At 45.9% G+C, this 69,723-nt stretch overlaps 6 protein-coding genes across 6 annotated transcripts; 2 read left to right on the forward strand and 4 right to left on the reverse strand.

Moving 5' to 3' along the window:
* Nucleotides 1-373: 373 nt before the first annotated feature.
* On the forward strand, nt 374-3,149 carry pdxp (pyridoxal (pyridoxine, vitamin B6) phosphatase). The gene is made up of 2 exons (XM_037483248.2): nt 374-1,287; nt 2,159-3,149. The coding sequence occupies exons 1-2, from the start codon at nt 690-692 to the stop codon at nt 2,503-2,505; spliced, it is 945 nt and encodes a 314-aa protein (XP_037339145.1). The 5' UTR covers nt 374-689; the 3' UTR covers nt 2,506-3,149.
* A 360-nt stretch (nt 3,150-3,509) lies between these two features.
* On the reverse strand, nt 3,510-5,867 carry kgd4 (alpha-ketoglutarate dehydrogenase subunit 4). The gene is made up of 5 exons (XM_037483250.2): nt 5,520-5,867; nt 5,273-5,402; nt 4,311-4,374; nt 3,896-4,086; nt 3,510-3,639 (listed from the first exon to the last, which is right to left on the reverse strand). The coding sequence occupies exons 2-5, from the start codon at nt 5,324-5,326 to the stop codon at nt 3,622-3,624; spliced, it is 327 nt and encodes a 108-aa protein (XP_037339147.2). The 5' UTR covers nt 5,327-5,402; nt 5,520-5,867; the 3' UTR covers nt 3,510-3,621.
* Nucleotides 5,868-6,829: 962 nt separating this feature from the next.
* LOC119225362 (betaine--homocysteine S-methyltransferase 1-like) lies at nt 6,830-9,687 on the reverse strand. Its single transcript, XM_037483168.2, has 8 exons — nt 9,469-9,687; nt 8,849-8,981; nt 8,584-8,696; nt 8,306-8,497; nt 8,077-8,224; nt 7,713-7,895; nt 7,322-7,550; nt 6,830-7,206 (listed from the first exon to the last, which is right to left on the reverse strand). The coding sequence occupies exons 1-8, from the start codon at nt 9,484-9,486 to the stop codon at nt 7,029-7,031; spliced, it is 1,194 nt and encodes a 397-aa protein (XP_037339065.1). The 5' UTR covers nt 9,487-9,687; the 3' UTR covers nt 6,830-7,028.
* Nucleotides 9,688-9,810: 123 nt separating this feature from the next.
* LOC119225361 (betaine--homocysteine S-methyltransferase 1-like) lies at nt 9,811-12,050 on the reverse strand. The gene is made up of 8 exons (XM_037483165.2): nt 11,901-12,050; nt 11,538-11,670; nt 11,343-11,455; nt 11,060-11,251; nt 10,801-10,948; nt 10,534-10,716; nt 10,214-10,442; nt 9,811-10,126 (listed from the first exon to the last, which is right to left on the reverse strand). Exons 1-8 carry the CDS (start codon nt 11,916-11,918, stop codon nt 9,937-9,939), a joined length of 1,206 nt encoding a protein of 401 aa, XP_037339062.1. The 5' UTR covers nt 11,919-12,050; the 3' UTR covers nt 9,811-9,936.
* Nucleotides 12,051-17,020: 4,970 nt separating this feature from the next.
* On the forward strand, nt 17,021-26,950 carry LOC119225644 (LHFPL tetraspan subfamily member 2a protein-like). The gene is made up of 3 exons (XM_037483655.2): nt 17,021-17,465; nt 23,977-24,601; nt 25,774-26,950. Exons 2-3 carry the CDS (start codon nt 24,190-24,192, stop codon nt 26,028-26,030), a joined length of 669 nt encoding a protein of 222 aa, XP_037339552.1. The 5' UTR covers nt 17,021-17,465; nt 23,977-24,189; the 3' UTR covers nt 26,031-26,950.
* Nucleotides 26,951-27,154: 204 nt separating this feature from the next.
* On the reverse strand, nt 27,155-33,254 carry LOC119225415 (secretory carrier-associated membrane protein 1-like). The gene is made up of 9 exons (XM_037483262.2): nt 32,970-33,254; nt 31,887-31,967; nt 31,623-31,736; nt 31,070-31,175; nt 30,708-30,836; nt 30,231-30,390; nt 29,871-29,972; nt 29,677-29,794; nt 27,155-29,594 (listed from the first exon to the last, which is right to left on the reverse strand). The coding sequence occupies exons 1-9, from the start codon at nt 33,024-33,026 to the stop codon at nt 29,433-29,435; spliced, it is 1,029 nt and encodes a 342-aa protein (XP_037339159.1). The 5' UTR covers nt 33,027-33,254; the 3' UTR covers nt 27,155-29,432.
* Nucleotides 33,255-69,723: the final 36,469 nt, after the last annotated feature.

Consider the following 69,723-nt stretch of genomic DNA (forward strand, 5'->3'; position numbering starts at 1 on the left):
GCAAACCGTCAGGGTGCAGGCAGAGCATTTCATAACTATGGCTTTGTCCCCATGGGTCTTTGTGCTAGTGAGTGGGACGGAATTCAACACGGTGGCCCAAAGAGCGCCGGTTGGTCGATGAGGGTGAATTAGTTCAGCCACACAATGTAGGCTGGATTCTGACCATGTAGTGCTCTGTTAGTAGGAGTCAGAACCTTTTTATTATAAGGTTTTAGTGTAAGAAGCACATTGATACTTGCATTCAAGCAAAGGATTTGAATCTGGATCTTCTACAATTCTATATTTATATTCGGCGTAGTTACTGTAGACTTATAATTATGTTAAAAACATTTTTTTTAAATGAATTCAGATTTTTCACATAATCCTCCATCATCCGACAGGGGGCGCGCAATGTATTTATTAGCGGACGTCGCTTATAGAAGGCTAGTGACACACACGCACCTGATTGGTTAAAGCGCGGCCGTTCGATTGGTCGGTATGAACACAGTGGGCGTGGCTTAACGTCAATGTTTACGTAGCCCGCTGTCCGCGTATGTAAGCGCAACCGGGGACACTGCGATGGGATTTGATTGACCATTGATTTGTTTTCGTCCCGTTCCACCAGCGGTCGTTGGCACACGATGCACCCCCCGTCGACATGGGGAGTCACTAGCAGCTGAAACACGGAGGAGACCGCGGACAAAGCCGGGATGGCGGGCGCTTTTGGGCTCAAAGGCTGCCAGAAAATTCGAGGTCCGCAGATAAGAAATCTGCTCGAGGCGAAGGACTGCATCCTCCTCGACTGCGACGGCGTGATATGGCACGGGGAGACGGCGGTGACGGGCGCCGCCAAGGCGGTGAGCTCGCTGATACGGCGCGGCAAAAACGTCGTGTTCGTCACCAACAACTGCACCAGGCCCCGCGAGAGCTACGTGCACAAGTTCTACCGGCTGGGCTTCACCGACGTGACGCTGGAGCAGATCTTCAGCTCGTCGTACTGCTCGGCTCTCTACCTGCGGGACGTCGTCAAGGTCCGCGGACAGGTGTACGTGATGGGCTGCGACGGGCTGCGCGTGGAGCTGGAGGGGGCCGGCGTCTCCTGCGTGGAGGAGGCGGACGAACCGGGCGCCACCATCTACGACTGCGCCCTGGCTCCGGACGTCAAGGCGGTGCTGGTGGGACATGACGACAAACTGACTTTTCTCAAACTGGCCAAAGCGTCGTGCTACCTGAGGGACCCTGACTGTCTGTTCCTGGCCACCGACAACGACCCCTGGCACCCTCTGTCGGGTGGACGGATACTGCCAGGTAATGGCGGTGATGCGGCTGCGCCTGTTGACGTGGTGTATACATGTAGATCGCCGACGTGGGCCCATGGGCCCGAGAGGTCAGCGCGAGCCGCGGTCTGCAGTGTTTGACACGTATCAGGGAAATAGTTCCCTCTATGATAATAATGAATTCCCACTATTTGTCGATATTAACATCTTAATCAGAGTCCAAACCCTCTTGTAAAAACGCACCGCTCAGCCGTTAACGGTGAAATAGTTCGTTACTGAAGCTCATCACGCTGTCACGCTTTCCGTTTTAGTGGAACTTGGATTGGTCTTATTGTAAGAAGCTAAACATTCACCATGGACAAGGGCGATCAAGCTTTTTTTTTAAACCAACTCCCATTAAATATAGGCAATTTATTGAAAGTGATTGTGCGTGTGTGTGTTTTACCCGTCAAAGTGAGTCCAACCTTTGGCAGAGCTGTGCTGTGACGTGGAGGTGTGTGGAGGTTTCAGAAGCATGAGACTCCTGATTCTAGGTGCATCTCTGCTGCGGTAAACATTTCACTTGGTCTCGAATACAAACAGGGATGGCGGTCACTGTGCTGGAATACCCATGGCTCAATTGAGCCATTCTTCTGCACCCCGCTCCTATCCCATCCACAGAGCACACGCAGCAGCTTTATCACAGTACAGAACCCAAGTACCGCCCGGCCTAAGGTCTGTCTGCTGGATGGGACACTTTCATTTCGGCCTCCCTTTCTCTCCTTTGTTGTTTTTCTGCTGCCTCCGAACTGGCCCTGCCGGGTTGTAAGCGCGGGGTGAGACTGATCAGAGACTAGGCCACGCCCACTAGAAAGTTGTTTCACTGATCTAACTGATTTTTGTATCATCTTCACCTCTGCAAGGTTCCGGGTCCCTCACTGCGGCCCTGGAGGTGTCCTCGGGCCGCAAGGCCACCGTGATCGGCAAGCCGAGCCGCTTCATGTTCGAGTGCATCTCCAGCCAGTTCAGCGGGGTGGAGCCCGCCAAGTGCCTGATGATCGGGGACCGCCTGGAGACGGACATGCTGTTCGGGTCCAACTGCGGCCTCGACACCATGCTCACCCTCACCGGCGTGTCTCAGCTCGAGGACGCCCACGAGTACAGGGACGGCGACCTGGCCGCCAACCGCGGCCTGGTGCCCGACTACGTGGTGGACTCCATCGCCGACTTCCTGACGGCTTTCGAGGAAGTGGACGAACAGAGCGATTGACGGGAGTCTCCCGTCGCCTAGCAACGATTTGCTTCTGCTGCAAGTGCAATGTTTAGTCTGGCGTACCTATCCACAATCATCCAAAAAAAACAGAAACGCCCCTCAGCTGTTCATAGAATACTCACAGAATACTCCAGTAATCCAGTGTGTACCTCAGTGTTTAGTGTTGTGCCCATTTGTCTCTTGGCAGTTGCTGTAGGTGTTGATATTACTCTACGAATATACTGCACTTTCCCCTCCATAGAGTTCACAGGTAGTGTTTGATTAGTTTTGGGAACCCAGAGGTATTTTTGTAAAGCCATGAATTGTTCTATAACGGCATTCATGTAATTATTTTTTTTCCCCTCAGAGGCAGACATGGACTTACTAAGGCATGTCTTAAATTCATGGCAAGAGGAGACTATAAATAAACCGCTTTCCTCGGCTCTGGAGACTTGAGATAACTCTCTGCCAGTCTGAGCGGCGAACGTTCACCTCTCCTCGCGTCTGTTTGTGCCAATAGTCACTGGAGAGCTTACCGGATCTCATAGTTAGAAAAACACCGGTCATAGCGCTCTGTTGTGGAATGTCGATGTTGTTGATGTTTGCCATATAGAGCATGCCAGCGACGGTAAACAATAAAGCACCTGAAAACAAATCCTGAACACGTGGCTCGTGTGTTGAAGGCGTTCTCTGCCGGTCATGTGCCTACGGGTTCCACATCGAGCACGATAAGAACGCCACAATCGAAATACAATATGTTCTTTTAATGAATTCCATCCAGCAGACTCACTCAACAGTACCATTGCAACTCGATAGCCGAGGCTCTCGGGCCGCTTGGGTTCGAACAAACGTATCGGTTTAGTGTGAATCTCAGGGAAATGCACCTTCCCATTATTGGGAATTTAGGGGGTCTGATTTAGGTGAGGTGGCATTGCAAGTGAGGCACACATGAGAGGAAAAATCAGAAACCGTCAAAACCAAAAAATATACAACTAGGATAGAAACAAATATGTACATCTTAACCAGCTTTAACCAATACTTTATTCTACATCATGTGGCAATAGGTTGAGCAGCCGAATGGAGTTGAAGACACACAGAAAAGGACCCTGATTGCGGTGATCGAGTCGCTTCGTGTCATTCTGGTCCGCCACGCTGTGAAGAAACAAAACAGAATACAGATCTGAAAAAAAACTAACAAATGTGACATAAGAGCTCCTCAATATTGGCAATGTAGATAAAACTTTGAGGTGGAAATTCTCCGCTTTCTGAAACATGTGAAATGTTGATAAGATTTCTTCCAATCGGTCCATTACATTTCTGTAACCAATGGTTACGGAGGTTGATCTTACATCCAGGACAAAGGTTGTGCTCTGAAACATACCCAAGGATCAAAGGCCCCCCCCCTCACCTGGATGTACTCCATCTCTTCGGCTGCCATTGGTCTCCTGCGGTACCTCGCAGGTAGTAGCTGAATAGAGGCCAGAGAATCTGGGGTGCCAGAAAGTGGGGTTAAAGGTGCATGAGGTCGTGATGACGGAGGCGGCGTCGGCGTGCTGTGCGGGGAGACGTTAACTGCAAATGCTTTCAAAGCCTCTTCAGCTGGAAATGGAAAGAAGAAGAAGAAGAAGAAGAAGAAGAAAAGTCAGTCAACGTCACTTATGACGGCAACTCAAGAAGCACCGAGCACAATTCAAGGGCAAAGATTCAAATGAATTTAATGCTTGCTTAATGTTTCTTAAAACACGGAACAACTGAAGGTTACAGAATCCGCTGGATCACCAGGAGCCGTTTTTATAGTTAACATTCAATGTCGCCATGCTCACCATTGGGTCGTTGAAGGTCTTGTCGCTTGGGGAACTTGATCAGAGGAGCGCGAGGCCGAACAGCCTGTAAAAAAAGAAAAAAAAGCTTCGTTTTAATCTTCAACATTAAGTACAAAGAGAGGGATTACCTCGGTAACATCTAACAACCTATACATTTAACCCTTTAATGTATTACTCATATTTGTTTTGGTGCGTGGGAGTATTCCACTGGTTTTTAATTGTGTGATAGAAGCATCACTCTATCATGATGACTGTGACGGGTCACAATGTGGATCTGATAACAGTGACTTATGTTTCACTATTGCTGCAACGACCAAAAACGCATCGACAGACTGAGATGAATAGCCCAAGGGCCAAGGCCAAAAAAGGGGGCCCCCGTACCAGCCTCCAAGGGCTTTCTGATTATTGACGAACAACAGTATCCAGTTTGCACACCAACCAACCAAAACAAGCGGTTAGATGCAGTCCCCATAACGCTGGACATATATGTTTCTATATTTACTGGGATACAGATGTTTAAAACCCCTTTAGATACAGTGTCTTTGCCATTGAGCAAGCGAAACTAAAAACGTCCATGTTTACACCGAGCGACGTTCAAAGTGAACCGACAACAAGTCCCCTCATCCTCCGCTCCCTCCATCCCCGTACATACGTTATCTGATGCTAAGCTAACACGAATCACACTTCATGCTAACAGCGACTCGGTCCAACAGCTGCGTCAAAATGTCAGCGAGCGCTTATGTAGATTTAGACTGTAAATTCGTTTTTCTTGTGCTGTCTCAACACGGTTAAACAAGGACACCAACAAGGGTACGCCTGTGTTTGTTTCAGCCAAAGGGCTCTTCTAAAACAGGTTATACACGGTGAAGGACGACGAGGGAGGGTCGTTTCCCACCAACAGCGTGAATCGGACCTCAACACACTGTCGTCTGCGCTAGTGTGGATCTCTGGAGCACTGTTACCTGGATGACTCGGGCTGCGGGTGCTGCCATCTTGGAGCTGACTTTGCTCCCCATGACGACCCCGCTGGTTCACTTCCGGTTTGAAGAGGCTCCCCGTAGCTGCCGAATGACACCACAAGATGGCGCTGCGCTGTTGACGTAAACGGTTAACGTAAACGGTCTTGGCGTAACACGCACAGTGGTCCACGGGATGCGGGTTATGGGGAATGGCGCAGGGGGGTGGGAAGGGGATATAATGCCTCCTTACGTATAGCCTCCTCTTTACACCTCTGTGGAAACGGCCGTCAGATTGATTGACCCAGCGGTTGTCCTTCGAGGTCAAATCCTCAGGCCAGTCAATCCATACTGCAGCCTTATCACTCCGGGTTGCGAGTTAGCCTCCTGTGAAAAGAGGACATACAAAATAGACCAATGCAATACTTTAATCTACTGTAAAGTACAAACAGTCGAAGGCAAATGAGGTCTCAGAGCCTTTCATCCTCCATTAAGCTACTGAAAGTCTGTGTGATACCAAAACAATCCAATACAAGACTAGTGTGCTATAGCAAAGACCAATATCTTTGTATCTACTCCGTCTGGATGAAAATAAGGTCAAGTAAATCTTGTCCAATCAACGACGAGTAAAGGGGCAGAGATTGTTTATAAGGAAAGATGTGTCACCAGCAGAAAACACACCGTCAGAAATAAGCACAAATCTCTCGCGCCGCATTGCAAACACGCAGTAAGTACTTTTCATAGAATATATAAACGTAAAATCAACCCAAACTATGATTACAGCACAGCCTATAGAAAGTGTAATATAATATAGCGTTTTTTCCATAAGGCAACCGAATATTATTTTTCATTTGAGTTTTCCCTGTCTGGTTTATGTGAATTTTGTTTTCATTTGGTGATAGCAGTAGGATTCCTGAACGAGGAGGACGAGAGTACGTTATTTAGTTAATACACGTATCTTTAATAATTTGATACAAAGGTTTAAACCTTTGAGCATGTAATACTGTTGATGACGTCTCGTATGCTTGCCTTTTGAACCCACAACTCACAAAACCTTTCAAATAATAAAAGACAACAAGAAGAGAAGAGAAGATCTTTAACAAGAAATTGATTAACTCAATATACATATGTAGTGGAGCATCTTTCCCAATATGCTCTTTGTACTTGCGGTCAGTCTAATGTGTGCAATGACATCACAACAACGCCATCTGCTGGATTCCTCATTCATTGCAGGATTCCCAAAGCCGTTTAGTGAAATTTCAAATTCATAAACAATACAGCTCATCTCAACCCTTCAACCACAGTGCGACTTGGGGATTTACAAACCCTGGTACAATTTTCTTTATATATGACATAATGTTGCCTTACTATTATTGGCCCAATTATTAAATTCAACTGATGAATGCATTGAAGCTTTGCTCCATTTTGACATGCTAAAGTCTATTTATCCCTGCATAACAATAATAAATACGTAGTGCCGTGCTGTCATGATCATCCCATACCAAAAGATTATGCAACTAATTAACAACCTCCCATTCACAGCAAGAAGATACATCAGTCGGGTGAACAATTACAATTTAATTAGACCTCCATTTATTAAACAAAGTTGTCCAGAGTCATGAAAAACAAAACTGATTCCAATATAAACATGGGCCGATTCTTAACTTGATACTGCGCATATAGTGCATTCTGCTATAGCGTCGGCAGCTGCACCCGACTGGGGTTTGAACCCAGGCCTTCTTGCCAGCTGCGTGGCTGAGACTCAGTGGGTCTTTGACCTGTCGAACAGCTGCTTGAGTTGGTCATGAGAGGTGGCCTCCTTCTGCTGCATGAGATCATTGTGGCCCTTGGTGACACCCCAGCTGTCTGGGCAAGACATGGAGGGACACAGGGGGCGACCAGAGGCTGGCTTCAGGTTCTCCCAGTAGTCACGGCGGGCTCTAGAAGAGACAAAAGGCCACACCAGTCAGTACCTAGTCAGAAAGAGCTGTTTTCTTTTTTACATTTTAGGGTGCATGATTACAGTACTCAGTGATAGAAAGTCTCTCTTCTGACCTGGCTCTGACCCAGGGCTTGGTGTGCATCTCCAGACCGGCACCCCAGTTGCCGTGCTTCTCTGACGCAGCAGGGAGGACGCCCCTCTCGGCGGCCAGCTCCTCTGCCACCGCCCTGATGTGGTACGGCTCGAATCCACAGCAGCCGCCGATGAAGAGGATGCCAGCGTTGAAGGCCTCTCTGGCGTACTTGTGCATGTCCCACCGCGACAGGATCCTGGGCTCCAGACCTGACGGGAGATTTGTACACATTACACCCCATAACTGAGGTTTGCTTTTGGCGACCTTGCCGCCGTGGGATGCGGGAGGTTTGCATGTGCACATGGAGAAAGTACTTATTTTTAAGGTGTAACGTTATATGTTTAAATGAAAATGCCAAGCGGTTTCATTACCAAAGGGGAATTCTGGCAGGTCGATGAAACCCTGACAGTTGCAGTCGGGGGTGTGGTATGCCAGGGGCTGCACCATGTAATGAGCCTTCAGTCCGGCCTTCTCCACTCCCTCCTTCATCATCTTGACAGCTTTCACACAGGTCATGGGGTCAAAGTGGCAGTTGACGCCAACAATCTGGGCACCTACAAGTGGAACATGCATTGGCAGGGTTAGGTTAGCTGTGACTAATGAGCAGAGGAGGACAACACTTTCGAAGAGACAGAACCAACTGCTGTCACGGTTCTAGGGTTTGAGATCTAAGAGACTTTAAAGTTGCATTTCCTGGGCGGTGCTCACGGGTGCGTTAAAGGACACTGTACCCACCGGCTTTGACCAGCCGGACGGCACACTCTGCAGGTGGCACGCCGTGCATGTCTCCCTCCGGTCCGATGCACATGGAAGCAGCCACAGGCTTCCCGGTCTCCTTCAGCACCTCCACGGCCCACACGGCCTCCTCAACATGCTCAAAGTACTGCAGGACAGACACACGTCCCACTCAACAAAGGGCTTAAAGTGAGGGTTGAGATCATTCACGGCAGAAAGTCATCTGTACCTCTGCAATCAGGAAGTCCACGTTTTTCTTCATGAACACGTCAAGCTGTTTCTTCAGGATGCCTTTCACCTCCGTCTCACTCTTGCAGCTCAGGTAGGACGGAGTCTGACACACTCCTCCGGCAACCAGAGCGTCGCCCTCGTTGGCGACCTCCCGGGCCAAATCGCAGGCGGCCTCGTTGATCTGAGCTCCCTGCGGGACGGAAGAGACATCGTGGGCAAAACCAGACCAAACCGGCTTATTCTTGGGCGAGTGGTGCTGCGTCCAATGGGGCCTACAGTGAAGGTGAGCTTGTTGCCCCTGTTCTCCAGTTTGTCGTCGCTGGCGTAGAAGGTGAAGGTCTGCATGACGTTGGCCCCGGCCCTCAGGAACTCCCTGTGCAGCTGCCGCACTGAAGTCACCAAAAAGACCAACGCACGATAAGGCGACCGGACGAGCACATCCATCTACACCGTGACGCGCGCCGCACAAGCAGAGGCCATCAGCAGGGATCGCGAAGAAGCAGCATTTGGAGGAGAATGAGCGCGGCTCTCGCTCTCTCACCTGCTTCCGGGTGCTCCGCGGCGGCTTCCGGCGTCCACGGGCCGGCCTTCACGTAGCCCCTCTTCTCCAGGGCGAACACGAAGCCTCCATCGCCGATCACCACCTCCCCGGCGTCGAGGCGCTCCAAGATTCCCTGAGGAGACGAGTGTGAGCGCAGAGGGATGGAGGTTTACGGGACAGATGCTGACGCACCACTTGATAGGGCGAAGGCCCCACCTCTATTTCGGACCGGACTCGGTTTAATTGAGTGAGAGAAATATGCATCATGCCTCATGCAGGACTCCAAATTGACCCCGCCCCCCCCTGTCCCCCCCCCGTCCCCCTCGTGTGACGCAGAGGCATCGAGAAAGCAGCACATGTGCCGTCAGAGAGCAGCTGCACGGCTCCCGTTCACTGATAGATCAGAACTTTTGGATTCCCACACGTGGGCTTTAACATTAAAAGTTTCACTTGACTTTGTTCATACACTTCAGACCAGGTCAGTGAAATGTACAGTGTGAACTGAGCTAAACTAGATTATAATAACTGTGATGTTCATCATGTGTCATGAGCTGAAAAGAAAAAGCTTTCACAAAGTCCTTTTCCATAACATCCCCAACACATAAACTAGACAAACATACCTTCTTTGATGGTGCCATAATCCTGCAGTCGTGTGGACCCCCGTACTACTCAGACTTTGAGAGGCTGAAGCGACACTGGAGAGGAGCAGGAGCCCCCTATAAATCTATCTGAAGCAGGGGAGGGGTCCCAAACGGGAGCCGCTCTGATTGGCAGCAGGCAAAATGACACAACCCCAATGTTTACACGTCTCCCCCTCCTCTCGTTGACAGAGTGAGAGTATTGTGAGAGTGTCCCGCTTCGGGACCGGTCCCATCGGGGGATGGAGTCCCTTCTAAATCCATGCACATGTCAAATGTGTCACGTTCAACAGTCCAACAGCACTCATTCCACACCGACACCAATAAAGTGACAAATTCAGGTTTATTGTAGGGGGGGGGTTTACAAAGTACTCCACAAGTGGAGCATCGCTGTTACAAGTGCTTTTTCATCCTTGGACTGGACTCGGAAAAGACTCCTCTCTCCTGTCCTCATGTGGAGGACTTGGCCTTCTTCTGCCTCTCCAGCACGTGCTTCATTTCCTGACTGCTGGTGGCCTCTTTGTGCTGCAGCAGGTCGGCGTGGCCCTTGGTCACGCCCCAGCTCTCCGGCGTGGACAGGGACGGGCACTTGGGCCGACCGGATGCAGGAGCTAAATTCTCCCAGTAGTCCCGACGGGCCCTAGATGGGGGGGGCACAGACACAGGATAAGCACAAGAAGAGATGCATGCGTGTGTTTCAGTATTTTGAATATTTTGTCTGGTTTACCTGGCTCGGACCCAGGGTTTGGTGTGCATCTCCAGACCAGCACCCCACATTCCATGTTTCTCTGAGCCAGGGACCACGATCCCTCTCTCGGGGGCCAGCTCCTCTGCTATGGCCCTGATGTGGTAGGGCTCAAATCCACAGCAGCCCCCGATGAAGCGGATGCCAGCCTTGTAGGACTCTCTGGCGTACTTATGCATGTCCCAGCGGGTCAGGATTCTGGGCTCAAGGGCTGAGGAAGTTAAGTGGAGACAACTTTTGAGAAACTACAGACTACTTGGTTTTGATTCATTTTTTTTTTATATCCGAGCACAAGGCAATACCGAAAGGGAATTCTGGCAGGTCGATGAATCCCTGACAGTTGCAGTCGGGGGTGTGGTAAGCCAGCGGCTGCACCATGTAGTGAGCCTTCAGCCTGGCCTTCTCCACTCCCTCCTTCATCATCTTCACGGCTTTCACACAGGTCATGGGGTCAAAGTGGCAGTTGACCCCCACAATCTGGGCACCTGGAGAAGAGAGTGAAATGGTCATTGCCGTATCAGATAACGCAGCCGACGCCACGCTACAGAAACGCGCGGGTATTCTCGTACCGGCCTTCACCAGCCTGACGGCACAGTCGCCGGGTGAGACGCCGTGCATGTCTCCCTCCGGTCCGATGCACATGGAGGCGGCCACGGGCTTCCCGCTGGTCTTCAGCACCTCCACGGCCCACACGGCCTCCTCCACATGCTCGAAGTACTGCGGGGCGAGAGAAAAAAACGCCGTCACCACCACGGCGCCCGGTCGTTCCAAACCGATCCCATTTCAGATGTAAGGCCACAGGACCCAGGAAACCAGATGCGCCTCCACCTCGGCTATCAGGAAGTCCACGTTCTTCTTCATGAACACGTCCAGCTGTTTCTTAAAGATGGCCTTCACATCTGTCTCACTCTTGCAGCTCAGGTAGGACGGAGTCTGACACACGCCACCGGCCACCATGGCGTCTCCTTCACTGGCTACTTCCCTCGCCAGGTCACAGGCCGCCTCGTTGATTTGTGCCCCCTGAGAGAACATCACAGTTGAAGGCCATTAGTACGGGGGGGGGTAGAGTGGTGTTTGCTGTAAGCGGTGGCTGCTGTAGCTGGGTTCTCACAGTGATTCTCAAGTCCTGCCCCCTGTTCTCCAGTTTGTCGTCGCTGGCGTAGAAGGTGAAGGTCTGCATGACGTTGGATCCTGCCCTCAGGAACTCCCTGTGCAGCTGCCGCACTGATGGAACCGCGCGTGTTTAAAGCTTTTAGTTTTGCCCCCGTGTTGGGTTTTGAGGACAGCGTGTGGGTGTCTGTCTTACCGGCCTCGGGGTGTGTGACGGTAGCCTCCGGGGTCCAAGGCCCGGCCTTCACGTAGCCTCTCTTCTCCAGAGCGAACACGAAACCCCCATCGCCGATCACCACCTCCCCGGAATTCAGGCGCTCGATGATACCCTGCGGTTGAGAGAAAATAGTTCCGACGTGGTCTGTGTGTTGCCTTTGGATTCGAGCACTACATCACCTACTTATAGGTCCCACTTAAAACCCGCACTGACAACATTTCCATCAGAACAGCACGACCTGTCAACCAACAGGGCATCTACAACCCACAGCAAATACTTATAATACATGTCTGAAGTCTCTTTAGAATAAGAAAATTCAGATTCACATATCAGTTCATTTACCTTCTTGACTGGTGCCATCTCTTCTTCCCGGTTTCAGTTCAAGCACTTGGTAACAGCGAACCCCTTTTTCGGCCCGAAGAGTGCAGAGAGTTGGCCCTCGCCAGCTTTATACCAGCTGCAAGGGTATGGGAGGATTTGATTTTGTTGCCAAAAACTCATGTATAATTGCTAAATCTCTGTTTGGACATTGTGCAACCCGGTTTGGCTCATAGATCAATGAAGAAAATACAGCAGCAGTCAATTCAGGTAAGACAGGGACATCTGTTACAGAGAGTAATGTGCCTTTAATCATTCAAAAAGATCAAACATTTGTGCTGTATTTTAAACAAAAGTTTGGTTACTTTTGGGCCACAGTGAAGCCTAACATATTAAAAAAGGTATTGTTTAAAATTGCAGGGTTTACTTTGAGAATATAAATCATTTTCCTGCAAGTGAGCATTTGGTACAATTTAATACATTTTTATTGGTTTACTAGCCTGGTGACATCCAACCAAATCCTCCAGATGTTCGCCTCCTTTGACCCTGAAAAGGTCAATAAAACCCAGTGTCCTCACAGTTTGAACCATCTGCAAAGCCTGAAGAGATAAGCCCGCATTATGCGCCTCTGCCCAGTACTTGCAGGTTTTGAGACCGATAAGGGTGGTTTCTGAATCGTAATATTTTACAAAGGAGCTACTACACAACTATTACCAAAGCGAAAAATGTAAAAATGCTACAGCCCCACTTCCACCATGGTGAGAATTTCTCATACTTGTCAAATAGTAAATTCAAGGTTTTTTGGGGCTTTGCACTTTCCTTTTCTTGCCAAAGGACATTGGGATTGACCTTTTCATATTTCTTCAATTGCCTCTTTTAGACAGAGCAATGAAAACAAGAAATTCATGTGGTTGCTTTCTTTTGGTGGATCCATTTAAATAACTCAGTCCAACATCTCTGAACCAGAAACCAGTGTAAAACAACACCGCTGCAGATGGAGTTTTCCAGGTTAACCAGTAACACCTCCTGCTGTGCCCACGTCATTGGCCCTATTTATTTTGTGGACCTGTCCGCTCTGGGTCTAGCCAGTTTCAGGGGGACTGTTAGAGATAGGCCTCTCTCGGGTGTTTATCAACATGGGTCAAAGTTCAGAAAACGCCTCCAATCTATAGTTCACTACAGGGTTTCGTCAGCATGTTTTGGAGTCACTGATAGCACGTTACCCGGCTGTTGATCCAGGGGAACTGTCCTCAGAAGTGTCACATCCTAAAAATGGTTTCCTGCATCAGTTTGCAAAAGTCTCTAAGCTGGGCCTTTAAGGAAAATAAAGATGTTAATAGTTATGATATCCATGATGGGCTCTGAAACAAACAAAATAATATTTGTATAAAAGGACTGGGACTGAGTTTTAGACGGTTACCTAACCCATGCAGCCCAAAACCAAACGTTTAAAAGTGACCTAAAACGGTTCCTCACAGCTGGTTGGAAGGCGATGGCTGTCTGCTTATCATCACTTACACTCAAATGTAAAACATAGTTTGCCCTCACTGTCAACTTGCTGTATTTTGTATTTTTGGATGTTACGGTGTAGAAATAGCTCAAGTGTCAGTGAAGTGCTGAGGGAAGCAGCTATGTCAGAAGAGACCAAAACCCAGCATGCATACTCTGAAGAGAGCTCAACCAAAGGGGCCGCTGCTCACTTAGTGGCTCATGAAAACACAAACAAGCTTAGGATGACAAACTCTATTCTATAAAGGGACTTCTTTCTGCCATTGATTAAACTTATTTTGGATTTAGACCTTTTTTTTTTTTGTTTCCCCTCTCCCTGCTTGTGGTTGAACTATAAATCCAGTTCTGTGAACTCTTTATATCTACCATATCCCATTACTGCTGAGTTATTCCAGCTATTCCAATTCCAGTATCAGGTGTTGATCAGCAGCTGTACTGAGTCACTTCTTTCTTTTTGCAGCCACAACTACTTCTCGCAGGCTGAGACTGACCCTGAGGCCCTCCGTGAGGTTGTGTGACTGAAGGCTGAAGCTAAGGGTGGAGGGGCCGACCTGCGGGGGGGGGGGGGCTATTATGGTTGAATGGCTGAGAAACGGGACACATTTGCTCTGCAAAAGTGCGCGGGCCCGGCTCCTTCTGCTGGGACACGCATTTGTTGTGTGGGTGACCTCAGCCGATAAGTTCAGGTTAACTATTAACTCCTAACCAACTGATAAGAAGTCTTGCTCTTTTGGTCAGCTGGAAACACAAGTAGGACAGAGAGATGTTGTTGAACCACCCCAACATGAGTATATGTGTTTGAATTGTGTTCCCGATGTCATCAGTCTGCAACTAAATGTGCACTAAGCGCACCTCATACACATCGTAGTCAGATCTGTTTGCACTGCATCAATCATAACTTCTTCTTAAGGTGTTTAATGTACTAACATTCAATTATACTGTGTCATACTACTTTGAGACACAAGAGGTCCCACTCGCACACTACTTGTAATCAGGGCAGTATTTTTTTTTCCTCGTGCACACTTGAAACAGTTGATACAACTTATTGCAAAAATGTGTCCACGTATCACCTGATTGACAGATTTTCGGCACATCAGATCACTTGAATTGATTTGTTTTCCACAGCTACACAAATTGCTCCACATACATTTTGTGACACACACATGAAGTAGGGAGAGGGATGCTTTGATCCAACCGACCTCACTATGAAAAGCGGTGAGGGTGGATTTTCATACACTACTTCTGTACTTTGCCTCTTGGTGAGAGGGTTTACGGAGACGTTTCTTTTAACTGCTCCATTGAATCTCAAGACTTCGAGGAAAACCCAAGAACTGTTCCTGAATATACACAAAAAGGAACATATGTCATCAACTTGATGAGTGGAAATAAAATTCTGGGCTTCCATGTTTGCGGATCATTGATTTGCTCTATTTAATTAAATCACGGCCTTTCGGCTTGCGAAACGCATTCTTGAGCAATGAGCCTCTTCAAATATCAGTTAGATGTGGGCTGCTGCTCCTTTGTTTGTTAGCAACCGCAGTCGTGTTGTCCACATTTCATGAAGTCACCTGCATCCAACCGGTTGTGTTTATTTTGGGGCGAGAAACAAACAGCAGTGTATCGCTGCCGAAGCCAGAATGGCTTTTGAACGTTTGAGAGGCATTTGAGTGCGAACGGGTCGGTGAGATGCTGCTGCGTCTCACATCCCTCCTCACATGTCTCCCGCTTGATTCATCGGTTGAGATTAGAAGGGTTCGTCGAGATAAATTCAATTTGGATAAGCAAAGAGTCAAAATGTTTGTACAACATGTGGCCGAGCCAAAGTCCACCACGGTGCTTTATAACATCACCATATAAGATGATATGTAGTTGAGGTATTTATGACTCAGACACAGATTGAGTCGCTTGCTGTTTTTGTTTACCAGATAAAGTTTCACTCGACTTTGTTATCCCTCATGGGAAAAATGTGTCACAGCAGAGACATCACAGCAGCATTGTGTGTATTCTAAAGTCTATATTTCTAAACACTGACATGCTCGATGGTGAGAGGCCAAACTCCGCTGTGATGCTCGGCTTTGCTCGGGTTTTATGTATTTTCGTCGCATTCACGTCACACTTTATTTTGTATTTATTTACACCATCAAACAGTATACTGATGAGGAATACCCCCCCCCCGCCAAAAAAACAGAAATGATGGATTCCCCTCTCTTTCGTTTCTAAATGTCAGGTCTGTGACCACATTGCTGCCCACTGTATGTTTATGTTTACCTCACTGGACTGGACATTCGAACCCATAATTAGCAGATTCTTTGTTCATAAACTGGCAACACATGGGTGAGACAACAACAGCTATTTGAAAATTAAAGTAAACTACGACTATACAATGCTTTATATGAGAGAAATATCAACATAAAGTTTGTATGTATATGTATGTTTGATATAGAATTGCATGACAACTTCCCTGTACAACTCGAATTATTATATTCCAAAATCTCAACATATGAACTCATTTGTTGACTTACAATCCAAATACAAAGCCCTTGACGCAACAACTTTGAAATATCTGTTAGTCATTTTAGAATCCACACTGATACATATTTAAAGCCCCCTCTGTGGCCAAAACCAGAAGAGCTCCTCTTTAACCATCTACCATTGCAGCATCCCACAGAGGAAATGGGAGCTGGTGTTGACCGGCTGGGAAGAGGAGTCGCTGGGCTTTTTCTTTGTTTTTCGGGCTCTCTAGGCTCGGGAAGAAGTATACACAAAACACAACTTCATGCAGAAAGGATGCATTAAATACCAACGTGGTGGAACTCACAATGTTTGAGTTGCACAGTATATATGGAGGGGAAGCGTTAAACATTGCCTAACATTACTTATGATTGTCTAAACAAAAGAGCATCAAGACAAAGGGGAAATAATCAGATGACAAGATAAGTAATTATATTTCATTCATAACACCCCCCCCCCCCCCCCAGGGCCCTGTTCCTCTGAATTTTGAAAAAAGAGCCCTTCTAAAATATAATGGAACAAGCATGCTCTTCCAAACCTGTCTATAAATGATGCCTTGGTTACTCAGGGGACACTTAACAGAACTGCACAAGTCCTTCATCAATGGACGTGGACCTCCCCCAAGACATTTATGCCAGCCACCATGTGACCCTGTGTACAAACCACACACAAGCTTTCAAAACATGCAGTTGGGGAACCGTGGTCATTCACTGTTCCGCCCAAAGGTACGCTGGTGGAGACACAAGTCAAGTCAAAATGACTTGCTTATGTAAGGTTTTGTGTAGTGGTAAATATGCACCTTTGTATTTAAAAGAAAATTAGATGAGATGATCAACAGGTCACCTCTGGGTGGAGAAAATGTGAAGGTCAGCCGGTCAGCTTGTATTAGCTGAAAGACTAGAAACTACAGGCACCTCTGAAGCTCACAAATCTACCTGTTACTGTTTGGTACACAAACCGTGTATCCAGTAAATCCTTTACTGATAAAAACACGCAATAGTCCACTGTATCTAAACCAATACAAGGACATATTTACTCAATGTGGAGCAGAAACATGTAAACATTAAAATATGATGCACAGTAAAAATAATTTTATTTGCATGAATACTAAAAGTGAATTGATGATGTGATTTGGTGTTTTGTATAATTTCATGTTACACATAATTATTTTATTGATTATTTATCTTACTTTTAGTTTGGTACAAACTTTGGAGAAGTTATAGCTACACAGAAGAAGCTGAATTCGTTGTTGGAAGTTAGTGGAAAGTCGCAGGATCCAGGAACCCGTCGTCATGTCGGCCTCTTCTCTTCTTCTCCTCCTTCCTGAGACGAGCGCAGTGGGGGGAAGGGAGAAGGGAAAGGGAGAAGGGAAAGGGAGGAGAGAAGGAAGGAGGAGAGGAGGCGACGGGGGACGGCTCTATACGCGAGGGCTGAAGGAGAGAGAGAATGATATCGCCCTGAAGAAAAGGAGCCCGGGTGAATGAGGCCCAGGAGGACTTCTCAAAACAAAAGACATCTTCTTCTTCTTCTTCCTGTCCTCCTGCAGAATCCTCCGCACGGGGACTTCCGGTAAGTGGGAACAGGGAGACGTGCCGTGAGCCGATTGACTTCACGCGCCTCGTCTTCGGACTCCGTGAAGCCGAAAGTGTCGTTAATGTCGCGCTCGTTGTAGGTTTCAGTCCCGCTGACGGCCAGGAACAGACCTCGTTTTGGCGCTTCGTTGCACAGCTGTGTTCGATGCCAGCTGTTATTACGGACGTTTGGTTGAAGTGTGTGTGTGTGTGTGTGTGTGTGTGTGTGTGTGTGTGTGTGTGTGTGTGTGTGTGTGTGTGTGTGTGTGTGTGTGCGCGCGTGCGCGTGTTTTTCGTATTTCTTTGGAGGGATGTGGACTCTAAAAGTTGCAGCCCTGTGGCCACCCCAACATCTGGCAGCAGCTGGAAATCAGAGCACTTGTATGAGGAATCTCCTCCACCAGCAGCCTAACTACTCATTACAACTAAAGCTCTATTATTTATTTTTTTAAATAAATGCTTTTTATTTCCCAAAGTGTCTTTCACACATGTCCATGCAGGCAGCAGCCCTGCGTGTCTCTTTCCACCACAACGTCCTTGAAGTGCATGGAGATGGTCCCCACCCCCCCCCCCCCCCCCCCCCTGTGTGAGAGCCACCCATGGAGCTCTCTGGCCCGATAGCCCCGGTGCTGAGAGGGGAAGTGGCTTCACATCACAAACTAAACACAACCAGAGGAAAACCGTTGCGTGTTTATTCGAGCTGAGTTCAAGGACAAACTGTAGTGACATGATGAGTGGAGGGAGCCTCCGCCAACATGCTCAAAAACCTTTCCGCTCTTACAAAAACTACTATTTGTTTCAATGTCTAGTGACTCATTCTAGGAGTTATTGAATGCTGCTCTCATGCTGTAATTGGCTTTTTCCTGGATCTCCCTGCCTACTTTTCCTAGATTGAGTTTTGACAACCACCTGGACGACGAGTGCGAACCTGCTCCGTGTCAGTGGATCTAGATGATGGGATGGTGATAGCTGAGGGAGGGTTTTGAGGGAGTTATGTTTTCTAGTAAATGGCAAATAAAATATTGTGGCTGTTTATTGAATGGATCTATTTTTATCTGGTTTACACCCGATGGGAGAGAAATGTGGAAGGAACTCTTCCGAGATTGATTTCAGTCTGGAGTCGAGGAAGATGGTCAGTGATTTATGAGTATATTTAGCAGCGGATAAGACTAACTAACCATACAAATAGCCATTACCAGGTCACCACGTTGTTGTTTATCATAGTTCCGTAGCGCAATTGATAGATTTTCTACCTTCATGGAGGACCACGGTTCCTCGTTTTACTTCACCATAGTGCAAAAATCATCTCGTGAACTCCAAATGACCCTGCGTGGGATCCTACAATTGTGTGGTCGTGTTGACAAAACGTCCGGACGACCTATATCACAAGCAGGTTTTGTACGTATTGGTAGAATCTCACTACTGTTATAATGTGTGCACAAGGCTCAGTCATTACTCAACATTCAGACACCATCATCCATCATCTGTAGAAGCAGAAGAAGAACTCAGGAGGGAGGAGCGCGAAGGACATTCTCCTCTTTGTGTGAGGGAGATGCGAGGGTCACTCGGGGGCTTTGTGCGTCAGGGACTTTCGGGGCCCCTACGGAGTCAGTGAGGAGAGAGCGAGGGGGCCCGGGGGTGTTGCACAGATTGAACGGGGCCACGGCGATTGGAGAGCTCCTATGGTGGCATGTCTTTTGGGAGCTGAGGAGCGAGCGGGGAGGAGGAGGAGGAGGAGGAGGAGGAGGAGGAGGGAGTGGGCGGTGGTATGTCGACACTTCTTTGTTTGAGTTGAGTGGCACCAGATGAAGTGGGCCTTTCTTTCTGTTTTTTTTTCTTTTCTCAGGCACATGCACGCGGGTCTCGGCTGAAGTTCTCCTCCGTGCTGCCACCTTCTCACTGTTAACGGAAGTGTGTTGGTTTTTGGTGTTTGTGCGTCAGTAACTAGTTAAACTAGTTTTCAGCCAAACGTGGGCCTCCTATTGTCATCGAAACCCCTGGGTCTGTGAAATAAATCTAAACTCGGGTGCACTAAAACCCGCGTTCAACCATCTCTCAATGGAAGGTAATCATGGGACACAAGGTGTGGCAATGGCCTAGCCACGGAAGGCATTTCCTCCACTCGCAGCTCCAAATATATTCCAAAGCAGTAGCTCACGTGGTTATGGTTAGCGAGAAAGGGGCTCTGGAGGAGACCGGGCCCCGGGTGGTTTCACAACATCGGGGGGGGGGGGGGGGATCGAGGAAACCGAATGAGCTGAGCTCGTCTCCGGGTCTCCTGTTTGCAACGTCCTGGTGAAGCAGGTGGATGTTTGCCCGCCTGCAGGTACAGGCTGAGGTGTAACAATCAAAGGGAGCCACAATGAAACTCATTAGTTTGTAGAAAAGGGCTTTGTTCTGTTGTTTGGTTCAGGTTTCACAAGGTCACAAATTTGACCCGCCAGACTGCTGGGGGGGAGAAACGGGACCTTGGTGGGGATCTTTTGCTGTTCGTGGATGTAATTGAACATTTCCGTGGGAATTGGCTGGAGGGCTTTGGTGTCTCTATCCCGGCAGGTGTCCTGACTCGCCCAGTGCTCTTGCGCTCGTTGATCGATTTGTAAAATCCAGCATTGAAAAGTGTACGTTCAGATTTCAAGCTGCTGCTATTGCTTCACTGGCCGTCACTCCGCCTGGAGCTCAGCCGCATTCTTTCATGACGAAGGGATACGTTTAGTCCTGCCCAACTGGCATCGCACTAGTTTCCTATCGCTGGCTATTTTGTAAAATGCTGCTGGCCTTGAGTAGATGTGTGTAGCCCTGAAGATGATGAAGTAGCCTAGCTGGTCCAGGTGCATGACCAGACCGGACCAGACCAGACACAGCAGCTTAGGGAACAGATTGCCGTGGTTTGAGGTTTCTAATTCAGGAGATGTGGTGTCCTCCCCGCCCAGATCCACTTTGGGGGGGGGAGGTCATTGGATCGGGGCGGGTGATCCAACAGCTTAGGTATGCTTTCCTAAACTACAGATACAGAAACAATCCTCCATTTCCCCATCCCCATACTGACTATAGTATATAGTCAACCTGGCATTGGATACTACTGTTTTAATACATAACATAGCATTCAATGCATTCATGTGTACTTATTTAAATGATGATGTTGCCTTACACATAAAACAGTGCTTTACTGTAATGCGGGGGCGTTGGTCAGACTAAACGCCGTCTGGTCTGGGTTCATGACATCTGCAGGAGGCGATCAGAGAACTTAAATGGATTAAAGGCATGCTGAGCTAACTACAACATGATGCCGATTTTCCTGAATTTAGGACCATCTCAACACTGATAGGCTTGTGACACAGCGGCACGATAGCAATTTAATGGGCCAGGTGTCACAATCACGACTGAAAAAGTCACAGCGGTGCATCGCCATCCCAAAGATGGATGGAGCATTTTTTTCATCATCTCTCGCACTCTGCCAGAATGTGTTTAGCCTCTTTAACAGAACAATCTGCGTCAACTTTAGATGCTGCAACCACCCACCTTTGGTCCTCCCTTACTTTCCCCTCTCCCCCGAACAGACCACAGTGGCCAGCACTCATTACCTCAGCACCATGGCATGCTACCAGAGCCTCCGCTGATATGTCAGAGCAATTACTCCAGATTTACTACTCGGCAGGCTCCCTCAGCAACGTCCTAACTAACGGACCCGCGTACACCTCGTATCCACCGCTGCGTACGGGCCTTCGACGGGCTCGGCTCAAACTACGCTTCATTAGCAGGCGTTTTATGGAGCCTCCGGGCTGCTTGGCCAAAGGTATTTTCAGAAACAAACTGTTGTAATACCAGGAGAGAAAGTGTGTCTCGCAAGGAGACTGTTTTTGTGTCGGCTTGCTGAATGAAGGGTTGGACGGCCTTGCTGCTTTCATCTTGTGGTGAATATCTGCTGTATCACCGGCCAATCTCTGCCAAGCGGGTGGATTTCGTGAAAACCGCCAAAACCCCGCGATCCGTCTCTGCTGGGGTTGATGCGTATCTACGATTGGTTGACTACAGAGAGGGAGCTGCGGTGACAAAGATCTGAACGTTTGAAGACGCATATCTGTCAAAAGCAACTGGCAGGCCGAGATCTCTCACCCGGTGGCGCCTCCGCCATGAACGAGACATAACTGAGCGTCTGATGCTGATCGGAGGTCTGTTCAGCTGCCAGAAAAAGGAAGCGCAGAGTGTGTTTTCGGGGATGCAGTGTCCTTTCTGCAGCTGCAAGCACATGTGCCGTATGCGTGCATGCACCAGCTGTGCAGATTAAGATGCAAAATGAGTGCTGCCCTTGTGAGAGGTGCACACCGACCGGCTTGTGCTACGCCGCTGTAGTTTAAAGAGGCAGAGCCGGTAATTTGAGGGACATCCCAGTCTCAACAGACAGCGCCATGCCCGGCCTGGATGGACTGTATAATCAGCTGTAAACAGAGGAAACCCAAACTGTAGCCTGAAAGGTTGAAACTCATTGTAACTACTGCAGAATGGAAACTGTGAGCCGTGGTTCTGCGAGGAGGCCCGGAATAACCTCGAGGACTGTAATAAAACAGGGCACACCCCAAACCATCCTCAAAAACACATATACACGCTTGGGAATGCGTGGCGCTTTGCCGCTGTAAAAGTACAATGGCATCACGTGTAAAAAAAAAAACAAAAAACTTTTGTGAAGGTTTCGATTCAAAGAATATAGAGTGACAGATTGTTGCCACGGAGGCTGTCGCTACAACAATGATGCTTCCTGTTGGCTTCCTGTTCGTTGCTGCCGTTTCCTATTCTGGCCTGAGGTCAGCTGAAACCGGCTGATCACGGACCCGCGAGTTTTGGCTGAGGCTTCGGGAAATCTGTAATTGGGATGCAAAATCGCGGAACGAGAAAACATTTTTAAGCAGACACAGTACACTGATGTCGGCGGTTCGCAGCGTTCCCAAAAAAAGCACAGCGGCGCCACCCGCATTTGTCGTGGGGACGCCGTACCTCGGCTCCTCGCATGCTGTCATGCCTGTGACTTTGTTATTGTGAATACTTTTAGTTTTTTATTGAACCGAATCCGATTTTATCAGAGCATACAGCATGTGCAGGGGGAGGGATTTAGTATTCTGAATGCAGGCTGGTGAGAAGGTGCAACCATATCACAGTATCCGTGCGGGTCGGACTGACCTGGAACTATTCGGGAACGCTTTTGTGCTCAGCTCATCATCCCCAATAAAAGCAATAGAAACAGTCCGTTGTCAGTTTAGCCTCCCTCCCTCTTTTATGTCAAATCTTCTCAAGTGCCCAAGTCCAAATGTCAATTAAAGGCTGCAGCAAACATAAAGGTCTTTAATCTGGATTTAAAGGAGGTGCTGCAGCTTTCTGGGACTTTGTTCCAGAAAAGCTGAACGCTGCTTCTCCATGTTTAGTTTTGACTCTGGAGACAGAAAGTGGACCCGTCCCAGACGACGTCTACAAGAACTGGACTTTCCACTTTCCTGGTCCTAGTTGAAGTCTGAATTGCTGCCCACATACAGTATCAGCATTTTAAATATCCGGTGTCACGCTCATTGAACAAAAGGATTGGGATTTATTTATTTAGAGACTGCTAAATCCATGCAAAAATAGGGACACAAATAAAGCAACATCAGCTGAATGAATTAATAATGCAGGTCATTAGAAGTTGATGTGCATAAGAACTGCTCGACCTCCAGAGCAGTTTCACACGTTGACTAAAAACGATGCCGGTGTGAAATGAGCATCTCTCACTGCTGATTTCTCCTGACAAAAAAAAAATACGATCCGGTTTGAACGAAACAAAACAGTCAACAACAGTCGTTCCTTACCAGATTAACAATGTTTTAATGCCGCGACCACCACAAATGATACTCCTTTGACCTCCATTGTGTAAGCGCGGGAGACCACCACAGAGATCCCCCAGGATACCCGAGTCCATCCCGCTGCGTTTTTGAACCCGGCTCTCTCTTATTTTCCTGTGTGTGTGTGTGTCATCATGAACGCTGAATCACGTCTCTGGTGACAATCGGACACGAGACCTCGCTTTGCCAGAGTGTCCCCAACAACGCGATCTCAACCGTGATCGCAGTTGCTTTGATCGAGGCCTCGATTTGAAGCTGCTTCAACCCACGAGATGATTCGTGTTGACAGCGGAGCACACAGAGCTCCTGACATAGTGCGGATAAGATGAGTGTGCACAAAGGCCCAGTGATCCGTGAGCGGTGTGACGACGGTATGAGCGCTTTTGTGTGTGCGTGTGAATCACCTCGGACGCTCCATCGGACATCTGGAAGTGTTGCTCACGCTGCACGCGCAGCTGGCCCGCGGTGAATGGGAAGTAGCGCTCTGTGGGGAGATCTGGGCTCTGTTTGACGACAAAGCGAAACCTCCAGTGGAGTCTGTGATTCACGGTGGACGGGAAGCCAGCTTGTGTATACAGATGCTGTGTGTCGCTCACCCCCTCGTGTGTGTGTGTGTGTGTGTGTGTGGGTGTGTCTTTGCAGACGGTGCCATGGCCGAGGGAAGCTGCTTCGGTGCGCTGTAGCTCTTTGGGGTGACCACAGCTGGAACTTGCCTCTGAAGAGGAAACAGAGGAGACATCTGCTCACGAGGGGTAGGAACCCGAACCAGGAATCCGCTGGAGCGTCCTGTTCGCAAAGGAAAGGACTTCAGACCCGGTTTCTCCGCGAGGGCTTTGAGAATTGGGCACTGACGCCATGTGCCATGTCATTGTAACGTGCCGCTCCATGCTGTGGACCCTGCTCAGCATCGTGGTGGCCTTTGCCGAGCTCATCGCCTTCATGAGCCCCGATTGGCTGCTGGGGTTCCCCCGGTCGGACTCCGGCGCGAGCGGGGCGGGCGTGGACTCCGGGGAGTACCGGCCGTCTCTGGGCCTGTACAGCCGCTGCCTTCGCATCGGCTCCCGGGGAGTGGGGGCGAGCTGCGGGCCCTACGCCGGGACCTTCGGGGAAGTGGCCACCGGCTTCTGGCAGGCCGCCATGTTGTTTCTGGCGGCCGGGATATTGGTGCTCGGAGGAGTGGCCTGTATCTCCGTGTTCAGCATGTGCTTCCAGAGCATCATGAAGAAGAGCATATTCAACATCTGCGGACTGCTGCAGGCCATCGCAGGTGAGACATACATGTACACAATATCATTAAAAATAATTATTTTTTATTTTATTCCTGGATCAGAAAACATTTAGATTTACAAATTTGCCTCAGAGGGCTTTACAGTTTATACACATACGTCATCCCCTGTCCCGAAACCCTCAAAAGGTACATTAAATTCATATGACAGAAATGAACTGATAATGGAAACCCCAAATACTAGTCAGAGCCTAGAAATGAGTTATATGCCCCTTTGTAGCCATTGATTGCCTTTCTCTGTCTAAATAACCACGTGTGGGCTGTGAAATCAGTGGAGATTCTTTCCCCTGAATAACTGGTATATTGTTTTTTTTTCATAATGCTCACTGTCATTACAATGCAAATGATTTCTCCAAAATAGCGGTATGATGAGGAGGAGGTTGGCTTCCCATCAGACACAGCTCCTCTCTTCTGTGTGTTTCATGTAGCAACAGAGTTACTTCTTGTTGTGCGCTGTACCCAGCATGCAGTTCGGTGGGGAATTTTTTTAAATACCGTGCAGCCCTAGTATGATGTCAAGTAAAAACTGTAAAAAAAAAAAACATTCTAATAGTTGAATTTGAAATTTTTTAACACCAAAAAGTCCTCTTATTAATTCAATTGCCAAAAGGGATGGACATCCTAAGTCGCCACAAAACGAGCAACCTCGGGGAAACACGAACAAACTACTGAGTCTGAACAACTACCAAGAGCTAATGATGGAGTTTACAGTGGTAACCCGTCTGCACAAGCCCATTACTGTGCATCTTCTAACCATGCCATGGCCTCTGGGGAATGCCTCGGCTGCTGTCGATTTCTACAAGTCGAAACATCCCGTTTTATTATTCGCCAACGTTGAGTGGCTCGCCATTGTGCCTTTCCTAGTTGGAGGCTGGCTCGGCCAACCGAACCTCGCCAACACGCTTCTGCGTCGACGAGCTGCCACAGGTGTGTTTGGTCCTGTCGTTATGTGACATCACCGGAGAAGCAGTCGAACGCATCACAAATCAAACGCCTGTCATCTGGAGAAGTGCGTATTCCTCTCCAGAGCTGAGTCACTGCGTTCTCAGCTGCTCTGTGATCTGTTTGTGCACCCTCTGCTCGGATGTTGACGTGACTCAACCACTCATCTCATCGTCCTCTCTCTCTCCCCTCTCTCCCCCCCCCCCCCTCAGGCCTGCTGCTGATGGTGGGCCTCATGCTGTACCCTGCCGGTTGGGGTTCAGAGAAGGTGCTCAGCTACTGCGGGCCCGAGGCTTTGCCCTTCAGGCCGTCCCTGTGCTCCCTCGGCTGGGCGTTCTACGCGGCGATAGGAGGAACGCTGGGCTCCTTCCTGTGCGCCGTTTTGTCCGCGCAGGCGGAGATCGCCACCTCCAGCGATAAGGTCCAGGAGGAGATCGAGGAGGGCAAGAGTCTGATCTGCCTGCTCTGAGCCTTTAGAAACCTCCTGTGTGTCATTTCTTCTTGTATGGACACCATTTTCTTCAAGACAGCGTGGATAAAACTAGTGATTGTTAAAAAAAGATGGATGCCTTTTTGAGGGTGACAGCATCAGGCCCAATGGACTTTGCCTGTAGACCAATGCTTTTGACCGCGATACTGTTTTTATATGTGTTGTAATTCTCACAGTAAACAAACCACTGTGCAGGAAGTAACAGGCGATCGGTCGAGGGAGGTAGTGGACGCATCGTTGGCGTCACGGCCGGGCGAGCGCAATGCTGTTTACTCCCACGCTTCACCTGCAAACCACAACAAAACCACTGAGTACTACCAGATGCGTGCGCGCCCCGACTCCCAGCAACCGCTTGCGTGTGTGTGCGTGTGTGACGGACATTAACTGTAGAGGATTGTAAACGGGTGAGTAAATGAGTGTGTGAAAAGCTCACCCTTCGTGGTGCTCACAGGGAGACTATGAGCTCACCTCCATGATGAGGTGGGGCTTTGTAAAGATGGGCGAGACACAACGAGATGAGGTAAAAATCCAAGAAGCCTCCGTTGAGTATTTGCTGGATGAATGCATATTGTGTTTTTTTGCCCCTCGCCGTTAATTAAGTACACTTTGCTTCCTGTTTTCCTCAAAGCATGCTTCATTAAGTCGCTGAAAAATGTGGAATCACATGGCCGCTTTGATTCATTTTAGATGAAATGTGCAATAATTCAACTGCAGTGTGTCTCCTGGGAGAGTGGGCGCAGCCAGAGGACGAAAGGTTTCTGGTCTGATCTGTGCTCGGATTAATAAGTTGACTGTCAGCCGATTTTGTTACATTAACGAAAGATTCTACAGCATCCGTGGCACATCGAGCGATATCGTCTGTACTCTGTACTCCAATAAACCAGGCCTTCATTAGTAAATCTGTCTGTGATCTTTTAACCTGACGAGGTGCCGATAAAACTACACTTACCAAGGAAACACTGACATCTAGTGATGGAAAGAAGATGACATGTGACTACACTTCCGCTAGTGCCTCCACCCCCAAGGGTTGTAAGATACATTTATTTTCTTTAATAGCTCATCATCGCAGTTTTTTCACAGTAATTTGATACAAATTTCATAACTTTCTGAAACATTTCTTTCAAATTTTATTTCATGTTAATACCATAAATATACAAAACTCAAACTATTTCACATGCAACAAAGGCCAGACAAAGAGTGCGACACGTTTTTCTTTTTTACACGGGATTGATAATGGGATCAAATGTTCAACTTTACAAAATATACAAGTGTATCTTTTTGAAGGAGTTTCTCTTCTGATTCAGTGAAATACTGTGAATCACAGCTCCAAAACACAGTTTTGAGCCAGCAAACTTCCAATCCCTCGTTCTGACCCGCGGACCGGCTCGCTTAATACATTAAGTAATTACCCATTGCGGCATGGCTTCATTTAACACCTGTTAAAACTATAGATACCTGGCAATCATGAAGGTGATTGTAAGTAAAACATGGGAGCAAAGATTAAAAAAAAACAAATCTATATGGACATCTGGTAGATTCCTCACAGCTTTTCAGGACAGTAACACTTGAGGGAGATTTTTTTTTTTTTTTGTTGGCCTTTTATACCAAACATCCTCATCCATAGAAGGGCACCTTTTGGAGGCTCGAGTCTCAAAGTCAAGGATCACACTTCAATCTAGCTGATGCTATGATCATGTCATTATAAAACCACAGAAAACATTATACATCATGTCAAAGCATACCAAACGAAATTTGAAACGCATACAACTTTAAATTACACCATGAATGAAAACATGTTTATCTTAAGCCCTAAATGGTCGACGTGAAAACAAGAAAGGTGCAATGGATATTAAAAAACAAAAAACGTTTCAAACAAAACAATACTGCCACACAGGTAAGATTACTTCATGACCAAGTACTGACCTTCCCCCTCGCAGCAGTAGTGACGCCTCTGGCAGAACCCAGTCCATACGTTTGTAACAACAGCAGCGCTAATCATCATCTCAAAGCTTGTTTTGACCGCGAGACGTCTGGTGACAATTCTCCAATACTGACAAGAGCAAATGTGCTTACAATGGACTGGTTGGTCTGTCATGCACACCGTATCCATGTTTTTGTCTTCTTCTCATTTCATGTATGCAGGTTTAATCTTTAAAAGCACAGCGTTACCTCGGGTTCACTTCTCTCCCCATGAATGAAATGTGTCCTGACAGCAGGAGGCTGGAGGATGCAGAGCCTCCCACATTCACAGCAGCGTTAAGATTTCAACCAACAGTGACGGGCGACAAAAAAAAACAACCTCTAATGGAGCCACACAGTTGTCTGTTAATCTCATACATACATAAAGGAAAATGTGAATATTTATCCAGTTCCCCCTAACCCCCCTTTTCAGTGCCAATGAAATCATCTAACCGAAGCTCTTTTAGGGGACCTTGCTGACCAGCGGTGTTCAGTGCGTCCTCAAAAAATACATCCACAATTCCGTCAACCATCCTCTGAGTGGGGTCATGCTATAACTTCACAGCTCACTTATTGAAGAGGGAAAATAATCAAAACCAGCTCGCACCCGTAGCCGGAGGAAAGGCTACGTGAGGTGTGCTAGACATGCTTTTTTGTCATGATACACAGAGATGCTAGCTCAGCGCACGCTGAGCTCAACTGTTCAACAGTTGCTCAAATGACAGGTGCCACTGGAGTACTGCTTGGGGGGGGGGGGGGACTGGACACAGGTCCTAAAATAGGAACATCCCAAAATATTTCTACTTATATGAATTACTGGGGCGAGTTTGTCTCAGAATAGATGAAGAAATGTACAGCTCGGAGCAATTTGCGTCCAAGCCCTACATCTGTCAGAGCCGCTATTTGGTTTTAAGTGAAGAATGCATTTGCATACACTGTACTTTCGGCATGTGACCAAGAAAACAAAATCATGTGCAAAAACATGATCCAATTATCCCTTTTTGTAACTCTATGAACCAGGCAGGAAGCTGTTTGCGTGTCATCGCCATGACAGAAACAAGCCAGGTGCTAGAACTGCTACCAGTGAGGAGCACAGTGAGATGAAATCCCACACGAGACAGGGCACGCCTGGAGCCACTTGGTGGATGTTTCAAGAGGTGAAACTGGATTTTTTTATTTTTTTAAGTGAAGGTGAGCAACTCTGGTCACTTTATGTGACTAACATCTTTTATTCCGGGCTTTTGACTCTTTGCACAAGCAGAGCACAAAGTGTGCAGCCCTGGACAGCATCCAGAAACAGAATCAATTTGATCGAAGAGCCTGCAGGGCCCAGAGTTGTGCATCCCCAACCTTTGTGTGTGTTCTGTGTGTGTGTGTATGTGTGTGTGTATGAGTGTGCATGGTGTGTGGGTATGTGTCATCTTATGGCTGAGGCTTGAAGGCCCCGCGGGCAGCATTGGTTGCAGCGTTAGCTGCAGCGTTGGCAGCCGCAGTCTGAACGGTTTTGTTGGACATGACCCCGGTTGCGAACTCCTGCTGAGCCTTCTCGAAGCTCGCGCCGGTGGTGCGGTACAGCGCGTGCACCTGGAGAGAGCCGGAGAGAAGAGAAGAATGAGCTGGAATCAAGTCAAGGGATTTCCACCCACCTCCACCGGTCCTACCGTACCTTTTTAAACATAACGAGCGAGCCCACGGAGAGCGCAGTGAAGAGAGCCGAAATCAGCAACATGAAGATGCCCACGGGGATGCTGGCGTTGAGGCCGGTTAAGGCTGCGATCCAACCACTGGCAAAACAACAACGCCGATGAGGGCTGAGCGTCGGCGTGCACTCGCACAAGAAGCAGTGTCACAAATACTCACCACGTTCCCCAGCCGGCGATGCCTATAGTTTGTAGAACGTGAACCCCAAACTGACAGATATAGACGAAGAAGAAGACAAAGAAGCGGAATGAACTGTCACTCCTGTTGTGGAGACAGAGAACAAGGTATAGTGTTTACTCGGCACTCTTCTCGTATGGGAGTATTTTTCAGGGGGTTGGGATTAGCAAGTGTAGGGTTAGAAAAGGAAACGTGAATAAAAAATCTCAATTTTTATTTAGCATTTTCAAAGTCAGCTGCCCCGCTCTTTTTCCCCTTAACCCTTTCCCAACACAAAGACACGATACTGTGACTATCTGCTGCTGCAGAACGCAGCGGGATTCCTTTCATCCACCTGCTTACCTGAAAGCCCCGTAAAGCGGTCTGTACCAGCAGACGAAAGAACAGGGCGTGAAAAGCAGAAACCATAGCAGTGCCAGGCCAAAATCTACACCGCGAGATGCATCCACACAGAACCAGGCCAGGCAGCCGAACATGTTCACAAAGAGCGTGCCCGCATGGACTGGTAGACAAAAGAAACAACATCAAAATAAAGTATTTCAGGTGTCATTTCAGCACAATAACACAGTCAGTTCTAATATATGGGGTACCCAATCAAATCAAACTGTATTGGTTTTCTAATGTGGTAAACGAGCAGACAAAGTGACTCTGCATAATATTTGATGCTTCAGGCGGCTTCTCTTGGAGTGCGATATGTGGGTTTGTCTTTTGAAACCATGTGTGACAGGAATGTGTTAGAATCAAAACAAATAATGTAATATTCGCAGGTACAGAAAGCAACACTGCTCGATTTTGAGGTGAGTTCGACGATCCACTTACACATCCACAGGTTGTACATGATCTTGACGGTCTTTTGGAACTCTACGGGAATATCCACTGCTATATCGTGGTAGAAACATGGGCCAGCGGGGAACTTCTCTGGCAGGGGAGGCCAATTGTTCTTGCGCCCTGTGTGGACAAAGGTCATCGCGGTTAGATAACGAATGCATCTCATACATTTTGTTCCCATCAGAACTTTTTTTTTTTCTCAGCTTGTCAATCACACATGTTACCTGACACAGATTCCTGTGTGTCCAGCAGGTTGACAAGCCTAACATTTATAACATGAGCTATTTTTGCAACGAATTCTGTAATTTTGGATGGTGTCCCTGCAGAGTGAAGGAGGTGGTTGACTCACTGACCGGCCCCGTGGGACTGTAACTCTCTCTCCCGCCGATCCAGCTCTGCAGCTTTCTTTTCCAGCTCCTCCTGCCTTCTCAACAACTCAGCCTGAGCGCGCGCTTGGTCCTAATGCAGTCACAGAAATGCTGTTAGATTTGACAATCAAACATCACACCGCATGGATGATATCCAATCGGGGGAGTAATGAAAGTATTTTCTAGGCTAGTTTCAGGGAAAAGAAGCGTACGGGTGGAAAAGGGATCAGCTACTGTTGTTAACACACCTGTCTTTTTCAGCTAGCATTGAACTAGCTGGAACATTGCACTGCAAGAGGAAAGCTACAAGTAGGGAAGGTGAAGGATTTATAAATATAGAAGACAGTGACACAAAGGGGTACAACTCTAGGTGGAAGACCGTCCCTCTTTACGCTGCCATTAGGCCGAAAAAAAAGGTGAGCGTATGGAGGACCAGAAGAAATGTGAACCAGCAAAAGAAGACAGTGTGTATCTGTAAAGGTGCTATAAAACTACATACGAGTCCATTTATAAAGGGAACATGATCAGTGTGTCGTACCTGAGTCTGTTGCTGCGAGTAAGCCGGCGGCTCTTCTGTGGGCTTCATGATGGCAGGTTGTGTGTTCTGCTGTGACGGGGCAGGAGCAGCTTTGGGGCCATTCCCAGGGTCCGCCTGTAGACAAAAAGAGACCCCTTATCAAAACTGTATTTGGCCAAAAATGATTTTTTTTCAGTAAAATCATGTGACTGAAAGGTGGAAGAAGAGCGAAAGAAGGGAGTGGATAAAATGAGGTCAGTTATAGCGATGCTTAGTAAAGCTGACCGTTCTGGCGTCTGTGAAGGGGTTGTACTCCTCCAAACCACCAGGAGGGGCGGAACGAGTCACCTGTGTCACCGAGGGATCCTACGGGACAGAGATGACCATAAAGTGGGTAAAAGCTACTACAACAAAGACGTATTAGTTGTTGTTACCTAACCTGCTGTGTGTATTGAAAGGCATCAGCTGAACATTCAACGTGTGGTATGTTCTGACCAGCTATGACTGGCGGAAATTGAGGGTCGGACACAATAATATTGCTAATATCAGTACATGTGGCCCACCCGAAACCCAATGAATGGGAAGAGAAGCGGTGCAACTGGAAAATGCCACTATTTACATGCTCCAGGACAGTCTATGGTGGGCCACAATGTGTCACAACTAGGAGCCAACAGATGGAGGTTTTCATTCCATCCAAGACTCCACCGACTGACTCCACCCTCTGACTAACACCTGGCAGTACAGGGGAGGGGCTTAACATTTAAATCACCAACTCAGGTGTACTGACGAAAACCAGCCGACTGTTGGCATGGTCACGGCCTGTAGCCTGCACGGTGCTTTCATCCGGACAACCATGGGAAAAAAAGATCATCATCTTCACCATATTTTTTGAACGAGACTGCAGTGCTTTGTCACCCACTACGATGAGAAAGAAGCTAGTTGATGTTTTATGGCAGTGTTGTTTGCAGCGTTTCTAATTGGAACATATTCATTTAATACGAACTTGCTCTTGGACAACCGCTGTTACAACACAACCAGTAGCATGTTAGCACGTAGCTAACTTACTTACCAAGCTAGCTGGTGCCAGTAATGTTTAGTGGCCGTGGGCCGCGCTTTGTATCTGTTCTTATAGCTGGTATTTTGCAAGTGAGGAACCATTTAACGTAATCAGGATGCGGTCGATCAAGTGGACGATACATAGTTCGTCCGGCTTCATAGCATTGGCTAGCGGTACACCAAGAAAAAGCTTTAGTTAACACTAACCTAGCAGTCATGTTAGCTACTAACGTTTGCTAAGACTATTAGCAGGGATGCTAAAGTAAGACAGGCCACATTGGGCTCTTAGCGTACGTTAGCTAGGTAAGCTACCTGAAAGGGGTTGCTGAAGTCCGGGTCTGCAAACGGGTTGCTGTCAAAGTCGGACATTGTCCTCCCTTTCTAGTAACGTTTCCCTGTGTGGAAGGGCTTCCAGAGTATCCAGGGAAGGGGCTGCCTTTCTCTGCTTGCCCGCCGTCTTCTCCGCCTCCTGCTGATGGAGACCCCTTGCTTAGCAAGCTAGCCAGTAGCACAACAAATGGCAGGGGAGGATGCGTGATGCGCGGCGCTGTCCTACGTCACTGCTTCAGCACCGCGGACAGCACACCTTCTGAACAGGTACCCACGTTAATAGGTGACCCCCACGCAAGCCCACCATTTAACTCTGTAATTAAAAATCTGTATACACAACACAGGGCTACTTAATTTCCTAATACGACAGGAACCGCTTTAGTCGATATTGTACTGCATTTCCATTGACGTTACTCACTTTGCCCGGTGGATCCAGCATTGAATACAACTCTATTTAGTATTTGTACCTTTTTATGTAGGTATTTCCATTCCAATGCAACCGTATACTTTCACTTTCCTACATTTCAAAGAAATATTGAATTGGTTAAGGTTCAGAAAATATTTGCCATTTTTTAAATATCTATTTGCAATACTAGTAATCAACCCTATTAGAGAAGGACTTAATATTTTATTAGCCTATTTTTATATTGAGGAGTTGCCATTAAGCTCTGGACATTTCTGAAACCATGGAAGCCTGTACCCAATATAGTGCTGTGAATAAAATTGTTTTATACTTTTATTTTTCCAACTGCTGCTTTCTTTTAAAATCTTATTTTAACACCAAAAATGGAACAATATTTTTTCACTGCACACACTGGTGGTGGTGGTGGTGTGTGTGTGTGTGTGTGTGTGTGTGTGTGTGTGTGTGTGTGTGTGTGTGTGTGTGTGTGTGTGTGTGTGTGTGTGTGTGTGTGTGTGTGTGTGTGTGTGTGTGTGTGTGTGTGTGTGTGTGTGTGTGTGTGTGTGTGTGTGTGTGTGTGTGTGTGTGTGTGTGTGTGTGTGTGTGTGTGTGTGTGTGTGTGTGTGTGTGTGTGTGTGTGTGTGTGTGTGTGTGTGTGTGTGTGTGTGTGTGTGTGTGTGTGTGTGTGTGTGTGTGTGTGTGTGTGTGTGTGTGTGTGTGTGTGTGTGTGTGTGTGTGTGTGTGTGTGTGTGTGTGTGTGTGTGTGTGTGTGTGTGTGTGTGTGTGTGTGCGCGCGCGCGCATATTGGCTTTTGACTTGTTAGATGCCCAAAATGGCCACTTGGGGGAGCTACAATCCAATCTGTCTCCTCCACCCTCTGCAGAATCCTTCCTCATTTGCCGTCAATTTATTTTCATTCAAACAAAGGGTGACCATGTGAAGAACATCACATCAGTTGACAGCCTGTAAATGTGATTTAAACATTTAAGCACCATTTACCCAGATTAAGTTTCAATTGAAGAACAAATGCTATTAGGTGGAAATCTAACAGTATATGTTAAACGATGGCGGTTAGAATATTCCTACTTATTGTTGGAATCATAATGCACATTTTTGAACAAAGGCACCGTGTTTGTATTTACAGCATTCTAACTTAATACCTTTATTATACCTATTTATACCGATATTTATGCAAATGAGCTTTTGTTACTAAGTGTTACCAACACCTTCATACCCTGCTAATATTGGCCTTTTACACTGTACCTATATAATGGTTTGCGCCGATGGACTCTAGATAAACACAATCTGTGGATTCATTACAATTCAACTCCTGTCCACAAACAGACACACACACACACACAAAATGAGCATCGGTTCCTTCCCTAATCTTGTATTAATGGACCCAATCACAGACTCTATGAATAATCAATGGCCAGTGGTCTGCAACCGCAGTGCTGAGACCTTGAGTGAAACCGAATTTTCCTAATAAGAGGCACACAAACACACACCTTGCGGCCCTAATAAGCACTAATGCACTGTGGGTTGAGAATACGTCACACGGTTTGTTTGCTGCAGAGTGTGAAAGATAAACATGCTCTGTGTGTGTGTGTGTACGTATGTACTATATATTAGTGTGTGTGTGAAAGCAGAGGCCTGTCTGTCCTCGGCCGCTCTCTCCTGCCTTTCCGCTCGCTGTTTTCCATAGATGACTCGTGGAGGAAACAACTCCTTTGTCTAATAGCTGCTACATTAGTCTCTTAACCAGCTGGTCATGGCCATTTAGAAATGTTCATTAGGTCGCAGACCAGAGTGGATAGGTGCGATAGTTCACTCCCCGCTGTAGACCGTAGAGACGGGAAAAGAGAGAGACGGACAGACGGAGAGAGGAGCAATTTACCCGCCAACAAGACACCCAAGTGTTAAAAGCAGCAGATGCAATTATCATCATATTGCCCTGAATAAGAACCTTGTGCATAATGATTTCATTATGGTCTTTCATTACGTGTTATTTCAGGGCTTTGAAAAGGTTGGATAAGCAGCACTTGATATTATGGGTTGTTAATGCTGCAACATCTGGCGCCATTCTGGCAATAGTCCGAATGTATCCTGAATTGGCCGGAAATTCACTACGACCATACAGGGAAGTACTTTTTCTTTCAGAACTTTATGTACAGAGATACAGATGCTATATCTAGATTTGTGGTAATGCATAGCTCTCTATACACATGGCGGGTGTGTATGCGTGTGAATTTGTTTGCGTTGCTGACCAGTCAGAGCACATTACACACCGCAGAGGGAAATGGCGCTCTGTCGCCGGAAAAGCGATTGATTCTCCATTTCCATATTAATGAGAAGATTTGTTAAGAGCCTGCAGGAGAGGGAGAAAATAACAGGGTCTTCATAGGGCACGACATTTATAAATAAAGCTGATGCGGAGAAAAATGGAAATTAAACCTTTTAGTTTAATAAATTTGAGGCGTCCGCAGCAAAGCGAGCGATTTGCATTTCCATTTGTGGCCAAATAATGAGAGTGTGGGTGCATGAGGAGCTCGCCGGGGCTGCTTTTGGGTCTCAAACAGTTTGACAATCACTCCAGCGTGCAGCCCTCCACCTCGATGTCATTAGCACAGGCCTGTTAACTCTGCTGCTGGGCTTTCGAAGATTATTCGGCAAACTACAGAATCCCGTGGTCGCTTTTGACTTACAGGATGTAGCCTGTAATAAAAGTGTTTCATGTCCCAACCTGAAAGGGTCAACACCCTCTGGACATTTCAGTCGTCCCTCTCTTAAAATGATCTTTTAGTCAAGGCGTTTCCGTCCTGCCTTTGGCCCTGCTCGCCCCACAGACACTTGCACGTCGACACACGCAACATGCGACCAGCAGACACACACGCACGCCCCTCACAAAGCATCGCTGATTGAATTTATTGGGAAATGGATGTTGACTAGACCGCTCCAAGTAGGCTAGATTGTTGTTGTTCTCAGATTGACAGACAGACCCAGAGCGGCTGATTGAAAGTGCCTTTTAGCTTGCTCTCACTGTATATTTGATTTGGCAAAATGGAAGGGGGAGTCCAGTCTTTTCCCAGGATGCAAACAGTAGCCCCCCCCCCCCCCCCCCCCCCGCGTTTGTGCGGGTGCGTGTTTGTTGGTGCCATTTGCGGCGCAAGCCAGCGGCTGCTTTCGTAAATGTTGCATAAAATACACCCCTTTCAGGTATTAATTGAATAATGCAAGCGCCATCAAGTGGGCCACTTTCTCGGTGGCCGGCGCTGCGCTCCTCGCCGGCGAATTGACTAGATTTATCTGTGTTGTTCCAGCCAATGGACGCCATTCGTTCCAAATGTTTGACATAAACATGCAAAGAGCAGAGGCGTGCGCTCATAAAATAAGCTTCCAGACTGTTGTTTTACAGCCCAAAGGGACCGATGGTGGGTGGTGGTGGGGGGAAGAGGGGCCTCTCTACCTATCCAATCACGAGGAGCTCTTGCCGAGCCAGCGGCGTGTTAAAGTTCTCCTTCGACCAATGGTGTGATGAAAAGGAACAATTGCCGCCGTAAAGAAAGAGAGGAGAGAGGGAGACGGAGTGCGGCTGGAGGAGGAATGTGCAGCCTCGTGCTAAATGCGCACACTTATTTCCCCGTGCCTTTTAACGGGACACATCTCATTGGGCGCCTTATGTCTGCTTCCAAACCATAAAAGATGTTTAGCTTTACACCTGCAGGACATTCTCCGTAATAAAGACAATATTGGCATTCGGGGGCTCTGCTGAATTTGCTTACATGGTTTCCAGTGCTGTCAAAACACCCTGGTACTAACGTGGCCTGGGAAGTATAAAAGTAATTGCTCTCCATTTGTGTGCATTTTACTTTTGTTTTTGCGCTGAGGTGATGAGAGCATCAGGATATCCTTTAAGTGCTGCAGTTTTTGTTTTGTAGATGGAGGAATTCCACTCCGGTTTAGTCTATATTACCGTATGGATTAGTCTCCAGTGTGTTTATGTCTGTCTCGCACACTGAGGTTTCGATTTGCTGATTTAGCGCCTCTCTAATTTTCCACAGCCTAATATTTTCCTATCCTACTCTGCCATCTGTTTTTATTATCCTGGTGAATATGTTTGTCTAAGGACATCAATAATCATAAACAAAGCCATGACTCTCATACCTCTCCCTCGCTGCATAACCCCTCTGGTAATCTCGTGTCTCTCTCGCACCGTTCTGGTCTCCCATCGCGCACAGGCTACGCAACATGTCAACATGTAATCAGTGAAGAAGCAAACATTATCAAGGCCTAGTTTTAGTTAAACTACGCTCACACATGCAGTACATAACCACACACACACACACACACACACATGCTGGCTCATGCCTTGACTGAGTGTGTGCTCTCCTATTACAGACAGTAATTACCGTCAGTCACCCTGTGTGTCCATAACAAGCCAGCATAATGCCCTAATCAGGCCTGGATTAATCCAACCCTCTCTCTAATCACTCTAAAAGTGATTTATATTGTTTTTCCTGTTTGGAACAAATGAAATCTGTAGCCTAAATTAATACTGGCTTTTCATCACTGGGAAGTTAAAAAGCCAGTAACCGTCACATTCTTGTCTCTGAGGCTGCGTCTGAGGAGACGCGCATAGGCTCACACATGTATTCAAGTTTAATACGAAATATATGTGTCTTATTTCACTAACTCAACATTAGACTTTTTCAGGCCAAGCAAATAGGGTCATCAGAGGAATAGCTAAAATTATATTACTTTCCTATTATCCTTCTTTGATTTAATAATTATATTGGAAAAAAGGTGGCTGATAAAGTCTTTTTTTTCAGAACTTTTGAGCTGTAACTTCGGTATGTCGGGGGTTTATTGGCCAGCATCGCATATATATATATATTTATGGACTCTAATGGACAATATATATATATATTTATTTTAAGCCATTATTCTGATGAAAAATGCTTCATATCATTCTGTAGAAGTCATTTGTCAAATTGTATCAGCCACAATCTTGCAATTTCTTGGTCGCAAGCTTTCATTTAAAAAAGCATACCTTCCTATTTTTGGTCCGTGCCTCCTACTTTGTTCATTTCCATTGTTAAACAAATCAATTCCAACCCTGACTCACTTCCCATTGTTTTTCATTATGAAGAACGAAGGCTGGACACGAATCATAACAGAACCCTGAAATTTCTGTTCACTACTCGGTTTGTGCTCGGAATACAAACCAACTTGCGAGACGCACATTTAACAAATGCAAATTGTGTGCCAATCTGGTCGAGCTATGTGGGGCTGCCGGCTCCATATTCATTTCCTCCACCCCACTGTTCGCACCAACTGCAGAAAAACAACCCTGTGGTTAACCCGAGAGGATAGGAAATGGAGGTCTGACAGTGTCCACCATCTCGCCCCTCTTCTCTTCTGCTTTTCTTTTTTTTATCTCTTTCTCTTGCACGCGGCCCCTCACCTTTGCCCCCCCCCCGCCCCCCCCTCTCCCTCCTCCCGTCTCTCCCCTGTTCTCTTCATGCTGTGTAATTCTCATCTTACACACTTTGTTGCACTGAACTATGAATAATGCATGGTGTGTGAGAAATCCTCAATCTCATGCTTGGCTCCCAGCGAGCATTACAGAGCTTGCATCTCTATTACTGAGATGAATGGGGGAGAGGGAAATATCGCAAAGGATTCGCTTTAACTTCAATGTTTGTTTTTCAGCGTTAAGGCCCCAATCTGGGATTTCTTTAAGTACACATGAAGTATGTATATAAAGTATCCAACGAGGGGCTTGCTGATGAAAAACAATACCGTCAAAGCTAAATGAATCCACCATGGCGTCACCATTTCTTCTCCAGCTTCACAATACAAATAGATGAGAATTTTTTTTTCTGATAAAGAACTACTTGAAATTCAGTTAAATGATGCCAAAAATATGTTTAAAATTGAAATTCTGTAGGGTTTTCATTTTGACCTTCACTGTGGTTTGATTTGATGGAGATGATGAGATGCCAGCAGTAGCCATGATTCATAAATACAGGAAGCTGGTTGGGGCCACGTGTCTTTTATGACTGAAGTACTACAAATGCAGACACCAAAGCAAATTTGGGTTTGCTGCTCTTATCGTCCTCTACACTTGACGAATAGGTCAAGTAAAATCCATGATTATCAGTCCAGTCTTACCTCACAAGTAACAAATGACAGGTTAAACCTTTCTGATATTCAGGTATTGTGGAAAATGTAAAACTATTGAAGTTCCGTGTCACCCGGGATGTGAACAAACAAAAGTCTCATTGATTGACATCCGACAACCTTGCTGCTGGGGAGCGTAGGTTATGCATGCGTAATGTGTGTTTATGTGCGTGTGTGTGTTACTGTACCATGTGCGCCCTCCTACGACACAGGCCCCCTGTTTTATGGAGTGTATATGTGCGATAAAAGCACTGAAGAGTTAAAGTGCTTTTCTACCATGCTCAAAGCCATGTGTCAGCACTGGACCACTAAATCCACACAATTCCCTTGAACAGTTTCCCTTCCTCTGATAGTCTATCATTCCTCTGTTTCAGGTGGTTGGCCACTGTGGCTGACGGGGCCGAGTCCTTGAGGAGATCATGTGTCTGTGGAAATACAGGACAAATACTGATGTTTGAGCTTTCAAACCAGTGTCCCCGCTGGCGTTTCGTTCCACGTCTCTATGACATCTTTGCAAGTATCTTTGCAAGTGTCTTCAAACCGGGATGATATTTACATTCACTAATAGGCTATCTAGTTTCTGTTCCAAATCTTTTTTTTTATTTTCCGTCTTTTATGTCCCGCTTCACCCAGTGTCTCGCTTCATCTGTAATAAAAAGCAGGGATAGAATAGAATATTATGGGTAGAAAACCTCCCCATTGTTCCATGCTGCTGAAATATGCCTCCCATTTTGGTAGACATGGCTTATTCTTTCTGTCTTTTGCACACCCATTGTGGATGGCGCCCTAGATGAATCACACTAACGACCTGGGCCCTGTGCTGCAGCACTGCTCTGAAATTAATATCTAAGCAATGGAGATGTGGGGCAAATAGATGAGAATAGGAACCTGATTTTCACTCTTGGGTGCTACGTGCTGAAGCACGCACACACACACACACACACACACACACACACACACACACACACACACACACGTGCACATGCTGCACCCGGAGCCTGACAGGCAGGCTATTATCCCCCAACCCGGGCTGCCGTAATTGGCTATCGCTTTTTACAAATGTGGCTCCGTCTGACTCGCATATCGGCTCCCGTCTCATCAACCGTGTAGGGGTCACCATGTCCGTGTGTGTGTGTGTGTGTGTGTGTGTGTGTGTGTGTGGTTGTGATGATAATGATGTGTCGGTATATGTGTGCATGTATGTATGTATGTAGGGGTCACTACTGTGCCCATCCCTCTCATGTCCCTTTCTCACATGCTCGTTTACGTCCTCGCTCAACGCGCCAGCGGGCGCTAAGTGTGTCAGCGGCTGGCTCCTCTCTAGCAGTGCCACAGTATTTAGCCATTAGTCCGCTAATAGCATCAAGATCATTCCAACATCGGCCAGCTGATGATGAAATATTAGTTTAGCTCAGGCCGTCGTTAGTTAGTCTGGGGCCGGGCCTTGGAGGTCAGGTCCATTTTATTTCTCACACACAAAGCTCAGACCCACTTATTAAGGAAATGTGCCGATCCATTTTATATCTCAGTTTGTGACGTTGGTGGGAGTGTGCTGTTTTTTGTTTGTTTTTCCACACAAAGACTACCGCAGCCAAAATCGGCTGTTCTTTAATATCAAAGCAAAAGAAGTATTTCTTTTTTTTAATGAATTGTTTTATCTGCTTGGCTAGCCCTATTGTACTTTTGGGGCCTTTATTTCACAGTTTACAGTGGGTCGATAGAAACATGGTTAGGGCAGGAGGGAGAAAAGGTCCCCAGCTGGCATCAAACATGGAACATTGCATTCTGATGTGGGTTTATCCTACATACTTTAATGCAGCTATACTTACATGCAGTGGTGTTTATTTTTTTTCATGTCCCAAATCACGTTTCAACCCTTAATTAAAATATGTAGTGAATACTAACATTTGCCAGGTCTGTTGTTGTTTACAAAGATCATTTTGGAGGGAGGCCTAAAGCGAAGGTTAGTGTAGTTCTTTAGTTGTAGTGCTGCTGCTTGCATTGGTAAAGATTTGAAAACATTTTTTTTATTTCCAGAAAAACAGGTTTTTAATATGGAGATTATTTTCCATTTCCATTGAAACTATTATTACATGTAACTTAACATCTCACATATTTGCCGTAAGCTAAAACAAAACACTGTAAAAACACCCTAGATTATCTTTAATTTGTGCATTTATGGACACTACATTTTACATCTTTCAATCCTGAATAAAAAACAATAATTCTAAATATTCATACTAACAAATGGTTATACAATAGATCACCTATTTTAAAATCACCAGCGTCATGTAGTCAGATGAACTGATGTCAACACTAATGATCTAAATCAATTGCATTAACAACCTAACTTTAGTCTTTATTCACTTTATACGATAAACCGAAGAGTTTATTAAAACGCGTCACTGCAGTGACTCACTGGTTACAAATGGCAGGCATTACTAATCACAGCCTGAATCTAACCGTCATGCCTTCCATGGTGTTCTTACCCTGTCAAGCGGATGTTTGGTGGACACAGCAGGGGCAAAGTCTTTTTATACTGCCCCCCTTTTCATGTATTTAGTGCAGGACCGTCGAAAACCATTTCAAACTGGTTTAGACTTAATTGCACAAGCCGAGATGTTGTGGGACCTGCGTGTACGAAGGGACTGACTGAAGGAAGGAAGGACACAACAACACAAACTGACGTACGGGCCACCGCCCTTTTTGTGTCAGTGCCCCGCAGGTTTGTACTTTTACCTTCACGAGAGGCCCTGAAGTCGTGGCATAATTACTTTACCTCTAGGCGGGGCTCTAGAGCTGAAATTACATCACCCATAATGGCGTTGGTTTAAACCTATATTCCAGAAGGCAACTGCTTGCCTATCATACTCTTGCACCTTGTTAATCCTTAACCAATGAATTAACCCTCATTACCAGTGTTGGAATATAGATTGCTCTGAATCTCTCCCCCTTCTACCCCGTTCCTACCCTCCATCTAGCTTTCTTTGATGGGGGACGTCTGGGGTCAGTGGTTCTGTCTTGTGTCGCTCCCCTCATATAGTTCCTACTGCATTCAGATTATTCTGACCTTAGATCAGCCCTATCAGCTGACCACTAAAGCACTTTAAACCACTACCTATCCGACAAGCAGCTGCTCCCGCACAGACTAAAGATTGCCTTACATCTCCCAGCTTGTTTGTCTTTCAGTCTCTGAGACGCATGAGCGCGGGATTTGGGGGGGGGGGGGGGTGGAGGGGGTGAGACGCAAAAAGGAAACTGCCCTTCGGCATCGCTTCAATTTCAAATGACAAAGTAGAGGCAGAGGGCTGAGCACTGGTGTGAGATGAGCTTCATCTTCAGGTGTCATTTAAAGCTGGCCTCCTGTAGTCTGGCAATAGCAAGCCCCCGCTCCACTTTGCACACAAGGGTCAAGTGCTCTCAGATAATAATTGGCGAGAGGTGTAGGTACGTGTCAGAGGTCGAGTCTGGCTTTCTTATTCTCTTTTTTTTTTTTTTTTTTATAAACCTCACAAATCAATTCAGCTCCAACAATTCGCTCCTGCAGTGAAAGCGTGAGTTTAAGTTTCTGAATGTCTCAAAATCTGACAATTGTGTTAGCAGCGTGGTGAGCATTCAGAGTACATTCAGAATGCAAAGTACATTCAGAATGCGTATGTAAAAGAAAAAGAGAGATTAGGGAGCAATTTATAAATGATATGTTCTACGCCGATGCGCCTTTGCAGCATTGGCAGCATTTCCTCCTGCTCGGCCTGCTCTCCTGCATCCAGATGAACGTCCGGCCTTATTGTGTGTGACCTCCGTCTCTCTGGCTGTTTGCTGTCTCGGATAACATTTTGACATTCCAGTCTCCTCTCTCAGGCGCCGCGATGCCTCGGACCCGGGGTGGATGGGGGGCCCAATGATAAGGCTTCACTCACAATTAGCAGGCAGGAGCAGGGAGGCGAGAGGGGGAAATTGAACTGTCAGAGAGAGAAGAGAAGAGAGGAGGAGTGGAGGAGAGAAGGGTAGGACGGGGGGGGGGCTGGTGTGACCCCCCATCCTGCAAAAATGGAGCCCGTCATAATTTGTTCATTTGGTGCCCATCAGTCTCTACCTTCCCTCTCTTAACACCGCTCTGCTGACCTCCCATCCCTCCCTCTCCTTCACCCTCTCCCCTTTCTCCTAACCCTTCCGTCTCTTATCCTCTGGTTTCCCCTCCTCGCGTACCTTCACTCGTCTTCGGGTCCACCGAGGGGGGCGCGTGCGATAGGATCGTTTGCTCTGCTTTCAGCCGGCACTCGCACCGGGGGCTATTAACACAATCGTTGTTATTAAATGCACCAATTGGTGGTTTTTAGAGAAGAATGACCCCTTGGCCACGAGAGCTTGCATTCAGGATGAGAAGTCGCTCACAAGACTGAGACCCCTGCCGCTCTGGAGGATGTGATGGATGATAATGTTAATATAAAAATAAGCAGAGAGGCTTTTAGCAGCTCTGTATTTAAATGTCAGATGCTGATGGCCCATAATGAGATAATACTGGTGAGAGCAATTAGCCTGCTCAACACAGTCAAGACTGGACTCGCACACATGCAGGAGTTTTTACATTACCTTATATACGTACTGCATGTTGCTGGGTGGAGGAAACGACTCACACATACAGGGGAAATAAAGCCTAACCTGTTAAAGGTTGACACCACGCTCTTCTGTTTCAGCTGTGGTGGTATATTTAGATGCATCTCTGTTGAAGATTCAGAGTATCTGACTGCCATTTACCTTGAACTGGGTGGTTTTACAGGCAATTCTCTCTTGGTACATCAGCTGACCTCCGCAAAATGTCCGTCACGGTGGACTCTTCTGGTCTTCTCAGTCTCTCTGAAATGTTTTGTGTGCCCAGCTTCAAGGAAATCCCGCTTTGACTGACGAGTTTTTTCTCTTTTACGTTACATATTGTTAGTTCTGGCTATAGGTCGAACCAAGCCGTCACCCCTGATAAGTCAATATAAATTTTCCTCTTTTTATATCTCTGTCTCTTACTCTCCACACAGCACACTGTGTGGATTGCTACATGTCAGCAAAGTGTGTGTGTGTGTGTGCGTGTGTGACAGAGAGGATACAGGTGTTGTTAGCAAGCTCTGAAGGTGACTGCTGGTCTCATCCATCAAACCGGCTTTCCTCGGGCTGATCCCTAATGGATCCCCTCAATCAGAGCCGCTCACTGTCAGTCGCAGTGCAACAAAATGAGAAATCAGGCAACTGGTCGTGCAGCCAAGGTTGGGAGTCATATAAAGGGGACAAAGTGATAAAGACCAGCTCGTGTCCAGCCTGTTGATTAGTATTGAGTGATCCCGGCGTTTCGGCCGCTCGGGGCGGAAGCCGAGCGCCAATCCGGACGAAGCTACTTCTTCGGCAACTGTGATTCTGTATATTCACTGAATTCAAACCAGTAGACTTGGCCTTGGTGTAAGGGGATGTGTGTCTATGCACAGGGGCCAGTTCGTATCAGTCTGTGCCTTCTTTTAATTGCACTTACTCTGTCAAATTAACTACTCTTAATAAATCAATATAATTTATTAACAGGCTGTGGACCGAGGGGGGCAGAGGTTTTGATTTCATTCCTTGTAATTTACAGCAGTAATGGAAATGGTAAATGGGCTGAGCCCTCTCTGTGCTTAAAAGAAATAGTGCCACGCTAATGCAGTTACCAAGTGTTAACGCACTTCACTTTACCATAGCCATTAAAATCTCTGAAGGGAGGACAGATTCAGAGAGAGCATTCACTTCATTCTTCTGTGTCCTGGCCTCCTTCCGATGTTAAATGCTGGTCTTACCTTCACGGTGATTTGATTTGAGAAGCTAATATACTGAAAGCCTCCTCTCGCAGTTTTGTGTCAGGCTACTCATTCTCTTGGCTTTAAAAGCCCAAAGCCTTTATTGTTGCAAAGGCCTCTATTTGGTTTTAGGGTCTTACCATATTGGATGCCACCGTTTCCACAGCGAACACAGAATGAAAAGGGTCTGAGTGCCGTCTGTCCTTAAAATAGATTCATTATTCATTATTATATTATATTCATCATTACGGCCTGTGTTTGGCTTCTAAATAGACAGGAAGAGGTGGACGGTGATTCACAGACATTTGGAGCCACGGGGCAGTAATCACACTAAAAGCTCTCGGTCTTGCTGCCGGTTTCGCATCGGCGGCCCGAACCCATCACCCCCCGTCTCGGGGCGTCTAAAGGCCGTACAAACTTTTTACTTCGGTGCACAAACCTTGATGACTCTCTGCCAACTGTCTGAGGCGAACGCGCCAGTCGCTCCAAACACCCCCGATCCCCATCGTCTGTAAACCTCAAAACGCTGCAGAACTCACAAGTCTTTGGTCCTTGTGAATCGACTTCGGTCGGCTGGTGTTTTCTTTGTTGTCTGTGTGGTGCATATTGTTAAATAGAAATAAAATATATGTATATTTAATTATCAAAGGTTAGCGGCCTTGCAGGCGGGATGTATGGGTTTTCCTTCTGGGTTTCTATGGGAAATACACTGGTTTTGTAATTTGTCACACTTAACTAAAGTGTTTTGGACGGCCTAAGGGGCAAGCAAGGGTATTCAATTAAATTCCAACAAGGTCCAGTAAGATAAGACTTAATGGTTTTGAAATGCCAGTGGTATGAACAAAACAGAGGCCGTCTGTTTGTGGTTATATTGTAATAATATTTCTCTTTCTCATCGGAATGCACACAGTGGATTCACCAAGTAGCGCCATGCGAGGTGATTTACAATGCACACAATTGCTCGGATTGCTTTCAAGGGCCACTGGATTCCTCGCCGCGGAGGCTCCAAACGATGTGCAGGTTAAAATGGAGGCGCTCGGTCGAAATGTAATATTACTCAATTACCTCTCCTTGCTATATTAGGCCAAAAAGTGTGCGTGAATCAGCTATAATTGTTTGAAAAACTGACTGCATGTTCGTAAGTAAATTATTGTTTTTGTCAATTGTTTGTATTCATCTCTTTAGAATCAATGTAGGGTTAGCTTTAGGAAACTTAAATAAATAAAGCTTAAGTTTCCGGTGTTAAAGTTAGACGACGCCCCCAAGATATTAGACACACTAACCTCATGAAAGCATCCAAGTAGCCAATTTACACCAGAAATCCAAAAGCTCTAATTCTTATCTATTTAGATTTTATTTCTTTTTTTAAATGTGTAGCTTAATCTAAATCATGCATCATCTTATTATTAAGCCGTCTCGCCTGCCATTGGTTAAATTTGTGGGTGGAAATGATGAAGCGCTTATGGAGAGAAATATTGTGTTATTTAGAAAATTGTAAACATACAACATAAATTGTACATTCACTGCAGGTCGCTTAACCCACTAACTTCTTTTTACACACTTTGACAGTGTGGTCATAAAACACACAGCGGCTATTTGAATTGTTGAACTGATAACCAGTGACGGTGAGACGAGAGGGACGGGTAGAAGGCTTTCATTTAATCGTTCTGCTGTGAACGGGGTAAACTGATGGTGTAGGTGAGTCTTATCTATTCCATTCCCCCTTCTTTGTCCCCGCTGCAGGCGGAGATTCACCCGTTGACGCATGTGGTGTTATTAATAAAGGTGGCCGTATTGATCCGGAGGCTTGCACACAGTCGTACATACAGCTGTCCGGCCCGTCCTCATAAGTCAGCGTCTGGCACGGAACACCAAGGGTGGTGTGAGCTCCCATCGGAAACTCATCAGGGCGATTTAACGAACCCCCCTGGTGTATATTCTACTACTTCGTACATTCTTCATACGGCGCCACATTGTTTGGCTGCAGTGTGACTGCGGCTTTCAAGGGAAACGCAACAAATGGAAGAAATGATGGTGATCAGAGCCGATTCACAGCAAACCTGCCTCACGCTCGAACTTCTGAAACACAAATACGTTGAAGATCTCCCATGGACAAGGTCCGTTAAGAGGACATCTGTCTTCACATCTGTTTTAAAGTCTTATCGCTCTCCTCGTTCCCTTCGCTCCCCGAACCTAATGAAGGCTCCTTGGTTACAGTCCATGATTATCATACAGATAGGATCATATCCCATTGATTTTATGCAGATGATCACCTTTCTGTGTACGCGGGGGCTGATGCTGGTAGTAATTTACAGAAGAAAATCAATTACCCTTCTCGTCTGTGGGAGTAATTGTTTATTATTTTCCTATTAGACAAACTGTGTTGATCAATGTTATGGAAAGATTGCCAATGAATACTATCAACATAAATAGATTTGCTTTTGACATTAGCACCAGTTTTCCTTTTAATGACCTGTACAATGTCAAACCAATGCCACTAAGATTTAAGCACCAACTGTGTGGGTGTGTGTGTGTTAAGGGCTTTAAAATGTTGTGCTTCTTTGTGTCGAAAAGGAAAGTTTTTGCAGACCCGGGCGCTCTGTACGTCTTTAAGTTACTCCCCGCTCTGTGGAGGGCCGGCATGATGAACCAATCACCCCCGCGATACTAAGCACAGTCCTGCTACCACACTGTTGTTGCTTCACAAATGTGCCGCTGATGTGAATAGTCAGTGGTTCCCCTGGCCCCGTCCTCAGCCTCTCCGCCTGTATCAGCGAGGATTGATCTAGACACAAACTAATCACTATTACTCACTCAAGTAATTGGCCCCCGGCCCGGATCACAGAGTAGCAACCGATCGACTGGTCCGGGGATCGATACTGTGATCAGAAAAGGTGGGCGCCGAACATATATAGGGATGCAGAGGGAGGAGGAGGGGTGTGGTGTGATGTGGCAGGCAGATCAATGTGGTCCAACGGCACAGTTTCAGGGCGCGTTCCAGTCTGCCCGACTTCACTTGGCAACTGAGCTCGAATCCACAAAAAAAAAAAGTGCGGCTTTGCCTGCCGAATATCTGGATTCAGAGAGGGGTTTTCGGTCATTGAAAATTCTCTTCTTGTTCTTTTTGGTCTCGCAGGAGGCAAACGTCTTAGCACCTTGACACCTTGAACCAGTTACCAATGAACTGAAGGTACAACGCAAATCAGATAAACACAAAAACTTTATAGCTTTGGGCAATCAAAATGGAAAAAAAGGAAATCCATCCCATAGCAGAATTTGGTCTGAGTCGATATCTACAATACAGGAGATCCTTTATTTGTAAATGTCAAGTGCAAGTAAAGGTGATGTGGAACAACAGGTGCCCCTGATATTCAATATTAATTATTGTGACCCCCTACCTGCTCCTGATTACGGTTTTGAAGTCAAACAGAAAGCTTGGATCAACAATGATTCTTTATGGAGTAACTCTACTGTTAAACCACACACATATACATTTAAGATGGGAATGGTGAGGATATACTGTACATTGTTGATTCCTTAGTTTTCGCAATAACACACTAGGAAATATTTCCAGATAAATTCAGGTGTTTTTTAGCTGCACAATATCCCTTCACTTTGAGTAAATTTACACATTCCCATTGCAAGTAGTGATTTTGAAACCATTGCATCTACCAACCCTGCAGTTTATGCAACTTTATTCCTATTTAATAAATCATTGGTTCAGTATATATACATTTTGTACCTTTGGTTGAAAAACACAATACTTTTTGGAAGGTACCATAGCTGAGGGCGTTTTCCAGAAAAATTGTACATCAATTAAGAATAAAAACTATTAGTTGCAATCTTATTTCCGTATTAAGACTTTCAAATATTTAAACCCTACAGAAAGAAGTGAAGCAGGTGCAGGATTTGTCTCACGGTCACAGTTTATCTGGTTTGCTAGCAGTGTTATGTTAAAATGTACACAATTCCTCCCAGTTTGAGCTTTAGGGTACAAAATTGCAATCGGCAATCCTAATGTAACGTGGATTCCAACGGAATAGTAAAAAAAAAAAACGAAGCAAGACCCGTGTTTAATCAGTGATCCAACCCGACTCCTTTACTGCTCAGAGGTGACCTGAGCCGCTGTGCCCAAACCCCCGGATCACTCTCCTCGGGCCTACTTCATGGACGGAGCAGGTGGTCCTAATATTTCATAGGTTCAGTGTGTTTGCGGCCCGTAGCCCCCCCCCCTCCCCCCCATCCCTCCTGCCCAGTTGCATCCCTCCTCCCCAGAGCCCATTTCTCTTTCATCCACTGCGGTCGGCGGCGTCCTGCTTTTAGGAGGTTCCTGCTCGGCCGGACAGAACGCTGAGCACAGTTTCGGAGTGCCGGGCCCCCCCCCCCCCCCCGTCGACATTCTCATCTCAGCATCTCCCCTCAACGCTTCTCCTCTCCTCCATCTCCTCCTGCTGCCCCTTCTCTCCACCCGCCTGTTTTTTTTTTTTGCTTTCATCCCCTTCTCTTTTCCTTTTCCCTTTCCTCTCTCTCTCTCTCTCTCTCTCTCTCGCTCTGTGGTTGTTGATTGGGTGTCTGAGTGCTTGTGGCAGCTGTGTGTTGTGTGTAATAGAGCAGAGAGGCTAGTCTGAATACAGCGATGGGAGAATTTGTTTATGTGAGAGATGCATAGATGGAGACAGGTCTCCAGACGCTGCGGGCTCCCTCTCGCTGTCATCCTGCATTCAGGCCCTGACAGGAGATCTGAGATGGCCAAATATGCCAGACGCTCGCCCCCGAATCCCCAAGCTGCACCCCGCGGCCCAACCGATGTGTGTTTGTGTTTATTTAGATTTGACAGAATGACTGTGTGTGTGTGTGTGTGTGTGTGTCTCCAGGATAGTGTGCTTGATCAGATTCCCCTGCCACCGACTCGGTCCAGGGTCCATTACCACTGAGCGATAGAGGGGAGAAACTCCACCAGCGCTTCTGCTTTTATCCCATCCCAGTGATCTCTTTCTCTGATACGTTGAGCCTGTGCAGCGGGGCACGGATTCGGCTTCCATCGCGTCCCCGAGACGCGTGTCCACCTCCAACAGCTCATTTAGCATTTTCATTCCCCTCCGCTCGACTCACTTGTAACCGCGTTTGTATCTGAACGTTCGCCGCAGTTTGTCCAAGTTAGCCCTGTCACACTTTGACCACGCGTCCTCGGGGAGTCTTTGTCCGCGTGTCGGCGTGATGCGCGACCGCGTGCTACTCAGATCGAGCGTTTCAACTGAATGGCCTTTTTTTTCGGGCTCATACCTAGCTTTTTTTCGACTCTTTCACTCTTTTCCCTGGATGAAAACATGCTCATGTATTAGAACAATATGCTTAGAGGCAAAGACACCGAAGCACAATCAGTGAGGACTGAACCTGGAGTGGCGAAGCCGCCATCACGCCCGTCGTTCCCATCCGAATCCCAGCCGCCGCGTCGATGCGGCGCCGCGGGAAGAAAAAAAAAAAAGCCGAGGCTGCATCCTCGGATCAACCACAGTCGGCATGTTGTGGCCTTCTTAACTACCTCCAGCAATCACATTTGATGCTCCCTAATTGTCCAAATACCCCCACCTCACCCTTCCTCCCACCACCACCCAGTGCCTCGCCGGCGTCTTCTCCGCCCCCCCCCCCCCCGTTTGCTTACCGCTCTGCCTCTGCACTAAGTGTTCGTCTGCATGTGAATTAATCTTGATTCACTTTACCCTGCCCCGCTGAGTGCTACAAATTACCCTATAGCAACGGAACAGCACAAGTGAAAAAAGCCAAATTGCTGCACTTGATAGGCTGTGGCTCTCGTGCTTTATGCCGTTGCATTAGTGCGGCGTAATGAATGCTCTCTTTTTTTGTTGTTGAAAAGTATTGTGGCTTTTTAATTCAACCTGTTTGTGCATCCTACTCTCACCGCCACTGTCTGTTTGTATGCGTTTTTTTTTTTTTTTTTTCTCCACGAGAAGCTTTAATGAAGGAGGCCTCGCCGGGTAACCACGAGGCGGGCATTCACTCCAAAGGCCGCGTCCATCATTCCATTTACAGGAGCTTGACAAGATTAGCTGCCTTTGTGCCATAGTTCCCCTAATTGAAAAAAAACAGGCTTTTGACACAAACACAGGCAACACATTCACTTACCGCAGCACTTGTCTCTCCGTGGATGTTGATGCCAAAGAGGTTGAGGTTTTAATTCACCCAAACCGAATTGGCTGTAGGTTGAGTGCTTCGTTTTCTACCCTGACAGAAAAAAAAAATGTTTTATCGTTTTTTTTCAACCAGGGTTTTATTTTCTTTCTTCACTCGGTTCTTACTCGTGTCTCTGTGAGAACATGAGCCATAAAAAGACTTCTTCTGCATCGTGACAAAAAGTTATCATTTTTATTTGCAGCGTTTGACTTCCCCGTATTAGTCAAATGTTGTCTTGCATATGAAATAACCTTGACTATTGACAAAGCAAGGACACTCACTGTGGGTATGTTCTGGTCTGCGTGTGTGTGTTAGTGTGTGTAAATCAATGACAGTGAATGGGAGGAACCCCTCTACAAACCCTCATCTTTCATCTTGAATAACCGATATCATAAACAGACGCTGCTCATCAATCTCCCCTGGGTTCCCAATACAAAGATGGGCGGCAGGCCTATTTCCCTCTCTTTCTGCAGACCTGATGACATTTACTAAATTGCCCTATGCGTGTATACACACAGACAGCAATGGGTTTTCTTGAGTGCATGTGCCTAATGTTTGTGCTTTGCAACATTTGTGCAAACGCGATGCTGTCCGTTTGTATTTCGGTGCTTCTGTAGATTAATTTGGTTTGAGTGGACAGTTTGGTTTTCAGTGATCTTTACACTTTTAAAAAAAAAAAAATGTTTTATTTATTTGTTTTGCAGTTATGGTGTTGCCACCTGTGCAGCCCCATGACCGTCCACACAGGGGCAGCGCAGCAGTTTGCAGACGTTATGGACCTGGAGAGAAAATGAAATAAAAGTGGGGATAAATCAGAAAAAACAGCACACATGAAGAAGAGGTAAAGATTGAATTATGTTTAATGATGCCATTTGGAGAGGAGTGTGCTATATTAAAACAAATGACAAAAGTGTGTTTTAATGAGTAGTCATAAAGACTTGGTAGACAATCTCATTCAATAGGACTCTGAATCTGCTTGCAAGGGTCCCGACAGTTGAAAAAGGAACAAAGTGACTTTGGGGCAATTATTGCTCGCTTGTTTATCATCACTCACCAATTCCATGCCGAATTGAGAGTGCTCTGTGTGTGTGTGTGTGTGTGTGTGTGTGTGTGCATGTACATGTGCGTGTGTATGCGGGTATGGCCCAAGGTCATGGTAAACATACTACATCACTACCTTCAGGCAAGAGTGATAATCCCTGGATAAATAATAGATATAAATCTATTAGCCCAAACAAGCCTGATACAGACATTTATCCCTCTGAGAGGGGGATTACCAAAATAAGACCTGTGTGTATGTTTGTGCATGCGTGAGGGAGTGTATGAGTGTGTGTGTGTGTGTGTCCGTGTGAGTGCTTTATCTCTGCTGTCACAGTAAAAGCAAAAGACAGATACAGACATTATGAATCTATTTTTAATAAAACATTTACTTAACCTAAAACATGCTTACCAAACTTTATCTGTATCTTGAATATCACTAATCCTGCATGCAACATTACTCAAATTAAAAGCCTTTTTTCTTTTACTGAAACATGTTAAGCCTGATGAGCTCAATGACATGTCTCAAGCCAACAGTTTCTTTCTCAACTAAAACCAAACAAAGTTTCCAGCGAGTGCAACGAACAGCAATTAGACGATAACAATTAAATATAATTACGTTGTAATTAATCTGCACACAATTCATTAAATGCTAATTCCATATGAAAATCAGGGCGAGAAGAAGGCCATCAATACGCTGCTTTAATTAGCGTGTGATTGACAGCGTGCTGTAAATGGAGGGTTTTTGCATAGAATGACTAGGCCTGTGTGTGCGCGTGTGCAAAGTGGATCATCTTAAGTGTGTAAAGATGAACTCCCCTCTGTCTGTTGATGGTAATTAAGTTTGCTCCCTACGGCTTTGCTGGTTTGGCCAGGTTGGGGGGTGGGGGGGGCATGAGCTGTACTAATTGTTGTACATGAGAGCATGTTTTGGCTCCTGATGAGCACTGCGTGTGCGTGCGTGTGTGTTCGTGGAGTGAAGCTGAATGGAGCCATATGACTACAGGTCACACCCAGAGTGCCGTTGCTAGGATACAGCTTTTGAAGCATCTTGAAGGGGTGGTACCGGGGTACTCCATCTTCAACCCCCCCCACCCCCGACCACCACCACCCTGATCCTGCTTCCTCCCCTCTGTCCCCCCTTGGGGTTTGGCTGAATGGCCTGGGCTGACAGTGGCTGAATGGTTCTGGGTGACAGGGGGGGTGGTGTCCTATTTGTCCCTAAATGCTTCTCTATAGACCCCTGATAATAGACTGGCTGCCTGTTCCCCTTCTCCACCCGCTTCGCCAAACCTCCGCCCACTCTGTCTCTGTCTCCGCGTCTCATTGTCTCCCTCCGCATGCCCCCCCCCCCCCCCCGCCCCCCCCGTCTCGCTTTCCTCCCCATCATGTCTCCTTCTCTTCCCATCTCTTTCTCCGTCTCTCTTTTTTCTTTGCTTTACCTCCTTCCCGTTAGGTCCAGTCTCCTGATGCATAAGCATTCTCCACCGCTTGTTAGGGTTTTTTTTTTTTTTTTTTCGAGTGTCGTCCGTGTGCACGTGAAAAGCAGGAGGTCGCTGCTTGTTACTCACCTCTCCAGCTCCTCGGCATTGTCCAGCAGCTCCAGCTCTTGAAGTTGGCCTTTCATGCTTTGTTCGGAGACATAGCTGAGGATACCTTTGATGACTGCCAGCCTGTTAGTCAGGCCCGTGTGATGAATGAGGGGGGGAGTATGGAAATGTCCTTTTTTTTAATGACGGATCTGTGATCAAATAAGAAAAAAAAAATAATGAAGCCATCAAACAAATTTGAGGCGGAAGCTTCTCAAAAAGAAATACAAAGACACAGCATCTGTATAGCGCGCACTCAACCCGCCTCCGTATCACCCTCTGCTCTGTTGACCCAATGCATCAGATGTTTATGTTGACAGTGAAAATATCAAATCTGTTTGCCAGCTGGAATGTGCATGATTTTTATGTGCATTCGCTGTGTCTGTGTGTGAGCATGCACGCCGGCGTTAGGGGTCAGGAGTGAAGATGTCACCCTGCGGCCATTCATCACGAGCGTGACACGCTCTTCCCCTGCGCTCCGGTACGCACAGGCAATGTTTTATAAAAGAATAACACGTCAGCTGGCACCCCGCCGGCCATCCATTACCACGCGCTGCAAAGATGCGCAAGAGACTCGGGGACCCCAGCCACCGGCCGCCCGCACATGCAAAAGTCGTTGTTTTCCGTTTGTTTAGGAGGAATCAATGACGTTAACATTTTGGTCTTTGTGGTTTGTGTTGTCCTGCAAAGGCAGCCCCGAGGCAGAGGAGGGAAGGAACCAAAAGTAGAGTTGTTTTACGGGAGCTCAGCAAACTTCGGGAGCGTTGGATAGCTGGAGGGGAAAGCGTTTTCATCTTCTTACTTCACAAAACTCCAATACGCAGACATACACAAACACACACAGTTTGCCGGCTTACTGGCAAGCTAAGGGCAGTTAGTCAGCTGAGCACAAATACTTAAAACATGGTTAAATAATTGCAATTTAATAGAAACAAAATCTGCCACAAAACAATTAGAGGGTGTGTTATATCGTTAGTGGGAACGCGTGCAATGCCGTCAGCAAACACCAGAACCCACAACAATATATCTTTAACAGTCATTTTTACCCTGAGAGATTAAACTTGTTAAAAAGTGTTGATTAGTGAGACTGGTACCTTTACCTTAACGTTCAAAACAGTTTCAGCAGCATTTACACATTCCTCTATACAATGAGGAGTCCACAAAGTGTAAAAAGAACATCAGCCCCTTATAATAAAGAAAGTGTTATGTTAGGTGACCTTTATAAAAACGTCATATTGGGTCATTATCATTGTTAAAAAGCCTTAATGAATGCTTATAATGAATTGTACGGTGCTTTAAGCAGACACACCACGTGTATGTTTGTAATGCGTGTTAGACACAGGCCTCCACAAAAAGATCCACTCATAAATCGACTCTCATAGGCACACATAAGAAAGTTCTGTAGTGTTATATCTCTCGTGTGCCTCAAACTGCTTCACAGACATCTGAACAAATCAGATCCTCAACATGATAGTCATATCACACATCATATTTATACACACACTGCATATATTTGGTCTGTGAGAGACATTCCGAGGAAATGTTACCGTGCATGGCAAAGGCTGCACTTTTTCTAATATTTAGCTTACATGTCTCTGCTTTTAAGCTTAAAAAAGAATGGTACGGTGTTGTCTTCTGTACTGATGGATCATTCTTGACCCCAAATACATTAAAATACTATTCAGATAACAGATTTGGGAGCTTGCGGTCTTGGATCCCTTTCATTTTTGTGGTGTCGGTTTTGTTTGCATAATTGCATCAGTGTTTTGGATGCTTGGCCTGTGTAAGACGGAACAAGTTGAGGACGTTGTGAGTTATAGAGCTCTTAGTCCAGTTTACGAGGACTATTATCTCTCCGTTAGTCCCAGTTTTTATGTGCATTTTCTCTGGGCTGGTCTGGAACCATCAATTTAATGCTTTCATAAAGCAAGGTTAGATAGCACTGAATCCCAGCCAAACGCTCGCTGACGCTCTCCTCTGCTTTAGAGCTAAAGTCACAAAAAGGAGACGACGGCGAGGGCCGATGAAAGATGGACGGACATTTTTACGGTGTCTTTTTAAAGCCAATTTAGCGCAAAAGTGTAGCTTCCGGCTGCAATAACAATGGGAGATGTTGTCACACGGTGCAATCCAAACAAATATATATATATATATATATAGGACACTTTATGGTCCTCCCGCGGCTCCGCTCACACTTATGTCTTCGGTGAGACACGCTCATTTTTTATTCATTTTTTTTATAGCAGGCCGTTCTTTTCCTGATGTGGCTTCATCACCTGCTGTTTCCTGTCAGCACTGCGAGAGACAAAGACTCCAAACATGTACGTGCCATTCACTTCAGAGCAAATAACAAACCGCGGATCGATATTGTTGGAAGGCGAGCGTGGTGCTTACGGACAAAAAAAACAGTTCTTTCGAGCAATTCAATGCGAGTCTGATTCCATTTCACTGCCTTTATGAGTTGTGTGCGTGCGACTGTGTAATCCATCTGCTCTAGTGTGACACCTTCATTTTGAATGCTGGTGGGGACGCAGCAGGCTAAGAGAACAAATGGGATGAGGCTAGTGAGGGAACAAGGAAAAGGAGAAATAAGGAGAGAGTGAAGAAAGAAATGCTAAAGTGACCCAAGTAGAGCTTCTGTTTGTGTGTGTGTGTGTGTGTGTGTGTGTGTGTGTGTGTGTGTGTGTGTGTGTGTGTGTGTCTAAGACTGCAATGCCAGCACTCTGACAAGGAAGAGGAGATTTATCACCTCTCAGTGGTACCTTACACCCTGACAGAACGGCAATGTGAAAATCCCCCTGACACACACACACACACACACACACACACACAGACGCGCCCCGGTGTGTTGACTGTGTGTGTTGTGACAGGCTTGAGGTTCTTTTGTCTGGCTTTGACGAGCACGTCATTAGCAGGAGGAGAGACTGAGGGCCTCGTCAGGATTTAAATATTGCGACATTTCTGCAGAGGCTCCCTGTTCTCAATTCCCACTTTTTCCAGCTTGTGTCCTCTCCGTCCCTTCCACCCGTCCTCCAGGCTTTCTACATCTTTCTTCTCCGTTTTTTTCATTTTCAGGTTTTTTATACCAGTGGCCGTGAAACGTGTATTTTTGTCTCAGTGCGTGTTGGAATTTGTCACAGATGTTACCTGCTGTGCTGTGACTCTTCGCTGTAAACTATTAGATCATCCTTACTGTGGCTGCCCTGAGGGAGTTTTTGGGGGGGTCAAGTGAAATTCACTGCGGCCTCAGGCCAAAAGTTATGTTCAAAATGACCAAGAATCTCCATATCGCTAAATCTTTTGTAAGCTTCTGCTCTTGTTGTTGTCTTGTCGTCTTGCTCATGCAAAAGCTATTTGCCGTAGCAGCAACTCAGAAATACTCAAATCTACAGAAGAGAAAACGAAAAAATCCAAAATGAAACAAATCAGGACAGGCTTAATTGTGACTCTGATTTAAATGAGAAAGAACCTCAACAAAGGGAGGCCATCCGAGGCAGAGGGGTAAAAGGTTTTACCTTAAACAAGAGCTAAAACAACTCTGAACCTGAAGAGGTGCGCTCTGAAAGGCTTGTACAAAGCTCTTTGCAAGCGCCTGCTTATGAGTGTGTGTGTGTGTGTGTGTGGTTAAACATGTGTTTGTATGTGTGCAGGCCACACACACACACACACACACTGATTTATTCCAAGCACAGGGCAGGTAAATTGAAGCAGGCCTTTCAGGTTGGTTTTCAGCTGCAGGTCTAATGAGAGCAGCATTTCCCGTCCCTCCAAACAATGCGCTGCTGTCTCTTAAGAGCCCTTCCACCCGCCTGCAGCCCTAGCCACTCTACATTAGATCTGTGGCCTGCAGCAGCCACTACAGTCAAAGGCCTCAGGCTCTGAAATGGCTGTTTGATTCTCTCCCTGCTTTCCTCCTAAATGAATGATTTATTGGCTGTCAATGAGGAGGCCAAGCGTAATGGACAAAAGCAGCACAGTCAAGAGGATGCTGTTGTGGATGTTCTCTTTGAGGGTCTCCCTGCCTCTGTCTGAAACTGTAATGAAAAGTAAACATCCTCGCTATTGCCCTACAAAAGGTGGTTGGGCTGCATTAGGAATGTTCAATGGCGACATCTTGCCCGTTGAAAAGCAAATTCACAGCAAAATGGCACACATTGTCACAATATTTAAGTGTGATTTTTCTTAAATTTCAGCACCGGTCTTGGGAATTAGAATTGTGAAAACGAGCTGAATTTCCGAGCCACAGATGCACAACAATGTAGGCCATCAGACACACCAATTCCTTCTGGCAGCACACAACTTCAATCAATTAACGCCGCTGAGTAGCCCAGCGCTCTCACACTGTGACTGGAGTGGACGCAGGCGGCAATGGAAACGTGTTATTTAAAAATCCCCCCCCTGCTTTTGTTCCCCGTAAAAGGGGGACATTAACACCCGCTCGTCCTTTGGCCTCTGCTTGTCATCCAAACGGCTAATTTCTCCAGATCCCTTCTAATCCCCCAGGAGGGCCAGCGGGGCTCGGGGGGCCAGCAGGGACGAGGGGCCCCGCAGGCCGCCGGCTACAATGGAGAGTCGACGGGTGCTTTTGGAATTGACGTCCTAAAACGTGCCTTAGTTTTGCATCGCGCTCCCCGGTGTCCCGCCTTTCAGCAGGTCTAATGATAAGTGACAGGCCATTAATTGAAGCTCTTTAGGAAGCCATCATCAGACACACGTCTGATCCTCCTCCACTGGGAGCAGAAGAACAGGATCGCAGGGTTGTAGATGGGAAAATTGTGGGGTTGGGTTGCGTATCAGCTTGATTTTATTGGTTTCTAAAGGAAAACAAAGGATGAGGACATGTTTGGCTTGAAAATCATTTTATTTCTCTGTCCATCTACTGATTGCTTCTCATGCCTCTTTTGACTGTTTAGGGTGAATTAGTATTCTTTTGTTTGAATCTTTTTTTTTTTATAGATTGCTTAATGGAGATTACATCAACGGATTGTCACAAAGCAAAGAGGATTTTCAGTAATGATACCCAAGTTTTCCTCCATCTTTTGAGCTTTTCCTTTTCTTTAACCAAAGAAGATGCCATAAAAATCTGTTGCAAGGTCATGTGTTGCTCAGATATGTTTTGTAAACTTTACAAAAGACTAAAGATATTTATTCTGCATAGCAGGCCACTACATAAAATAAAAATAAACTCTCTTGTTATTTAACAGCCTTCATTCCAAGCATAATATTTATTGCATTCATAAAGCACAGTGTGGCACCATAATTTGTTTTTATTTTGTTTTCTGCTTTAGTCTTCCACTTCTCAACATGACATCGTCCACCAGGAGGGATTCACGGGGTTTCTGCGTGGACCAACTATAATTTGGAAATTGCTTCCTCTGCTGACGTACTGACGGTAATGAAAGAAATCATCTATCATATATATATATATATATATATATATATATATATATATATATATATATATATATATATCTCACTGAGCTAATAAGTGGTGGAATATCGCAGTGAAATTGTTGATACTCTGTGTAATGATTTAAAGGTGAACTCAAAGGCACAATTATTATTACCACCGAGGCGGGGAACTAAATTCATGTCAAGGCAACGCCTGTGGTTTGTGTTAGTTGTTGCAAAGGGTGAGCAAAGTCCGCTATGCACCTAAATGTTGTCAATTTGTGCCTTAATAAAAGCAGGATTAAAATAATGAAATATGTGGAAAAGTATTAAAAATCCAATTAGCCACTGAATATGTTCTCACAACACATTTACATAATTTTTGCTTATTTTTCTTTAGAAGTGAGGAAGGAAATTGTCTCTGCTTTTAAATTTAAAACTGTTGTTAGGTGTAAACAGTACTTTGATTTATTTAAGTGGAAATAAATGATGAACACCACAAGATTGGGAAGTGTTTGATTCAGCTGTACTTAGACCCACACTGATTTCAAACCTTTTTGTTGACCTTTTTTTGAACAACAAAGGGCTTCATAAAGAACACCATCACCTCCCCATAAGCAGCAAGGTCAAAACGGGCCAAAACAAATCGCCCCAGATAATCTCAACCTCAGGACTGAAACCTGAATTTACTCAATATCCCCAAGTCCAGTCATCCAGCTACAGTTCATTCCCATCCAACCAATTTACCATCTGTGCATCCCTCCATCTTCTCCCTAAAACCGGGAAGGAAACAATTGTCGCTGTTTGGGTTTTAGGGGCTAAATGATGTCACTAATCACCAGTTTTTAGTGGGTCTGATTTATGGAAGGGACATGCATTGTTATAGGCTGATGTGTGTGTGTGTGTGTGTGTGTGTTTGGGTAGGTGTCAGAGAGGCAGCCCGTGGGATAGGCTAAATAGTCCTATTATTTATCGTCTCAGAGCGGCCTCTCTGAACGGAAGAGCGGCTCTCCAAATTGAAATATAGCTGAGTTTACCCTTCTGATTACTGCAGTAGTTTACTCCCAGCGCCCAAGGAGATCATTAAACAATGGCCGCCACTAGCAACTCAGCACCCCATTATGGCCCAGGATAAATGCTCACAGTGTGCCTCGCAGGCATCACCCCCCCCCCCTACACCAGTTGTTCCCTCAACCAAGGCTGGCTGCCATCAAAACAGCAATTGTGTCTTGACTGATATGTATTTCCACGAGAACCGTTCATTGTTTTCCGGATGAAAAAAGGCACTCAAAATCCCGGCTAATGGATGAAGCCATTTTGAGAGCAAACTGTGCAGCTAATGTTGTGACTAGCACTGTAATTGGTTCAAAATTCAAACAAGATGATTAAGATGTGGTAATGGTTTCTGAACAAACATTGAGCATTCGTGAGTGCCTTACTGTCCTTATTATTGTCCAAATGAATTAGTTTAATTGCTGATATTGCACCAAGCCACCAAGACAAGATAAACATCATCGAGGCGCCTCTAAAAGTAAATTTCACTCATTTTTTTCACGAGCTGCGTCAATGTTAGTTGTCGTGTCTTGGTGGTTTAGTCAAGCTTTTGGGTGTTTTTTTTTTTGGACATTCGACATTTTGTGTGTTTAATGTGACGGAAACAATCTGAGCGACCAAAGAGTTAAAAGGGCCGTCGATGTGAGAGAAACGCTTCATCTCCAGAGGAACCGCGTCTCCTTCCATCCCAGCCGTCAGCGTCACCCAGCATTTCCACAGTGACCTTTTGCAGGCGCGCGATGGCGGTTCGGGGGTCGCGGGCTGAGTCCTTCACACGCCGCTGCCCTGATTACCGCAACATCTGTAACGTAAACAGTGGAGCAGGACGTCAGCACAGCAGACCTAACAGGCATGACAATGAAGTGACAGTGTCAGCTCAAGACAAGATGACAATGATGTTTCTGTCTCAGCGCGGTTGATTGTGCAGCGTACAGTGTGTCCGTCAGTGCTGGAGGCTGCCCTGGTTACATGGGGAACACTGCTCTGGCTTTTTATGTCCCTGGATTGAACTTTGACCTGTGACTATTTCTGTGATTTAATACAAGCCCAACACAAAACAAAAAAAAAAACCATTTGTGTTGGTACCGCGGCACAGTCTGGTTCGTGCTGCAACATGTTAGCCCCAGAGGTGTCTGAGGCTTTATTAAGAAATTAGTATGTATGTCGCTACACGAGTCAGCCAGCACCGACTGGAGAATCTTCCCCGGTAATAATCAACATTATTCGATAATAGCAGGATAAGAGAGAAATAGGTTTGCATGCTGCCGAAGCTGGAGCTAACACGATGGCTCTGGAGAGGCATTTTATTGAATGGCCGAAAGCCAAAAGGTTGGTATAAACATTTAGCAGGGCCAGTCTTCAAGGTTGCGTAAAGACACTGCTCGTGAAGTTTACAGTCATCACTCGCCTGTGAAACTTTATTTGAACGGAGCCTAATGATTCCTAATGAAACCGGTGTGGTTTAACAGGTCGGTGAAGCCGAAGGAGCGGGTCTCTGCTGCCTTCAGCGGCGCCGCCGCGTCTCTCCCATGTAGCAGGCTGTTTTTCGTGGCTGTTGTTGCTGTCTGTCCTAACGCATTTACCTTAAGCCATCAGCACTCATTAAATGCCTGCTGGTGCAGGGAAACAAAAGGCTGCCTGGCGAGCCAATATGCGCCTCTGACACGTCAGCCAATCCCCAGGCGATCCGCAGAGCCTGGCTGCACCACGGAATTCTCAAACATATTTTTCTAATTTATGGATGGATAATAAATCAACATTAAGGCCTGGACAACGAGTTATACATCAGAGGGAGATGGCTGCAAACTGGGCCACGATGCAGCAGAGGAGACCAGGCGCGCATCTGTACTAAAGCCCCAGTGTGCACGTGTGTGTGTGTGTGTGTGTGTGTGTGCGTTTGAAAATATGTATGCAGCTTTGCTGCCAAACTCGGTTTAATTTCAACCTCTAAGTTGGTGGAGAAGCAAACATTTTTAATGTCACTGCTTGGAGGTGGCGAGCATGAATATTATGAATAGGAAATAAGGCCGTTGGAATTTACTACCAGACGGATAGTGCTTTAAATGCTTCATAAAATTTAACACTATGAAATATGTGCACGTTTGCATTTTAATGTCCGTGAATTGGCCTTTCTCTGATGTGGTAGGTCACTGGTTCTATACGCGGCCTATGTGCTATGGTCCTGCTTTTAGGGCTGAGGAAGAACACTTAGCTGATTGATTGAGTGTCGCCTGACTGTTTTTAAGAGTACACATTTTAGCAAAACATCAATACTCCAAAACAAATTGCCATTTAATGAACTTGTACAGCTGATATTGTAGAGACTTACATATATGGGATCATCGACCTGTCCAAAATTATTTATATTACCAATGATGAAGCCGCCAGTTGATCAATGATTGATCCAGATCATTTAGGAGGAACTTGTTTATTTTGGCTTAATCCATTTTGTTCATTCTATGTGGTAGTTTTGTCAGACTTTACTTTCAGTCCCATTTATTTCTTGGGATTTGACTCAGTTTAAACATGTAAATCAAACCCACCAAGATATCAAGTGGGAGAATTGAACGACTTCAATGAAAATAATCACTATTAGAATTTACCCTCAGAAAGAACTACATTTTACCGATGAGCTTTAGGACGTCTCTCGTTCTCTAATTCCTTGTTTGTGCCTGGTGTTTCATATTGATTGAAATATTTCTTCAAGCAAACTAAACGTGAAAAGAAAAGAAAAGTTTAAAAATGTAATATGCATTTGTGTAATAATATTATTGCATATAATGTAATATAATATATACTATTCTCATAAAATGTATACTACCATCTTAAGGCTAATTTACTTTATTTTTAAACTATTATGATAAAATAAATGTAAAGATAGGGTTTCACTTTGCCTTCGTGTCCCCATCACAGCACTGTTGGTGAGCCCACTCAGTTGAGCGTCTGATGCATTGTGCGGCTAAACTAGAGCTCCACTCTAAAATGATCAGACCTAATCATTCATTAACCTCCATTAGACTGATAGGAGGGTAAACCCAACGCCTGATTACATCCTCATTGTGTGTGCGTGTGTGTGCGTGTGTGTACAGGGGGTGTATGGGTATGAGTTTGTGGGTCCATGTCTGTGTGTTTGTTTACACACTGTGTGCATGGGAATTAAATCTGCACACCGTACGTTTCGCCACACACCCGGGAGTGTCTTTATTGTATAGGTGTGTGCGTGCGTGCGTGCGTGCATGCGTGCGTGCGTGCGTGCACGCAGGCTTGTGCATGTGTGCTTGTGTGTGTGTGTGAAGGTTTGCCATTCATTAAGAGTAGAGCACAACCGGAGCTAAACTAGCCATGGCTCATTATAATCTGAAGGTTTATTTAAAACCTCACACTGCCTCATTCCCAATCCACTCACCGCCATATGCGTACAGTAATTACACACGTGAGGAGGAGGAGGAGGAGGAGGCTGCTTTGTGTGTGAGCGTGGCAGAGAGTGGGCATGCGAGCCTGTGCGTATGATTATTTTTCATCCCAGGTTTCGCCTGAGTTCGGCCCCTATAACTGAGGATCTAATCAATCTGCCGGCTATTAAGTTTGTTAATTGATAATGCATACTAATTAGTCCGGGCTCTGTTACCACAGCGATGGCAGGAAGGTGATTGTAGGCAGGAGTCCAAATGGACTTTTAAAGCGGGGAGCGGGAGGTGGAAGCCATCGGGCCTGCACACGCACGTGGTGGAAAAGGCACATACACACATTTCTAACTTCTAATATGAAGGCACACTTTATATCTATGCATGTTTTATATGAGTCATCCATGATCAGCCTATACATCAGGCTCTATGTTGGACACTTATATCTCCTTACAACTTGTAGTGTGTTTTATATCGTATGCCTATACACTATTACATTATGGCTGTTGGTGTGTATCTGATTCCAAAAGAAGTTCATATATAACAAGACACTAATTACATTGGGTTTATAAGTAGCTAATGGCTTTACTTATAGTTAATAAATACCCACTACATCATAGATATTTTATATACATTACAACACATTTAATGTTGTTTTATCATTCTTCTGAGTATTTCTTTTTCATGTTAACTCTCCCCACTATCAAACAGAGCAATTTTTACTCAACAACAATATTTTAATGCTTTAAAGTTACTTTGCAGATTTAGATTTACAGACAAACATGAGCTCAGAAATATTATACGATCGTGTAGATCAAATAGCATTTAAACTGTCAAATACAAATAATACAATGCTGCTAACAAATTAGCAAATAAAGAATAATAATCATTTATCTTAATATATAATATCCATACTGCTCACAATTGTGAATTTTGATTATTTATTGTTGAAGACGTATTTGTATGTGTTTCAATTCATTATTATTACAAAACAGCATTACATTACATTTTGACTTTGAATTTATTAATCAATTGGACTAACTAAATTCTTATTAAAAACAGATAAGAAACATTAGCCAAAGGTTTGTTTTTCCCAACCATGCAACACGACATAAACGGCATCTAAACTGATCTGGAAACATTGAATTATTAATGAAGCATTAGTAATATCCTGAGTTATTATATTCCCTTTCATAAACAGTGCCTTGCAAGATAATTGTACAAAAAACATATAATGTGGTAAAGCCTTCATTTTTAAACACACTTTCAGGTAAAATGGATTAGTAGGAGGCAATATAATGCTAAAGGTGCGTTACAATCTAGCATGTTACACAACACACCGATTCAAGTAGCAGGTGTGCCTTTTAATCATGAGTGTGTGTGTGTGTGTGTGTTTGGCTTCTGTTTGTGTAGCTCACTGCCTCTCCATTCGTTTTCCCTTTTGTGAATTGGATATAGATGCACACAGAGACGCATGCACGTGCACACATGCACACACAAACCATTCATCACCTGCCCAAGACCCTGAATTATTACCTCTGGGGTTCAAGGTCAAGGAGATGCAGCAGGTAAATTGAAGTGTGAAAGGTCAGTGCAGTTTGATCCCTCTGTTTCTGCTGCGAGATGAAGCTGGTGTTTTGTTATTTTTGCATGACGGGGATGATAGAGACATTACCCGGATTCGTCTTCGAACAGGCTCGTACCCACATTCCCCTCTGAACCGTGTCACTTCCTGCTGTCCCGCAGGAAGTAGTCCCCCTTAGGCTCCCCGTTTGGGGAATGCGCCCGTCACCGCCTCTCGAACGCGTCGACGCAGTGAATGCGCAGAGCGGAGGCTACTTGAACGGATCGGGGCTTGTCTGTTTGCCTATTTGAAACCTGCTTGGCTGTTACTGCTGGAAGGAGGATATTACCGTCATTACCTGGTGATGAAGAGCTCAGTGGATGGTCATATCACTGATTTATCCTGCCCGCTTTGTCTGCCAGACTGATGGCGTACACACGGGACAATCCCTCATCAAACTACCCAGTCCTGGACAGACGGGGCTTTAAAAATGAACCAAACACTTTCAGTAAGATTGAACCCGCCGTTCACAAAACACTTTAATTGAGTCATCTGTGTGTTTCTTCTCAGATCTTTTTTTTTGGGGGGGGGGGTTGGGCTTGGAGTTCCATCCCTTGCATGTAGATTTCTGTCCGAGCGGAGCTCATGGCTTTGTTAAACCACAGATATGGAGAACACAGTTCTGCTATGCTGTCTGCACCCTTCCTCCAACCTCTCACGACTTTGGCTTTGCCTCTTCTCCCTCGCTCTGTGTGTCTCCGAATGTGCATGTGTTGCATGCTTTGTGTGCGCACGTGGCATGTGCGTATTTGTACTGCGAGCACTGTGTGTGTGTGTGTGTGTGCGCGCGCGTGTGTAAGTGAGGAGGGTGTGTGTGTGTGTGTGTGGGGGGGGAGTGGGGGGGGGGGTCAGAGCAGCCAGCTGGGTTGGAGGGGTAATAAAGAAGGAGAATCAATAGGCCATGCAGTAGAGCCAAGGTGCTGCCATTTATCACACCGCCTCCATGACTTCCATCATTCATCATGCCCAATGAGGCAGCAAATAGGAAAATGACTATTTGTATCAAACACATCTGCACTCATCCACTGAGGTATTTTATTCCCATTAACTCAAAGAGTGGAATACGCCAGTTTCAGCTGCTGCTGTTGTTGTTGCCGCTGTGTTTGTGTGTGTGTGTGATTCTATTTGTTCGGGCTTGTAGTTGTAGATTCATTGGGAACACATTCATGGCTGCTGTTGTTTTTTCCCTGGAAGAAAAAAAGAGAAAAGGGGCATGTGTGCTGTGAGCCTTCCAATCCCTGTGTTGGGTTTAGCCTCCAACTCTCTCTCTCTCTCTCTCTCTCTCTTTTGACCTGCTCTCACCTGTAATCCACATTCCTGCTTGTTTCCAAATATTCCTCTTTCTGAACCCAATGGAGTGATGGTGCGAATAATATCTCATGGCTGTAAGGAGCCATTACATTAGGCCCGTGTTTCATTTCCACCTATAAATTAGCCCCCTTGTGGCCAGGTGTCTATGTGTATATGTGGTAGCCTGTAGGGCTCAGTGGTGTAGAGGGGTAGACTGTGGTCATTATGGTCTAATATCCCATGAAATGGTGAAATTTTTATGCACCTTATTCATGAGCTGCCTGTGAATATTGGAGAAAATATATTTTGTGTGGTGTCCCTCGTAAATAAAACTTGATTGTGTTTGTTTTTTGGCTCTTTTTTCTCTCTTAATAAGAGCACGGTCGCAGTAATTCTGGGTCTCCACTGACGGACTCGATCCAAATGTTTCTCTCCGTGAGCCCATTGTCCTTATGTTATGAGATAGCAACTGTTCAGGGATGACTTTATATGACTTTTATGACTTAAACCTATTTAGAGACTAAAACCTAGAACTAAAGCCATGTTATACTGTGATTTAAATTACATTTAAATGGAAATGCATGAATTAGTCAATTGGTCTGAAAATGTGTTGGTTTAACCATCCGTTAAGCTTTACAGTCATCTACAAAGAATTCTGTTAGTTTTGTAGCTTTTCACTTTCTTCATATTCTGTAAAGTGAATGCAGGAGCTTTGGGGTCGGACAGAAATTGTGATTTTGCGATTTATTTTTCTCGCTAACGTTTTTAGACCAGGAATATCATTTGTGAATTCAAAAGAAATAGCAGATTGATTTATGATGTAAATTGATGTTGATTAGATTAAAAGTCAAAATGTTGACTTCTGGGATGCACCCACTCTCGACGTTGAAATAGCTCAATTGAAGCCATACAGCACACAAAGAGGTCGGGATGAATCTAATCACACAATTTTTGTAAAATACTAAGATAATTAGAAAACTTGCACAGATGCAACCTATGGACTCTCTCGCTCTCTCTCTCACACACACACACACACACACACACATAGGCACACTTGCTGTGGCAGGCTAAGACTCCACTCTTCATTGCTGCGACTTTCAAGGAGAGTGTAATGTTCCAAGGTCACGTCACGCATCTCTCAGACATTCCTGGGTGCTCTTAGCGTCTCCCTTTTACTGCTTCGTGATATACGGCCCTCAGCGGGCCGAAGCCTTCACACGTGGAGGACATACGCTGCACCTCCACTGTTACCGGGTGGAGCCTTCGTCTCATAGTGGATCTTAGGAGCACCTTTGAGGTGAAGTGTCTTACTGTGCATGAGGTTTGGCCTCCGGTACGCATTTCTCAAACCCTCATTAGACTGAGAAACTACACATATTTCTAATAGTGTTAATGTGCTTGAGCAGGGCATTTCCTCTTTTTGTAGAACTTATTATATTTAATATTTGATATGCTAGAGGTGGACTGTGTAAGAGGCAACTAGGGTTAACATCATTACCTACTCACTGCCTCATAATCATTACTGATTGGACAAATTTCTAAAATTACCTCCTTTATTACCAATTACATAGAACACTTAGCTTTCTCAATATCAATCAGCACACTGTGATAATGCATAATTAAGTCTCACAGACCAATCTGGATGAATTATCTAATAGAAACCTAATGACAAAATCAAAGACTTCTTAATAAAATCAAACAGCCATATTGTTTGTTAACTGGTGGAAAATGAAAAAGATAACCATTGTCTTTTTGCTAGTACTTGATCATTTGGTTATCAGATGCCTTAAGTACATTTTTACAACAAATTTGGTTATTCGTCCCATGAGTGATGTGCTACTTTTATGGCAAAACAATTTTATCCTAAATACATATATATTTTAAATATATCTCTAATTAGTTTTTTTCTATTATATGATTTACAATGGATGGATTTCTGCAACATTTCCCGCTGAGAGCATACTGTAAAGCTCCTCTGTTCACCCCGACTGAGTACGTCTCGAGTGCACGTGGAATCGTGACCGTGCCCTGAATGCGCCCCCCCCCCCCCCCCCCCTTCGCGCTTCCTGTGGGAGCTGAAGCAAAGTCACCCACCGCAGGAGGATGGCTTTCACATTCATAAAATTCATAGAATTTTTCACAAATGGGTGAACACAATTTCCTACCAATTTCCTCATTATGCAAATATGCAAAATATCAAATCTAGACCAATTAGGGAGAGCTACGGCTTTAAATTCACCGGTTTAAGCCGTAATTGCAGAAACCCTCAAATAATTACGCGGCTAATTGGGAATATTTGTGACAGATACAACAAATTCTCCCCACAAATTACATTTCATCCGAGGGACAACCGCGCCCCAGTGAAATCCTATCGAGGTCTAATTTCTCTTACATAATGAAAGGAACTGGAAACCTGTTATCACATTTGAGCACTACACTGCTCTCTAATGTGGAATGATCAAACAAATTAAGCTGAAATTCCTACATATTTCTGTAATCTCTTTCAAAGGCACTTTATTTGTAAAGGAAATGAGTCCGGGTTGCCGCCGATATGAGCTGTAATAGGCAGTTAGAGGAGCCCGAGAGAGCCGGACTCCTCCACACAAGGACGCTGGCATGTGCAGATGCACGAGGATCACGCAGTCACCTTCAAAACTTCTTCCGCTTCGCGGGCCCGGTGGGGTGGGGTGGGGGGGGGTGTCCGCGTCCACGAAGATTTTGTTTGTCTTCCTGTCTTCCGTGTCCCCGGGATTTGTCGC

Source organism: Pungitius pungitius, chromosome 5 (genome assembly GCF_949316345.1).
Source record: "Pungitius pungitius chromosome 5, fPunPun2.1, whole genome shotgun sequence".
NCBI lineage: Eukaryota > Metazoa > Chordata > Actinopteri > Perciformes > Gasterosteidae > Pungitius > Pungitius pungitius.

Excerpts from the sequence above, each read along its gene's own strand:
- pdxp (XM_037483248.2), top strand. The coding sequence starts at position 690 with ATGGCGGGCGCTTTTGGGCTCAAAGGCTGCCAGAAAATTCGAGGTCCG. Across the intron at positions 1,288-2,158 it reads GGGTGGACGGATACTGCCAG|GTTCCGGGTCCCTCACTGCG; the intron begins GTAATGGCGGTG and ends CACCTCTGCAAG.
- kgd4 (XM_037483250.2), bottom strand. The coding sequence starts at position 5,326 with ATGGGGAGCAAAGTCAGCTCCAAGATGGCAGCACCCGCAGCCCGAGTC. Across the intron at positions 4,375-5,272 it reads CCGCAGCCCGAGTCATCCAG|GCTGTTCGGCCTCGCGCTCC; the intron begins GTAACAGTGCTC and ends CTTTTTTTACAG. Across the intron at positions 4,087-4,310 it reads AGACCTTCAACGACCCAATG|CTGAAGAGGCTTTGAAAGCA; the intron begins GTGAGCATGGCG and ends TTCCATTTCCAG.
- LOC119225362 (XM_037483168.2), bottom strand. Across the intron at positions 8,697-8,848 it reads CGCGGAGCACCCGGAAGCAG|TGCGGCAGCTGCACAGGGAG; the intron begins GTGAGAGAGCGA and ends TGGTGACTTCAG. Across the intron at positions 8,498-8,583 it reads GCAACAAGCTCACCTTCACT|GGAGCTCAGATCAACGAGGC; the intron begins GTAGGCCCCATT and ends TCCGTCCCGCAG.
- LOC119225361 (XM_037483165.2), bottom strand. Across the intron at positions 11,456-11,537 it reads CGTCACACACCCCGAGGCCG|TGCGGCAGCTGCACAGGGAG; the intron begins GTAAGACAGACA and ends CGGTTCCATCAG. Across the intron at positions 10,949-11,059 it reads TGGACTTCCTGATAGCCGAG|TACTTCGAGCATGTGGAGGA; the intron begins GTGGAGGCGCAT and ends CTCGCCCCGCAG.
- LOC119225644 (XM_037483655.2), top strand. The coding sequence starts at position 24,190 with ATGTGCCATGTCATTGTAACGTGCCGCTCCATGCTGTGGACCCTGCTC. Across the intron at positions 24,602-25,773 it reads ACTGCTGCAGGCCATCGCAG|GCCTGCTGCTGATGGTGGGC; the intron begins GTGAGACATACA and ends CCCCCCCCTCAG.
- LOC119225415 (XM_037483262.2), bottom strand. The coding sequence starts at position 33,026 with ATGTCCGACTTTGACAGCAACCCGTTTGCAGACCCGGACTTCAGCAAC. Across the intron at positions 30,391-30,707 it reads CATGTACAACCTGTGGATGT|TCCATGCGGGCACGCTCTTT; the intron begins GTAAGTGGATCG and ends TTTGTCTACCAG. Across the intron at positions 29,595-29,676 it reads CGCTCGTTATGTTTAAAAAG|GTGCACGCGCTGTACCGCAC; the intron begins GTACGGTAGGAC and ends GGCTCTCTCCAG.